The sequence below is a fragment of the Toxorhynchites rutilus genome, chromosome 1, assembly GCF_029784135.1.
Source record: "Toxorhynchites rutilus septentrionalis strain SRP chromosome 1, ASM2978413v1, whole genome shotgun sequence".
NCBI lineage: Eukaryota > Metazoa > Arthropoda > Insecta > Diptera > Culicidae > Toxorhynchites > Toxorhynchites rutilus.
The window spans coordinates 92,347,511-92,419,599 of NC_073744.1; the positions used below are offsets into that span (position 1 = coordinate 92,347,511).

General features: G+C 40.2%; 1 protein-coding gene and 2 long non-coding RNA genes across 4 annotated transcripts in view; all 3 read right to left on the reverse strand.

Moving 5' to 3' along the window:
* Positions 1–17,524: 17,524 nt before the first annotated feature.
* On the reverse strand, positions 17,525–58,407 carry LOC129761952 (E3 ubiquitin-protein ligase HRD1). Of its 2 annotated transcripts, none has more exons than XM_055759853.1 (7): positions 58,252–58,407; positions 57,917–58,193; positions 38,099–38,344; positions 37,662–38,041; positions 37,217–37,599; positions 18,337–18,539; positions 17,525–18,272 (listed from the first exon to the last, which is right to left on the reverse strand). In XM_055759853.1, exons 2-7 carry the CDS (start codon positions 58,043–58,045, stop codon positions 17,817–17,819), a joined length of 1,797 nt encoding a protein of 598 aa, XP_055615828.1. In that variant the 5' UTR covers positions 58,046–58,193; positions 58,252–58,407; the 3' UTR covers positions 17,525–17,816. The 2 variants fall into 2 exon arrangements, with proteins under 2 accessions (XP_055615828.1, XP_055615916.1); XM_055759941.1 differs by having other exon boundaries at positions 58,248–58,402.
* Positions 58,408–69,022: 10,615 nt separating this feature from the next.
* On the reverse strand, positions 69,023–70,094 carry LOC129762630 (uncharacterized). Its single transcript, XR_008740688.1, has 3 exons — positions 69,952–70,094; positions 69,496–69,892; positions 69,023–69,439 (listed from the first exon to the last, which is right to left on the reverse strand). It is a non-coding gene; the product is annotated as an uncharacterized LOC129762630 (long non-coding RNA).
* Positions 70,095–70,797: 703 nt separating this feature from the next.
* LOC129762726 (uncharacterized) overlaps positions 70,798–72,089 on the reverse strand; it is a 1,718-nt gene continuing 426 nt past the window's right edge. Inside the window, exons 2-3 of the long non-coding RNA XR_008740712.1 lie at positions 71,244–72,089; positions 70,798–71,186 (exon numbers count right to left, since the gene is read on the reverse strand). The exon at positions 71,244–72,089 is cut by the window's right edge and continues 62 nt beyond it. This is a non-coding gene — a long non-coding RNA (uncharacterized LOC129762726). The remainder of the gene's footprint in view (positions 71,187–71,243) is intronic.

Here is a 72,089-nt window from a genome sequence, read left to right on the forward strand (position 1 = left end):
TACATGGATTTCCGAGCGCTGCTCGCTTATATACCGATTGGTGATTTAAATAGCCTGTTTTGAAAGCAATTTTAAGACTATTGAAACAAGTTTTGGATCAAAAAGTAACAAGTATATAACGCGTAGACATTTTATCTTTCGAATGAAGTGTTTATCATACCATTTCGTTCAGTTGTTTAGGAGCTATTAACGCTCAAAATCTCGGTCTCCGGCGTAACGCTTTCGTTTTCGAAACTTTGATTTTACACCCCGGTATAGAAATGAAAGACGTAGTCCTACGTCAATATATTTGGTCACAGTGTTACATGGATAGAAAACATTCAATTAAACTCTTTCACATGAATATATTTTGAAAATTCCCAAAGGAACTGGCAGATTATTTTCCAGCAATGATTAGATCTTTCCGGAACTTTCTCGATGCTGAATGGCATCCTAACGGAAAGAGTTCTGCGCGTGTTTGTGTCGATCCTTCGCCGTCCACCTCCTCCAGCACGTTAGGCAACGATGTTGTCTTGTCGATGTCCTCACGAAAAATGAATGTGTCTCACCACCAGAATATCGCTTAAGTATGCTTTTTGTGTGTGATTGAATCGAGAGATGGTGTGGTTTACGATGGCAATTTGGAAGGCAAACTAGAGGGGAATGAACTCTCTGAGCTCGGAACTTTCGGCGACTGAGCAATAATCGATTGCGGGCGCATACAATATTGGATACGGAAATATCCTACTGATGGGGAAGAATAATCTTCTGAAGCTATCCTGTTAATTGCGATTGATTGAAAAACCACAAAACCAAATGTATTTGGTCACAGTGTTACATGGATAGAAAACATTCAATTAAACTCTTTCACATGAATATATTTTGAAAATTCCCAAAGGAACTGGCAGATTATTTTCAGTAACAATTAGATATTTCCACATTTTCCTCGATACTGGAAGCCCACCAGTGGTTAATGCCAACTCGATAACCACCTGTTAATAGCACTTGATTGAAACATATTTGGTCACAGTGTAACATGGATAGAAAACATTCAATTAAACTCTTTCACATGAAGATATTTTGAAAATTCCCAGAGGAACTGGCAGATTATTTTCAGTAACGATTAGTTATTTCCACATTTTCCTCGATACTGGAAGCCCACCAGTGGTTAATGCCAACTCGATAACCACCTGTTAATAGCACTTGATTGAAACATATTTGGTCACAGTGTAACATGGATAGAAAACATTCAATTAAACTCTTTCACATGAATATATTTTGAAAATTCCCAAAGGAATTGGCAGATTATTTTCAGTAACGATTAGATATTTCCACATTTTCCTCGATACTGGAAGCCCACCAGTGGTTAATGCCAACTCGATAAACACCTGTTAATAGCACTTGATTGAAATATATTTGGTCACAGTGTTACATGAATAGAAAACATTCAATTAAACTCTTTCACATGAATATATTTTGAAAATTCCCAGAGGAACTGGCAGATTATTTTCAGTAACGATTAGTTATTTCCACATTTTCCTCGATACTGGAAGCCCACCAGTGGTTAATGCCAAATCGATAACCACCTGTTAATAGCCGCGCGTGTATGTGTGTGTAGCGATGTCTTCCCAGGGAACCGTTTGTGGCATCACTCTCCTCCTGATAGATTCCCTTCTGGCCTAGGGTGCACAAACAGGCTCTTGGTGACACCGTTCATCCGCGCTTTCTTGATAAATAAAGAGCTTCACCGCAACAGCGACAACATGCTCCAATCGCTGTTCAATTAGAACTGAGTGGATTTCCGAGCGCCGCTCGCTTATATACCGATTGGTGATTTCAATAGCCTGTTTTGAAAGCAATTTTAAGACTATTGAAACAAGTTTTTGGATCAAAAAGTAACAAGTATATAACGCGTAGACATTTTATCTTTCGAATGAAGTTTTTATCATACCATTTCGTTCAGTTGTTTAGGAGCTATTAACGCTCAAAATCTCGGTCTCCGGCGTAACGCTTTCGGTTTCGAAGCTTTGATTTTACACCCCGGTATAGAAATGAAAGACGTAGTCCTACGTCAAAACAAAAAAGTTGGAGAAGTAAACGATAATCAAAAATAAAAGAAAAATACACACATACTCATACTTGAAAGTGTATGGATTTGAGGAAGTAATAAATCAACATAATTGTATCGAGATTACGAGTAGCCAGAACGTCACGGTTCGAAACATTGAGTGGCATTCCCTTTTTGCGAACATTTTCTATTAAAGATAACCTTTTATTTTGAAATTCAGAGCAATAACATACAATGTGATCAATATCGTGGTAACCTGTACCACAAATACATAGGTTACTATCACTGATGTTAATTCGAAAAAGATGTGCATTCGAGGAATAATGATTAGACATGAGTCTGCACACTACTCGAATGAAATCACGAGAATAATTATATCCTTTGAACCATGGTTTGAGGGAAACTTTAGGAATGATAGAATACAGCCACCGACCTTTATCACTACCATTCCAACTTGTCTGCCAACATTGAAGTGCACGTTCACGAGGAAAATGGAGATATTCATCAAAAGTAATTGGCCTATGAAATAACAGTCCTTCCGTAGCGCCCTTCTTAGCAAGAAGATCAGCTTTTTCATTTCCTGGTATCGAACAATGAGAGGGAATCCATACAAAAGTGATATTAAATGATCTACTTATCAAAACACTTAAAAGATGTTGGATTCCAGACAAGAAATACGAAGAATATCTAGACCTTACCGAACGAAGTGCCTCTAAAGAGCTGAGACTATCACAAAAAATGTAAAAATGTTCAGGGGACAAGGTCTGAATATTTTGTAATGCAGTGTATATTGCAGCCAATTCCGCAACAAACACCGAACAGGGTAAACTAAGCTTACGGAATATGGAGAAGTTAGTATTAAATACCCCAAAACCTGTGGAACCATTAAGACTAGATCCATCAGTAAAAAAATTTTGGTTGAGTCAATATGTTTATATCTTGACAAGAAAATTGCAGGCATGACTATTTGGCGGAGATCACTGGAAATACCACTCACATAAACTTTCATTGACAAGTCAAAATTAATAGAAGGATTGAACAAAATTGAAGGAATGGTCTGGAAACCAAGTAAAGCAGATGGGCTTTCCAGGGTCAGAAATTCAAGATATAGCGACATTCGCTTAGATTGAGTGCCTAAGGTTAGCATTTTTTCAAAGTTTGTTATCACTATCGGATTGAGTGTTTCACAACGTATCAAAAAACGAAATGATAACTCGAAAAAGCGCACAGAAAGAGGAAGGATACCAGCTAAAATTTCTAGGCTCATTGTATGTGTTGACTGCATACATCCTAGAGCAATACGCAAACAGCGATATTGGATCCTTTCCAGTTGCATAATATGAGTACGGGCAGCGGACCTGAAGCAAAAACTTCCATACTCCATAACAGATAGAACGGTTGTTTTATACAACCTAATCAAATCGACGGGATGCGCCCCCCACCAAGTCCCTGTTATGGATCGGAGAAAATTTATTCGTTTCTGACATTTTTGTTTCAAGTAACCTATGTGTTTACCCCATGTGCCTCTAGAATCAAACACAACTCCTAAATACTTGAATGACGGCGAGTGCCTAATTGTTCTATCCAAAAGTTTAAGTTGCAATTGTGCGGGACGGTGTTTTCTTGAAAACACAACCATTTCTGACTTTTCAGAAGAAAACTCAATACCCAATTTACAAGCCCACTCAACCAAATTATCAAGAGAAATCTGCAAGGGATTATACAGATGAATACTGTCTTTGCCTGTTACCGACACTACACAATCATCTGCATATTGTCTCAAAGTACAGTTTCCTGATAAACAAACATCGATGTCATTTACATAAAAGTTGTAAAGGATTGGACTAAGACATGAGCCTTGAGGAAGGCCCATGTAGCTAATCCGTAAAACTGACGAAGAACCATGGGAAAAACTCATATGTTTTTCACGCATTAGGTTAAACAAAAAACTATTTAATTTTGGAGAAAACCCATTTAGATGAAGTTTTTCAAAAAGAACCTCAATGGAAACTGAATCAAACGCACCCTTGATATCTAGGAACACTGATGCCATTTGTTGCTTACTACACAAGGCTATGTCAACCTCTGATGAAAGCAGAGCAAGACAATCATTAGTTCCTTTACCTCTACGAAACCCGAACTGCGAAGGTGAGAGGAGGTTGTTGGATTCTATCCAGCTGTCTAAGCGACATAGAATCATTTTCTCTAATAATTTTCGAATGCAAGAGAGCATTGCAATTGGTCTATAAGAATTATAATCAGACGCAGGTTTACCAGGTTTCAGAATAGCTATAACTTTAATCTGTCGCCACTCATGCGGAACAACGTTCTGCTCAAGAAAAACATTGAACAATTTTAACAAACGTTTCTTCGCATTATCAGGTAGATTTTTCAATAAGTTGAATTTGATCCTATCTGACCCCGGCGCCGAATTGTTACATGACAGAAGTGCAAACGAAAATTCAGCCATACTGAACGGAGGCGCAATATCATCAGATGTCTCCAAGAAGGGAGGTGGAGCAGGTGCTGAGTCTGGACATATCTTCTTGGCAAAGTCAAAGATCCACCTTTCAGAATATTCAACTTGTTCATTTGAATGAGTTGAATTTCTCATTTGTCTGGCAACTCTCCAAAGAGTGCTCAAGGAAGACTCTCGGGAAAGCCCATTCACAAAATTACGCCAATAGCCTCTCTTTTTGGCTTTTATGAAGCTTTTGAATTTACGCTCCAGATAAATGTAATTGTCGTAACGTTCGCAGGAGCCTGATTTACGCCAATTCTTGAAAGCATTCGATTTTTCTTTATAGAGATTTGTACAATCTTGATCCCACCACAGATTAGGAGAACGTCTGCGAAACGAATTCCCAGGAAAACGTTTCGTTTGGGCATCAATAGCACTGTCATGAATTAAACCAGCTAGAAAATTATATTCTTCTAACGGGGGTAACTCATTAACTAATGCCACTGATTCTGAAATAATTGAAGAATGTCTCTTCCAATCAATGTTTCTAGATAAATCATGCTGAACATTTAAAGTTTCAGACGATTTAGAATAATTTGAAATAGAAACGGTGATCGGCAAATGATCACTTCCATGTGGATCTTGGATAACCTTCCAATGACAATCTAATGATAAAGAGGAAGAACAAAGGGATAAATCTAAGCGACTTGCGCGGCCTGATGAAGGAGCAATTCTTGTTATATCACCTGTATTCAAAACTGTCATGTTGAATTCATCGCAAAGATCATAAATAGAATTAGCTCTTCGATCATCAAAAGATTCACCCCAGCCAATGCCATGTTAGTTGAAATCTCCCAAAATAAGATGAGGTTGTGGAAGAAGCTCAATTATATTCACAAGGTTTCGATAATTAAGCATTGTACTTGGTGGAATATAAATAGAAGCAATGCACAAATCTCTACCCTTGATGCGTGCCTGACACGCAAGAATTTCAATTCCTGTGACTAAAGGCAGGGGAATCCTGTAAAATGGATAACATTTTCTAATACCTATGAGAACTCCTCCATAGGAATCATCACGGTCTAAACGAATAATATTGAAATCATGGATGTTTAATATATTGTCCGAACGAAGCCATGTTTCAGATAGAGCAAACACATCGCAATTCAAAAAATGGAGCATTTGCTTGAAAGAGTCAAGTTTTGGAAGAAGACTTCTACAATTCCACTGTAGAATAGTAGAATTCTCTGACTCATCCAATAAATTAGGCATCGAAATTAATGAAGGAGAGGAGGGGCCACTTTGCAACCATTTGTTTAGCTAACTGACTGATAGTAGGAAGCCAAGCAGAAATGAGACATTTCAATGAATCTGAAATTCCGAAAATATCAAAGATCCATCTAACAATTGAAAATACCTCCTGAAAATGATTGGGGTTCAGGAACCGATCGAGAAGCAAATCTGGGATGACTTGACAATTCAGGGAAATGAACGTCATAGTTGGAGGATCCCCAACCAGGAGGGTTACTGTTGGAAGGAGCAGAAAAATGAGAAGAAGCTTCTGGTTGATTAGAGGATAATCCTCTTTTTTTAGCAGGCTTGGAGGAGGAAGTATTTTTTCTCTTCCTGGTTCTTCCCGCGATTATTGGATCGAAAGTAGTATCCGATTCATCATCCTCTGATAAAGCAGAGAAACGATTTTCTGAAATCTCGGATACCTGAGCTGCCTTGAGTATATCAGCAAAGGATCGCTTAGAACGATCTTTAAGTGACTGTTTAAGTTTAATTGAACGGGATTTGTATTTTGGACAGTCTTTAACTGTGTGAGGAACACCTCCACAAAGAATGCATTTATCAGCATCCTTGTTGCAAATGCTTTCATCATGATCGACTCCACACTTAGAACATTTAATTTTATTGCAACAGAAAGTTTTAGTGTGACCTAACTGTTTGCAATTAGTGCATGACATTATTTTGGGAGTAAATAATCGAACTGGAAGACGAAGCTTATCAATGAGCACATAATTTGGAAGAGCTGTGCCCTCGAAGGTGATTCTAAAAGAACCAGATGGGAAATATTTCTTCTCGTTGCCATCAATTATAAATGAATTCAGCGATCGAACTTCTAAAATTTTCACATGAGGAAGTTTTACATCATGAAAAATACCCTCTGCTTTTTCGAAATCTGCTAGTTGGAGAGATTTTTCCGAAACGATTCGGAAATGTGTGCCAACAATGTGTGCCGGAATATACACTCGATATTCAGCAGTGAACAAAGAATTATTTACAACTGCGTTAGCGTCTTTACAATCCGAGAGCACAACACGAAGTTTGTCTTTATTAACTTTTGTAATCTCCAAGACACTTGAGTAATTAGATTTCAAGTCTTTACAAATTTGGGTCAATCTTAACGGTTTCCCTTTGGGACGGACGAATACCACCCAACGATTTTTCAATGAACCCGAAACGTTCTGGTATTGTCGTATTCGAGAAAGATTCTTGGGAGGAATATTCTCAATGATTGGATGTTGAGGAGAATTAATTAGATTTTGAACCGAACTGAGTGAAACAGAATCAATTGTTGGCTGTGTCGATTTTAACTGTGATTGTTTTTTATTTTTCTTCGAAGGACGAACTTCAGAAAAACAATTACTAGGAGAAGCTACGATGCTCATATCAACATCGGAGGGTTCGTTCCCCTCCATTTAGATAGAATTGTGTAATAAAAATGAGAGCAGAGAGAGCATAAAATGCCTAACACTCACAGAAAATAAAACTATTATTTTTGTATATATAAAAAAAATAAAATTAAATTAATTAATTAATTAAGTAACACAAAACAAAAACTTAGCTGTTTTATATTTTCCAGAGGCAGGGAATCTTCAGAAATCCTGCACCAAGGTTCAATACAGCGGGAAGCTTCACACACACCGAAAAACACTTGAAAATTCAAAATTCGTATATCTTCTTCGGGGAATTCCACTCGCTAAACAAATGGCTCCAATAACTTCACAACTTCTTCGAGAAATAGTCTTCAAAACACTGAAATGACCTACAAGAAAAAAAAAATCACGAAGAAAATCTGCAATATTCGTTTTGATGAAAATTATACGTCACCTTTATTCCACGGCTTGCTGATGTATAATCTAAATTAATTGATTTAAATAACTTTTTGAAAGTGAAAATCCCAAAGTTAGTAATTTTTAATGTGTAATTATTAATTTTATCCCAAAAATTCATATTGAACTTGAAAGTTTCTATTAATCAAATTGAAGTTCTCAAGCCACTTTACAATTTATTCTTTGACACCTAACTTCTATCTCTCTTAATTTCACTGCAATATTGATATAAATAATTCCTGGTGGAAATTCAAGCAAAATCTTCAAAATTCACGATTTTTACCCCACCGTACATAAAATAGCCACTTAAATTCCACCTTAATGTTCAAAAGTTACATTTTTTCTTGAAACAAGTCGTATTCGGCTAGTGACCATTCTATCCTGGATTCCTCGAGTCGAGAAGACGCACCACGCTTGATATGGGGTACATACTAGGGGGGCGTTGCTGATTAATGGTCAGCTGCATCCCAATAGGAAGTATCCCGTGTCGGGCACACGTACAGAGCATTGGAGACAGCAACATCCCAATTACGAGAACACTTGTAATACTAACCTCGAGCCGACCGCGAGTAATCGGTTACATATTACTAACATAGATAATAAGAAAAACTGTCTAACGCCATATGAGCCTTGATAAAAATATATATTTTGGAAGTCGTATTCAAAATGTAAAAAAAAAATTTTTTTTTTCAAACTGTGTATAATCGAGCCCAAAATTGTATATAATCGAGTCTGTATATAATCGAGTCCGACCTGTATATTTATTTGATGTGTTCATTGTGAAAACATACACATAAACGAAACATAACCGTTTCTGAATTGAATGCATGGAATGCATCAAAAGTCATACCATAAAAACCTTTGTCCGGTGCTCTACAATGGTTCGCCAGATCCTCAGACTGCTCACTCGTAAATACTGGTCTGAACTGCCTTAGGTGCTCGCTGGCAGACTCCAGCAAAAGTAGAAATGTCAATAAAAGAAGGTCAAATCATAAATCACTTATTGATATGAGCTTCTCCCTGATTCAGAAATACCGAGGACTGCCACAATCCGACGCTTCTAGACTTCCTCTAGAAGCCTCTGTCGGGCCATTTCGAGCAGTTCTGTTGTGCATTTCTTCAAATTGGTTTTCCTTCTTGTGGGTCCTGTAAAAAATTTGGTCATAAATTTTTTGAGAGCAAAACGCTGGTGCGCACTTTTGCCACGCAAGCAATTTTTCAACTAATCGATTTTCTAAAAAAAAACAGGAAGTGGGTTATATCTATGGTATAACCGCAAGGGTGACGTTGGACTATCGTTGATTTAGAGATCATTTGTTTGAAGTTGAATCTAAATCCATTCTGAATGAATGAAAAAATGAATATTTGGGGGACTTCGAAAACGAGAGCGTTACGTTGGAGGCACAAGGTTTTATGCATCCAATATAGGATACGAAAAACCTTGTTCTGAAGAATAATCTTCAGAAGCTAACCTGCTAACTGTACTTGATTGACAAATCACAAACCCAAATGTATTATATGGATATTTTATGGATAGAAAACATTAAAATAAACTCTTCCGCTTGAATGTAATTTTCAATTCCAAGGGGAACTGGCAGATTATTTTCAATAACGATTAGATATTTCCACATTTTCCTCGATACTGGAAGCCCACCAGTGGTTAATACTAACTCGATAACCACTTGTTAATAGTACTTGATTAAAAAATATTTGGTCACAGTGTTACATGGATAGAAAACATTCAAATAAACTCTTTCACATGAATGAATTTTTAAATACCCAGAGGAACTGGCAGATTATTGAAATGAATGAAATGAAATACAGTTTGAATAGATAATAAAATATAGTGGTTTTGAATTTAATGGTATATAGTAGAGCTGAAAAATGGATAGGTTTATTTAATGTATTTGTCCTTATTGGTGAGTGTGGCTGTAAAGTTAGGAAATCAGTTAAGGTACATACATGTATATACACACATGAATACGCATACATGACCGTGAAGTGGCGAACTGTAATAAATAAACAAGTATTTAATGTTTCGATTTAGATTTTACCAAAGAAGTCGGTTTCTTTCAGAAACGCAATAAGATTGGTTTCTTGGGTCTCGTCTCTACTGAGGATATCTCGGAGACTCTGACCTATATTGTGTCGGGCTCGAGCATCTTTGGTATGTTGGCATTCTAATAGAAGATGGCTAACGGAAACGGGTGCTACGTTGCAAGCACATTGGGGTTTTTCGGCTCTGTAGAACAAGTGTGAGTGGGTGAAGTTAGTGTGCCCAATTCGAAAACGGGTAAGGACTCGCCTTTCCCTACTATTGAGACGGTCCTCCCAAGGGAGAGTGGAATTTTTGATTTTATGAAGATGAGTGGGACGGCTGTTTATCCAGTCTATGTCCCAACTTTCACGGACTTGCTGTTTTACCCAGCGGACAATGTCAGATGGAGGACAGGGCATGTCTGGGGGTTCCATTTTGCTGCCCTTGCCGGCCAATATGTCGGCGGCTGTGTTTCCGCGGATTCCTGAGTGACCGGGAACCCAGCAGAAGGAGATGTTTTTATCTGAAGCAGCCTCTTCTGTTTGTATTATCCATGGGTGTTTGCTGTTTCCACTTAGAAGGTCATGGAGACAGCCAGCTGAGTCGGAGAATATTGTGGTAGGAAGGAAATCATGGGTGCATGCTTGGGTAGCTATTAAGAGAGCGAAAGCTTCCGCACTGAAGATGAAGCAATGCGGTGGAAGAGAAAAGCTACCTATGTATCTACTCTCAAAAATTCCACATCCAATTCCATCGGCATTGACTGAACCATCTGTATATACCTGGTGATTGATTTGAAAATTGGATGCAATGAGGTTATTGAAGCAAGCTTTAATTTTTGGAGAAGGGTCTTCCGCTCGGACAGCCTTGAGAAGATCATGGTTAATGTTCGGCGGTTTGACGTTCCAATTTCTTCCCGTAGCAGATGGCCGTTCACAAATATTGGGGAGGTCTTTGTTTGTGAGGTTGTTGAATAATGTTTTGGCCCTGCGTATTAGTGGGACATTGTGGTCACTGTCGGGAAGTGACAGGTGACGGATGGCTTTTGTCGCCAGGTGTTTGAGGGGAAGTTGACCACTTTCAGCCATTACGGCAAGAGTGGAGTTAGTGGGAAAAGCTCCGATTGCAATCCTGATTGCTTTGTTGTAAACTGGTTGAATGATGTTTAACACACCGTCCCCTCCGCGGCTGAAGGTGCCTATTCCGTTAGGGATTTTTGGGACCAACCAAACGTTTACAATATTCAGCAGTGTCTTTCTGTGACCAGAGGCTAGGCCTGCAATAGCCTTGATGATGTTTAGTTTCATTCTGGTGGCTATTTTGGTCTTTTGGGAATGTGGTAAGAAGTTGAGTTTCTTATCAAAAGTAACTCCTAGTATTTTCAATGTCCTCGTTGTGGCGATCGGGATTTTGTTAAGTTGAAGATAGGTTCTCCTACTGAAATGTTTTCCAATGTACATGTGCTTGGATTTCTCCGGGGAAATTTTAAAACCTGTTTTTTAGAGCCCAGTTTTGGATGGAGTCTAAGGTTTTTTGAAGCCTCTTTCTCTGATTTAAGCCGAAGCAGCTCGTAGAGATAAGAGTTATGTCATCTGCATAGACTATGATCTTTATGTGATCGGGAATTAGTTCGAAGATGGATTGCATATCAATGTTGAAAAGGGTAGGTGAAAGTGCTGAGCCTTGGGGGAAACCGTTTTCAGGGATTTTTAAAGAAGGTTGTTGATGATGGTTTTGAAAGACCGGTTTTCAAGGAAACTTTTTATGAAGAGGCCTAACCTCCCACGAATCCCCCAGTTGAAAAGGCTTTTCAGCACTGGGTATCTCCATGCCCGATCGAAGGCCTTGGATAGGTCAAGTGAAACGATATCTATGTTCTGTAATTTCTCAGTTGCGTCGTCTAGGATTTTTTCGATTGCTACGAGGCAATCTTCTGTACCTATCCCCGGGCGGAATGCGAATTGTCTGGAATCAATCAGCTTATTTGACTCTAGAAAGGTCGTTAAGCGTCGATTGATCATTTTTTCCATGACTTTCCCAACACAACTTAGAAGAGTGATGGGGCGGAAATTGTCGAGAAGATGATTGTTCATGTCTGGTTTCGAGATACAGATCATTAAACCCTCTTTCCAGCCACTGGGGAGGGTTCCACTGTCCCAGACTTTGTTGAGGAGCTTCAGAAGTGCTTTTCTTCCCGAGATGGGGTAGTTTCTTTAGCATCGGGTAGCTGATGTCATCGGGTCCGGTGGATCCTTGTTTGACTTTGTTCAGTACCCAATCGAGCTCTTTGAGGGAGAGGTTTTTGTTGAATTCAAATTCCACATCGGTATGAAAATCGATGGGAATTTTTTCGCATTCCGTTTTGTGGGTTTGAAAGGTTTGGTCGTAATTTTGATTGGAGGAGGCAGATGCAAAGAATTCTCCGAACGCCTCGGCGATGATTTTCCGGTCGTTGGTGTATTGACCGTTAATAAGAAGATTATAGTCTTTGCTTCTCTTCTTGCCATGAAGCCTACCAATCTTACTCCATAACTCCTTTGTCGACGTGTTAGGTTCTAGGGATGTGCAACATTGCAACTTCTAGGACAACTTTGGAGAATTCCTCGGCTGTCCAATCTCGTTTAGCGGAGAGGCGGTTTTCAATGTCAAACTGATAGCCAGCCCAGTCAGCGTATTCAAATTTTCATCTTGGCCTTGTTGAAAACTCTGGAGAAGTTTGGCCGAAGGAAGTGAAGATTGGAAAATGATCGCTTTCGCAAGTATCATCGTGGATGTTCCAAGAAAGTTTTGAAGAGAGTTTGTCTGATACTATAGTGAGATCGATAGCTGAAGTAGTACCAGAATAATGGATTCTGGTGTGTTGGCCGTTGTTAAGGAGGGGAAGAGAATGGTCGGATATGAAATCCTCAATGATGGATCCTTTTCGATCGAGGTATGCACCTCCCCAGGCGTATGAGTGGGCGTTGAAATCACCCATAAGCATGATTGGGGCGGGAAGTTGGGTGAACAGATGGTCCAGTTGGCCGCGTAGAGTGTTCAGATCGGAATCATTAGTGATGTAGATGCTAACGACGGTGATTGGAAAGGGGTGTTTAATGCGCACTACCACTGCCTGAAGGTCGGTGGTAATGGGAAGAAGATCATGTGGAGTGCCATCCTTGATTGAGATTGCAACTCCGTGTTTTGAGGGGTTGGGACCCTCTTTGAAATATGTGATGTATTTTGAGATGAAGTGTTTATTGAAATTGTTTGGTATCATAGTTTCTTGAAGGGCTATGACTGTGGGATTAGAGTTCGAAATAAGCATTTTCAATTCTAGAATATTTTGTCGGATACTTCTGATGTTCCATTGTATCCCGAATTTCTGTGTTGGAGTGAATGTGTTGGTGTTTTTAACTCTAATTCCTAAGTCTTAATTGTGTGTATGTTTGAACTATTCAAAGAGAATTAGTTCGATGGTCCTTTACCCTTGGAAAGAGAAGCTTTCTTTGAGCTCATCTTCAGATTTTTGATCTGACTCTGAAGATGATCCGTTAGTCATTTTTCTTTTGTTTTTGTTTGGAACATCAGACGTATCCATAGAGACGACTGATTCCTTTTCAGAATCAGTTGTTGAACTACCAGTTGTTGAATCTGTCATGATTGTATCGAATGTGGTATCAATTGGGGGGGGGGGTGCTTTCGCGGCTAGAAGTGGCCGAAGCGGCCGAGGCGCAGTTACATTTGCAGTTACATGTGGGTGCTGGCTTTTGCAAGTTGGTGAGTCTGTTTTGCAGAACACTTGCGAATGAAGAGCCATTGTTTTGAAGTTGAAACTGTTCCTTTGCCTCTTTGTATGAAATTCCATTATCGATTCTTATTCTGGTAATTTTATTTTCATTTTGCCATACGGGACTATTCCTACTGAAGAGGAGTGGTTCCCTTGGCAGTTGACACAAAAAGCTGAAGCATTGCATACTTTGATTGCTTCTGTTTGTTGTTCCTGGTGTTCTTGACCGCAGTTTCTGCAAAGCGGATTTTCGCGTTTGCATCGTTTGGTCGTACGCCCAAATTTGTAGCATTGCATGGGATTAGGATAGAAGTTTCTAGTCCCGACTCGAATGAACCCGAAATAAATGAAATCGGGAACAACCGTTCCACGAATGGTCAAAATTAAAGTTGCCGTTGGGACAACAAAATCTATCCTTCCTGGTAATACGCTTGATATCGATCACACCTTGATCGGAAAGCTCAGTAACCAGTTCGGATTCTTTGATGTCAATGACATCACGGCAAGTGACAACGCATTTGCGTTGATTTAATGTTGGGTGAAAGATAACTTCAACAGGGGTTTCATCTATTAATTTAGTTATAGAAAGGAGCTTACCAATAATATCCTTGTCCTTGGTTGTAAGAATATACTGCGTCCTCTTTTTTTCGTCTCGTTGTGGTCGCGCGCTGTTAAATTTATCCCCCGCAACGTTGGAGATAGTTAACTATGAACGGATTGGAAGGGATCACGTTCTCTCCTGTTGCACGAAGGAGCAGAATCTGCAAATTGCCGTTGAGTGGGTCGGCCCACTTTGGAGAGGTACGTTGGGTAGGTTTCCCTTCGTACAGGTACAGGCCTTTAGGAGGCCCGGAGCTACTGGAAGCCATTTTGTTGTCTGGCTACACCCTAGATATAGCCGACAAGTGGGTTTACCTTTGCACTAAAGCACTGAATAATTCTTGTGGGGGCTTGACACTGGGGGATATGTTCCCAGAAAATACAACTTTTTATACGAAAGCACTTGAAAAACCGCCAATATCGCGGGTAAACTTTTGGAATTATTCCCTCCTGTCACTTCACAGTCCGTACGCGTGCGTCTTCTTTTTAAATTTTATTTTATTTTGTAAACACTAAGCACTACTATTAGAATTGGCAACACTGCCAGAAAAGAAAAAGGGGGCGTGGCGTCAGTGACGCCGCGTAAGCGCGCGCTTTTCCGGTTCACCGGTAGGCGCCCGCTCCTCACGGTCGAAACGAACTGTTGTTTCCTGCTTCTTTTTCTGCTGCCACACTAAAACCGTTGAAATCACTCCTTTCGAAAACGCCGGGGGGGACGTCCTAGTCCGCTTGTCCAAAACGTCAAACTGCTGAGCTGAAAATAAAAGCGACTTTCTCGGTCGGAGGTTAAAATCAGTTTCACATGAATGTATTTTTAAATTCCCAGAGGAACTGGCAGATTATTTTCAGTAACGATTAGATATTTCCACATTTTCCTCGATACTGGAAGCCCACCAGTGGTTAATGCTAACTCGATAACCATCTGTTAATAGCACTTGATTGAAACATATTTGGTCACAGTGTTACATGGATAGAAAACATTCAAAAAAACTCTTTCACATGAATGTATTTTTAAATTCCCAGAGGAACTGGCAGATTATTTTCAGTAACGATTAGATATTTCCACATTTTCCTCGATACTGGAAGCCCATCAGTGGTTAATACTAATTCGATAACCACCTGTTAATAGCACTTGATTGAAACATATTTGGTCACAGTGTTACATGGATAGAAAACATTAAAATAAACTCTTTCACATGAATGTATTTTTAAATTCCCAGAGGAACTGGCAGATTATTTTCAATAACGATTAGATATTTCCACATTTTCCTCGATACTGGAAGCCCACCAGTGGTAAATACTAACTCGATAACCACCTGTTAATAGTACTTGATTGAAAAATATTTGGTCACAGTGTTACATGGATAGAAAACATTCAAATAAACTCTTTCACATGAATGAATTTTTAAATACCCAGAGGAACTGGCAGATTATTTTCCAGCAATGATTAGATCTTTCCGGAACTTTCTCGATGCTGAATGGCATCCAAACGGAAAGAAATCTGCGCGTGTATGTGTCGATCCTTCGCCGTCCACCTCCTCCAGCACGTTAGGCAACGATGTTGTCTTGTCGATGTCCTCACGAAAAATGAATGTGTCTCACCACCAGAATATCGCTTAAGTATGCTTTTTGTGTGTGATTGAATCGAGAGAAGGTGTGGTTTACGATGGCAATTTGGAAGGCAAACTAGAGGGGAATGAACTCTCTGAGCTCGGAACTTTCGGCGACTGAGCAATAATCGATTGCGGGCGCATACAATATTGAATACGGAAATATCCTACTGATGGGGAAGAATAATCTTCAGAAGCTATCCTGTTAATTGCGATTGATTGAAAAACCACAAAACCAAATGTATTTGGTCACAGTGTTACATGGATAGAAAACATTCAAATAAACTCTTTCACATGAATGTATTTTCAAATTCCCAGAGGAACTGGCAGATTATTTTCAGTAACGATTAGATATTTCCACATTTTCCTCGATACTGGAAGCCCACCAGTGGTTAATACTAACTCGATAACCACCTGTTAATAGTACTTGATTGAAAAATATTTGGTCACAGTGTTACATGGATAGAAAACATTCAAATAAACTCTTTCACATGAATGTGTTTTTAAATTCCCAGAGGAACTGGCAGATTATTTTCCAGAAATGATTAGATCTTTCCGGAACTTTCTCGATGCTGAATGGCATCCAAACGGAAAGAATTCTGCGTGTGTATGTGTGTGTGGCGATGTCTTCTCGGGGAACCGTTTGTGGCATCACTCTCCTCCTGATGGATTCCCTTCTGGCCTAGGGTGCACAAACAGGCTCTTGGTGACACCGTTCATCCGCGCTTTCATGATAAACGAAGAGCTTCACCACAACAGCGACAACATGCTCCAATCGCTGTTCAATTAGAACTGAGTGGATCTCCGAGCGGCGCTCGCTTATATACCGATTGGTGATTTCAATAGCCTGCTTTGAAAGCAATTTTAAGACTATTGAAACAAGTTTTTGGATCAAAAAGTAACAAGTATAGAACGCGTAGACATTTTATCTTTCGAATGAAGTGTTTATCATACCATTTCTTTTAGTTGTTTTGGAGCTATTAACGCTCAAAATCTCGGTCTCCGGCGTAACGCTTTCGTTTTCGAAACTTTGATTTTACACCCCGGTATAGAAACGACGTAGTCCTACGTCAAAAGCTCTTGAACTTTTTCACAAAAATGAATACGCGCTATTAACTACTATAGAGTGAAAGTTTCCTTGACAATGTAGTTTGGAACTTTCCAGTTATTTTAGGTAACTAAATCGTCGTCCCCAAAATTGGAAAAAATAGATCAAAACAACGCAAAACTCTTCTTGCCTCATAACTTTTTGCCACTTCCATGAAATGAATCTTGTTTATATGTGTGAACTGCTGGTGTAATAATGTGTCGTATTTGTTTGACACTGCTGCCGAATTTTTATGCTCGTTTGTTTATAAAAGGCCAATGCGCACTTTTGCCCCGCACTTCTCTATAGGAAATAAGCTCCCGTTTCGTGTGCATTCGGCAATTTACTCCATTTCCGGAGAATGGGTTGTTTTTAGAGCGACGACACTTTGGTGCATATTGGTTTTACCTGAAGGGGTATATTTCATGAAGTAAACCAGTGGATTTAGATCAGTGATCTAAGAGTCGAGAGGTAAAAAGCATTGATCGTTGTGTTTCAGCCACTTCTGGACTCGTTGCTCCGATTCGCAGCCGGAATTATCACCATATCAACATTCTGTGAATGCTAGTCGTTTAACGCCTGTTTTACTCGTTCTTTTTTTCATTTTCCACAAATCATATGGAAACAAACTCAATGTTTGATGGGATTTGAATAGTTAACAAATTTTAATTTAACTGTCAGGTCTTAATCAGACGTGAGCACAAGTTCTATATTTATTTTGAAGAGGAATATTTACAAATATAAATGATGTATAGTTTTTGGCATTCTAATTAAATTATTTATTCCATGTTGCTACGGTTCAGTACTATATATTTCGTGCGATATAAGGTTTCATTATCATTACAATATTCTATCAGCAACTTTATTGAAATAATCTATACCAGATAGTATGGTTTCACGTGTTGCTGGAGTGATGCTACCTATAATTTTTTTTCTTGTTTGCAGTAATATGGATCAATATAAAACCTACTCAAGTTCGTTATCAACATAGAAAACTAGGATTACAACAAAAATGAAACACATTTCCGAAATCATCACCAACCATTGCCAGTCTTCGGGGAGATCAAACTTTTTGCCGTTAAGATTCAATCTGTTCCTGTCCTTGAACCGAACTTTTCCAATCGCCTACGGCGAATTTCGCTCATTTCGGAACTATCTGCATGCCTAATGTTACTGTTATCACTGACGTTTTCTGTGGACTTTGCTGCCGATTCCCCTTGATCTGGCGTTATCAGAAATTCTTTACTAGTACTCGGAAGTGGTTCTTTCGTCAGATTAGTGTCATCATCACTGCCAAGATCCTCCAACAAAGCGTCAGCCTGTCCTGCTGGCTGTGAAGTACTTTGAACAGAAGTGTTTGACCCACCTGCTGAACTATGAGGGCCCGCTAAAGATGTTGCTATCGCAGATGTTGATCCCAAATCAGAGCGTGGACTAGAGCCGCTAGGAACATTTAAAGGCGGCAATCGGGCTACCATTGCAGTGTATTGATTCATCAATACCACAGACGCGTGAAGGAGCGTATGAATGTTATGCAGATGCTGCACGACAAAGATAGTTAAAGGTGCATTCGCCATCCATGGACAAAACTTCCAAATTAATTACCTTGATTCGCTCTTCCAAATGTTGACGCTCATTTCCTTCCATTGCGCGCAGTTCTTCTTCGGTGAGTGTTTCTAGTGCTGGTGGGGCCGGTGGTAAAGGCATCGTATATGTCGGCATTCCCATCAATGGAATATGTGGAAGTACTATGGGTGCTCCAGGAATAAGCGGAACAGCAGTCGGATTTTGCATATTCAAAATAGGAACTGAAAATTTGAAAACAGAATTGTAATAACGGTGAAAATATTCGAACACGATTAAGTGTAATTCAAGCAGGACAATTCGCAATACGATTAATACAGAACAAGGCTTGTATCTATTATATTTTGTCAGTTTTATTCCAGGTTATCCCTTTCGCTAAGGAATGTCGTCTATAGACGACATCAGGGTGATACTGCATATCGATCACACCAGCGCGAGATGTATACTTTACGGCGCTGTGCTCCGTACAGCGGTAGCACTCCGACAGAGCACACTGCCGTAATGAAAGGGTTAATAAACAAGCTACCATTTAGACTCATATTCCGAACAGACTCGAATTCCGAACAGTTTTTGGTACAATGAAAATGGCGTTTTGTAAAAAAACTGATGCCAAAAGCCTTAAAATCGCATGAAACGTCGAGATCTACTACCGTCTCGACGGTAGTAGATCGGTGTTGACGGTGTTGACGTAGGACTACGTCTTTTATTTCTGTACTGGAGTATAAGATTAAAGTTTCGAAAACGAGAGAATGACGCTGAAGTGCAAGGTTTTGAACGTTAATACCTCTTTACCGGCTAATTGGAGTGGTATAACAACCACTTCGTTCGAAAGATAAAAAATCAAAGAGTTATGTGATTGTCACTTATTGGTCCAAAAAATAGTTTCAATAGCTAAAAAATTGCTTTGAAAACATGGTATTGAACCCATAACAATCTAGTTGATTGATGATGATTGCTTTTGTGGTGATCGGAGTGTGTTCCCGAACACGGGCGCTAAATCAATGCACTTGGAGAAACTGTCATAGCAGACTCGGAAATCCACTCCGTTGTAATTATACAGAGTTTGGAGCAGGCTATTGCTGCTTTGGCGAAGCTAGCTTCGTTCATCATGATAGCGTTGATGAACGTTGCCATCAAGCGCATGTTTGTGCAAACAAACGGCATTGTTACGTCGGGACTGTTAAAAATTCCTCCTTAGGCCAAAATGAAATCCATCTGGAGGAGAGTGGTACTACTGAATCGAATATAAGTAATCCGTGGGTTTACACAAATCGTGATACTTTTAGAACAGCTCTTTTAGATAGAGTGGTCCACTCTATCCCATTCCATTAAGCATTTCCATAGCCGATTTTGCTTCAGCACTACGAAGAAATTTCTCTAGAGATTAGCAATAGGCAAAAATGAAAGGTGAACCAAAACACGTGTAAGAAAAGTCGTCAAAAATTTACTGAACATTCAAAATAGCTGTACTTGTTAGCATTAGTGAGAGACATGAGTACCAACATAATGCCACAAAAAAAATCTAGAATCGAATATATGTAACCCGCGTAAATTCGAAAGTCGCATAAAATGAAAAACGGAAAATGTTTCGCATCGCGAAAATCATATAATTTTCAAGCGATTATTTGCTTTGTGTTCATATAATACTGCGACCAAATACATTTTGTTTTGTTTAAACGAAAGATAAAATGTCCAAGTGTTATATGTTTGCTACTCATTGACTCGAAAACTCAATAGCTTTGAAACAACTTTGAAAACAGGCTATTGAAACCATATATAAACTGGCGCACACTCTGGAAATCGATGATAATTCGATACAGATGGGTGTCAATGGCTATGGATTTGGAGTGTAGAATACGAAATGTTTGATATGTTGTATATTTCGCCATATCAAAGAAATCAGATTGAAAATCATTTGTTTCCGAACGCTGCAATCGATCGACGTTGTTGAGAAGGGGGCCTTATTTTTGCTGTGTAATTTCGAGGAGGAAACCATTCCTTCTCAAGCATTAATAATCATCCGGATCAACGATGATGCCAATTGTAGGGGCTTGGGGAGCAGGTACTATTTGCGCTGGGTATTTCAGAGGAGGAAGCGATTCACCTTTGAGCGTTAATAATTATCTTCCGGCTAGACGACGTGGTATGATAATCTTTCTTTATTATTTATTTCTTTATTTTTCTTGTAACGTTTAACAATTATCTTTTGACGTAGGACTACGTCTAACCGGAAGATATAGGGGGTGAAATGGAAATCTAGACACTGAACAAGTAGGAAAAAATGCAAGATTTGGAACGCTTATAACTCGAGCATTTCTCAATAGATCGCAAAGGTTTTTGTATCAATTGATAGGAAATATATCTACGCATCTATCATAACGAATAACATTTCATTTTTCATGAGATAAATAATTGAATAATTGTGAAATATGAAGCATTGTCAAAATGCCCTATGTGCCCATTTTTGATTGGTCCATTTTGTGCTCCTCAAATCGTATCGACCAAAACGGGCAACCAGAGCAGCAGCGAAATAGAATGAAGCACGATTGGAAAGGAAAAAGAAAAAAATGAACGAAACATTGGTCGCAGTCTCACACATGCGTAATTCTCGAGCCAGCCAGTCAGCTTAAAAATCCCCGCTCCGCTGCCGTAACGATCATTCTTTGTGTGAATACCGACTGGACAACATCGTTGCTGGACGGCGAGGGATCGAGTGCCTTTCTCAAGGCAAGAGGGTGGAGGTGGTAGCGCTGGAGTAAAAGTAGAGTAGAGTTTTCAAAGGGCCTTTCTCAAGGCTAGAGACGAATGAACTGCAAAAGTTTAAAGTCTCTATAATACAAGACCTTCCTTCCTTCCGTAACGATCATTCTCATTCAAACCGTACACCATATCGGTTCGCATCACAACACATCAACAAACCAACCCAAGCAGCCATGTCTGGACATGGTAAAGGAGGAAAAGTGAAGGGAAAGGCAAAATCCCGCTCGAACCGTGTTGATCTGGAGTTCCCCGCAAGGGTGTAGCTAGGCCGAGCGCGTTAGTACCAGTGCACCAGTCCACCTAGCCGGCGTTATATAGTTTCGGCCGCCGAAGTGATCGAGTTAGCTGGCAAAGCTGCTCGCGACGATAAGAAAACCCGCATTCGGAACAGAACACATTCGGTTCGGTGGACATCAGGACAACAGGCAGTTACAGCGAGTGGCGAGTGGCAAACGCAATCGCAAAACGGCATCAGGTAGCAGAAGAAAAAAGTTTGTTCTTTATACAAACTGCTTTGGTGGCAAATCCAGAACAAGGCGGCATCGAGGGCGTTCGAAATGGTTTTTTTTTCAAAATCACGAGTACTAAGTTTTCTAAATTGGAACCATTCCATAAAACAAGGCGCTTTTCAGGGCCATTAAACCTTCCAGAAAAGAGTTTAGGAAATACAGTTCAATGCTTTCGAAAACATCCAAAATAATAATAAAACACAAATTGATTTTTTCATAATTTGTTTGCCAGGATCTGATGAGTATGTGAATTTGGCAGTTGTTCTTAGCTTATTGATAGTTGGGGACTTTCCTGATTATTCAATTTTCACCAATTCTTAAATTGTTTCCAGATTGAAAGTACAGTAATTTACAATTAGTTCGACATTTAGCTAATTGGACGGACATGTAATGCGACTTATTTAGTTGGACATTTTTGTAAACATAGAGATCCAAATTATGACCCCACATTGAAAGTCGACACTGTACCACTGTCATCGCAAATGTTCAATTACAGGTTAAAATCGCCTCCAATGTGACACTGAGTGGTGCTTCGGCACGTCGCATTAAATATAATTTACTGTACAACATGTCACAAAGCTGGATGGGAAGAAATTTTGCAACTGTGAAAGCTGTGGCGAGTGGCAACAAATCGCTAAACAGGAAGGTTTAGCCGAACAAGATGGGGATATCGAATGATAACAAAACAATAAACTCTTTAGATTGAAGATAATTTTGTGATCCTGAAAAGGACCCTTTTTAGCCTGCGTGTGAATCCAACGAGCGAACAAATCGTAATGAATGTATTTTTCTTCTTCTTCTTCTTTGTTTTTAAGAGGCTTTAAACTTTGCAGTTCATTCGCCTCTAGCCCAGTGAAGAGCCACAATTAGACCAGCCCAGAGGGGACTGGCGAAAAGGGAAACCAAAAACAAAATAACATCCATCAGATCTGTCCGCTCGATTTCCGAGTCAAGAAGAAGGTAGGAAGGGATCCTATGCTTCATAAGATATTTAATATAAGCTGTAAAGGGAAGTAAGTATTTAATGATCCAAGGACCAAAGCGGTAACGAAGCACAAGTGACCCAGCGAAAGGCGTGCTCCAAAAACAAAAAAACAAAAAGGCCCTTCTCAGGAGGATAGGAAGGAAAGGAGTGGTAAGGATTTGGGTGGGATTAAAAGGAATGGATTAGGGAGGAGTGACATGGGTAGGAAAAGGGGAAGGAGTGGGATAGGTAAGGCTTCTGAAATTGTAAATTAGTTAGTTGGCATTTGTTAGTAATTTATTCATTTTTTTACATGTATATATATTTTATTTAATTTTATTTTATTTTATATATGTATACACATACACATATTTATGTGTATTTAAAAAGTATTGAGTGTCAGGAATCGCCATCAATCCCACTGAGTGAAATGGAGGACAACTCCCGGCCTTTAGAGAAAATATAATATTAGACTAGGAACCGCCACTCCCCCTACCATCTCCAAAAATAAGGTGAGAGTCGGTTTCCGGTCCTACGATTATGATGTGAAAGTTATTTAAAGAAATAATGCGATTAAATATAATATAGATGAGTGAAATCCAAGAGACCGCCCTCGGTCCTACCTCTCCCTCAATAAGGCGGTGGCTCCAGGTCTTTCGATTTGATGGAAAGTATGGTGAGAAATAGATAACATATATCTAGCATGAGAGATTTGGAGCATCATCCGCTCTACCCTCTTCAATAATAAAGCGGATGATAACTCCTGGCCTCTCAATTTAACTAAGATAATCGTAGAATTGTTGTAAGAATGCTGAAAAGTAAAGGTTATAATAATGTAATGAATTACAGCGTAGGTTTAATGAAAGAAATTATTTATTTGTTCTATTATTACCCTTTGGGGGACTAGAATTTTTCCTGAGTGAGTGTTGTGAGTGTTGTTAGTGTTGATGTTATTTTTGGTTGGAGTAGATTGGCTTGAACTGTCAGCCTGTGATTGTTGATTATTAGTGTGTGAGTGTCTATTGCTAGCGTGTGTGTTTTGGTTGTTGTGAGTGTTGGTTCTTTCAGTTGTATGTTCGTTTCGTGTACGATTCCTTTGACTTTCTTTAGTTTGTTTATTTTCCTCATCAGAAGACTTATGTTCTTCTGAAGATGTTCCCTTGTTCGAAATTTTTCTTTTATTCTTTTTCTTTATTTCTATATATTCCATTGAATTGACTGAATCCTCATTAGTTTCCCTATTCTGTTCTTCTTCGGTTTCCATATTTTTCTGTTCCTCTTCTTCATCTTCTGATACTTCCGAATCTTCTTCCGATTCTTCATTTGAGTTAACCGATTCATCTTCGGAATGGACGGATGGGCTCTCATCCTGAGGGGAATTATTAGAAGTGCATTGGCATTTGCACTGTATGCAGCCGCCAACAGCATATTTAGCAATGTCCAGTCTGTCTTTAAGGACACTGGAGTATGTAGTTTCATTATTCTGGAAATTGAAGATTTCTCGGGCTTCCTTGTAGGAAATTCCCTGGTCAATACGTATTTTGGTAATTTTATTTTCAATTATCCATACTGGGCACATCCTACTAGAAGAGGAATGATTACCCTTGCAGTTGACACAATATGCAGAAGATTTGCAAATTTTATTTCCTGACTATTTTATTTGGTGCTCTTGGCCGCAATTAATGCATAGTGGATTGTCACGCTTACACCGTTTAGTGGTGTGTCCAAAGCGGAAGCATTGAAAGCATTGCATGGGATTTGGATAAAAAATTCCTTGTCCCAGCACGAATGAAACCGAAGTAGATAAATTCGGGGATTACTGTTCCACGAATTGTCAAAATAAGCGTCGGAGTTGGTATAATTGCATCATTATCTTTTCTGGTAATTCGCTTGACGTTGATCACTTTCTGATCTGCAAGCTCCTTTGCCAGTTCAGACTCGGTTAAATCTAAAACATCACGGCAAGTGACAACGCATTTGCGTTGGTTGAGTACCGGATGGCTAATTATCTCAATTGGAGTGTTGTCAATCAATTTAGTAATTTCAAGAAGCTTACCTAAATGTTCCTGGTTTCGTACTGGAAGGATGTATTGGATACTGTTTTTGTCGTCTCTTTGAGGTCTGGCCTCATTTAAAGATGATTTGATCACACTGTTGATCGTTTTGCTGACAGTAAACGGGTTGGTGGGGAGGACATTGTCCCCTTTAGCTCGAAGAAGTAAAATTTCCAGAGGAACACATTCCGGATCAATCCACCTTGGGAGGGGCGGCCTGGTAGACTTCCCCTGATACAGATTGGTAGCTCGGCCTCCTGGAGGCCCGGAGCTACTGGAAGGCATTTTGTCGCCTGGCTATACCCAGGGTATAGCCGGCAAAATGGTCAAACTGTTCACTAGAACACTTGTGAGAAAGGCTAATACTTCTGGATGTGACCAGGAAAAAGCCCTCACTGGGAGAAAACACACGAAATAAGCACAAGAGCACAAACAGTAAGTGTCCTTACTTTCACTTTTATACTTATGATCTTCAGCCTATCAGACTATTTTCCTAGAAATAGTTCACATTAATTTTCTTTTTATTTTCCTATTTCACTTTTCTTCCTAACTACTTATCGCACTCACTTTTCATGTCCCAAAACACAAACGCTAGCAACGTAAAAAACCCCTAATCACTGCCGCGAGAAGGTTCTTGAACCTGCAAAAAGTAGCGTGGGGAACGCTAAAAAGCGTGCCCCTTTTTCGCCGTTAAATAGATGCAACGGATGATGGAAGAGATGTGGGAGAACGAGAAATTAACCGCCGTTGCGGCAATATGTAATCCTTATGATGGTTTTGTCCTTCTGCTGCTCTGCAAAGCTGTTACAAAATCTTGTTAGCACATATAATAAGCCTTAAGAAAGGCTGTAAGCAGAAAACTCCTATTTTTTTATACTCTTTTCCAAGGGGCGCCAAAAACACGACCGAATCGGTTGAATGTCAGTAGCACCTTGATGTATTTTTTGCCATCGCTCCCTTTTAACGCTCATTCGTTCGTCTCGTTGGACTCGCCCCTTTGGCTGAGTCTGCCGATTATCCTGTGAGTGTGTACCGCTAGAGTATAAAACACGCGGACCCCAAAAAAATATCTTATTTTCTTTCAAACCGTAAACCCGTGTGGTTGTACGGCATCGGCATCGTGGACGTAACAAAGGAGGACAAGTTAAGGGAAAGGCAAAGTCTCACTCGAACCGTGCAGGCCTCCAGTTCCCTGTTGGTCGCATTCACTGATTGCTCCGCAAGGGTAACTAGACCGAACGGATTGGTGCCGGAGCACCAGTATACCTAACAGCGATTATAGAGTTTCGGCTATCGGAATGCTCGAGTTGGCTTGCAAAGCTGCTCACGACAATCAGAAAACCCGCATCAAGAACAGAGCAGCTTCGGTTCGGCGCTCATCAAGGCAACAATTAGTTTCAGTGAGTGGCAAAGTGTTTCTCCGGCACGTCGCATTAAATGTAATTTACTGAACAACATGTCACAAGCTGGATGGGAAGAAATTTTCCAACTGTGAAAGCTGTGGCGGGTGGCAAACGCAATAGCTAAACAGGAAGGTTTAACCGAACAAGATGGGAATATCGAGTGATAACAAAAACACAACACCAAAGGTTCTTTTCAGAACCATCAACATATTCATAAAGAGTAAACAGTAAACTAATCCATTTTCCCCTTTGTATGTCCCCTTTGTATAGTCCTACGTCACTCCGGTTATGTCCCCGACATTACCCACCCGTCTTTTTTAATGTTACAATGGGGATGAAATATGGGGTTGCTTATTCACTTGTTGCTACTATTTGTTTATCTCTTTAATTTTTCCTACTCGTCTATTGCAAGCTCGAAGCTCGAGACTCTTCTTGAATGTTACCTCTGAATTGATTAATTTAATGGCAGTTGGTAGACTATCTTATATCTAGGTAAATTATAGACACAGTGAACACAAGCATTTAGAGCAACACGCAGTTTATCGAGAGATCTACTCAAAGCATTATTATTAATGAAATCACCATATATGAAATGGGGCAAGAGTAGCGCTTTGAACAGCTTTGTCTTGTTTCGCGTGTCATAATGTTTCGTTATCAAGGTTAGGCGTTTTAGTGAACCATAGATTTTTGAGCCTTGAGAATTGATATGCTCATCCCACTCTAAGTTACTTCTAAAACCATTCCTAAATCATTCACGCGATCTACAAATGAAACACAAACATCATCAATATAAATGCAAGATGGGATTGGTCAATTGTTGTTAACTTTCAGCTTGAATATTAGCATGGCCTTGGTTTTGCTAGGATTTATGTGCAATAGATTTCTTCGAGACCAAAGCATATATCGAAGGTCATGCTTAAGTTTATCACAAATAACTGTAAACTCAATGTTTCTATCTGTACAAATATAAATCTGTACATCATCAGCAAAAAGGTGTATTGAGCAAAAATCGAGCACAGAAAGTAAATCGTTTATAAAAAGGGAAAAAAGGAGGGGTCCTAGAACCGATCCTTGAGGAACGCCTGATAGATTCGGTTGAAAAGTAGACAACACACCATCTTTGAAAACCGCTTGACTCCTATGGCTTAATCAACTCTTTATGAGTTTTATACTTGAGTTCAAAAATTCATAAAGTGTTACTAGTTTATTGACAAGTTTACTATGGACGACACGATCAAACGCTTTGGCAAAATCTATCAAAAGCGTAATAGTCACACCATTTTTGAATTTTGAAAACAGATTGAAAACGACAAAAGAAATTATTTCTATTTACATATGCAGCCAGTCCACGTTAAACCGATATAGTGGTTCTCAGATTTCCGTTAAAAGTGGTAATTTTGTTTTTTATCGCAAAACATTAGACTCTTTTTTTTATTTTTTCATTAGGGTACCCATTTCCATTTTAGGGTGGTCCGAAAAATCTTTTTTTCGCACATTTTCCCAAAAGTTATTTTTTTTTTCAAAAATTCATGACTTTTGAACCACTAAACCGATTTAGATGATCGATATATCAAAATGAAGCCAATGAGCTAAAAAATATTGAACTTTCAAAAATAATGGATTTTGTTTCCGTAATTATTGATTGTAGTCGATTTTTTTTGTTTTCATGGCTTTGGACTAGAGGTCGCTATATTCTTTTATACTTTTAGGAGTGGAAGAAAACAAGAAGAAATCATGAAGAGATCACATGGAAAATGTGTGAAGGAAAAGAAAAAAAGACGGGTGGGTAATGTCGGGGACATAACCGGAGTGTCGTAGGACTATACAAAGGGGACAGCTATTGTTAAATATATATTTTAAATATATTGTTTTATTTTCTTCTCCTACGTGAATACCTACCTATCTACCTGAAAAATGGATTAGTTTACTGTTTACTCTTTATGAATATGTTGATGGTTCTGAAAAGAACCTTTGGTGTTGTGTTTTTGTTATCACTCGATATTCCCATCTTGTTCGGTTAAACCTTCCTGTTTAGCTATTGCGTTTGCCACCCGCCACAGCTTTCACAGTTGGAAAATTTCTTCCCATCCAGCTTGTGACATGTTGTTCAGTAAATTACATTTAATGCGACGTGCCGGAGAAACACTTTGCCACTCACTGAAACTAATTGTTGCCTTGATGAGCGCCGAACCGAAGCTGCTCTGTTCTTGATGCGGGTTTTCTGATTGTCGTGAGCAGCTTTGCAAGCCAACTCGAGCATTCCGATAGCCGAAACTCTATAATCGCTGTTAGGTATACTGGTGCTCCGACACCAATCCGTTCGGTCTAGTTACCCTTGCGGAGCAATCAGTGAATGCGACCAACAGGGAACTGGAGGCCTGCACGGTTCGAGTGAGACTTTGCCTTTCCCTTAACTTGTCCTCCTTTGTTACGTCCACGATGCCGATGCCGTACAACCACACGGGTTTACGGTTTGAAAGAAAATAAGATATTTTTTTGGGGTCCGCGTGTTTTATACTCTAGCGGTACACACTCACAGGATAGAGACAAATCGGCAGACTCAGCCAAAGGGGCGAGTCCAACGAGACGAACGAATGAGCGTTAAAAGGGAGCGATGGCAAAAAAATACATCAAGGTGCTACTGACATTCAACCGATTCGGTCGTGTTTTTGGCGCCCCTTGGAAAAGAGTATAGAAAAATAGGAGTTTTCTGCTTACAGCCTTTCTTAAGGCTTATTATATGTGCTAACAAGATTTTGTAACAGCTTTGCAGAGCAGCAGAAGGACAAAACCATCATAAGGATTACATATTGCCGCAACGGCGGTTAATTTCTCGTTCTCCCACATCTCTTCCATCATCCGTTGCATCTATTTAACGGCGAAAAAGGGGCGCGCTTTTTAGCGTTCCCCACGCTACTTTTTGCAGGTACAAGAACCTTCTCGCGGCAGTGATTAGGGGTTTTTTACGTTGCTAGCGTTTGTGTTTTGGGACATGAAAAATGAGTGCGATAAGTAGTTAGGAAGAAAAGTGAAATAGGAAAATAAAAAGAAAATTAATGTGAACTATTTCTAGGAAAATAGTCTGATAGGCTGAAGATCATAAGTATAAAAGTGAAAGTAAGGACACTTACTGTTTGTGCTCTTGTGCTTATTTCGTGTGTTTTCTCCCAGTGAGGGCTTTTTCCTGGTCACATCCAGAAGTATTAGCCTTTCTCACAAGTGTTCTAGTGAACAGTTTGACCATTTTGCCGGCTATACCCTGGGTATAGCCAGGCGACAAAATGCCTTCCAGTAGCTCCGGGCCTCCAGGAGGCCGAGCTACCAATCTGTATCAGGGGAAGTCTACCAGGCCGCCCCTCCCAAGGTGGATTGATCCGGAATGTGTTCCTCTGGAAATTTTACTTCTTCGAGCTAAAGGGGACAATGTCCTCCCCACCAACCCGTTTACTGTCAGCAAAACGATCAACAGTGTGATCAAATCATCTTTAAATGAGGCCAGACCTCAAAGAGACGACAAAAACAGTATCCAATACATCCTTCCAGTACGAAACCAGGAACATTTAGGTAAGCTTCTTGAAATTACTAAATTGATTGACAACACTCCAATTGAGATAATTAGCCATCCGGTACTCAACCAACGCAAATGCGTTGTCACTTGCCGTGATGTTTTAGATTTAACCGAGTCTGAACTGGCAAAGGAGCTTGCAGATCAGAAAGTGATCAACGTCAAGCGAATTACCAGAAAAGATAATGATGCAATTATACCAACTCCGACGCTTATTTTGACAATTCGTGGAACAGTAATCCCCGAATTTATCTACTTCGGTTTCATTCGTGCTGGGACAAGGAATTTTTATCCAAATCCCATGCAATGCTTTCAATGCTTCCGCTTTGGACACACCACTAAACGGTGTAAGCGTGACAATCCACTATGCATTAATTGCGGCCAAGAGCACCAAATAAAAAAGTCAGGAAATAAAATTTGCAAATCTTCTGCATATTGTGTCAACTGCAAGGGTAATCATTCCTCTTCTAGTAGGATGTGCCCAGTATGGATAATTGAAAATAAAATTACCAAAATACGTATTGACTAGGGAATTTCCTACAAGGAAGCCCGAGAAATCTTCAATTTCCAGAATAATGAAACTACCTACTCCAGTGTCCTTAAAGACAGACTGGACATTGCTAAATATGCTGTTGGCGGCTGCACACAGTGCAAATGCCAATGCACTTCTAATAATTCCCCTCAGGATGAGAGCCCATCCGTCCATTCCGAAGATGAATCGGTTAACTCAAATGAAGAATCGGAAGAAGATTCGGAAGTATCAGAAGATGAAGAAGAGGAACAGAAAAATATGGAAACCGAAGAAGAACAGAATAGGGAAACTAATGAGGATTCAGTCAATTCAATGGAATATATAGAAATAAAGAAAAAGAATAAAAGAAAAATTTCGAACAAGGGAACATCTTCAGAAGAACATAAGTCTTCTGATGAGGAAAATAAACAAACTAAAGAAGGACAAAGGAATCGTACACGAAACGAACATAGAACTGAAAGTACCAACACTCACAGCCACCAAAACACACACGCTAGCAATAGACACTCACACACTAATAATCAACAATCACAGGCTGACAGTTCAAGCCAATCTACTCCAACCAAAAATAACATCAACACTAACAACACTCACAACACTCACTCAGGAAAAATTCTAGCCCCCCAAAGGGTAATAATAGAACAAATAAATAATTTCTTTCATTAAACCTACGCTGTAATCATTACATTATTATAACCTTTACTTTTCAGCATTCTTACAACAATTCTACGATTATCTTAGTTAAATTGAGAGGCCAGGAGTTATCATCCGCTTTATTATTGAAGAGGGTAGAGCAGATGATGCTCCAAATCTCTCATGCTAGATATATGTTATCTATTTCTCACCATACTTTCCATCAAATCGAAAGACCTGGAGCCACCGCCTTATTGAGGGAGAGGTAGGACCGAGGGCGGTCTCTTGGCTTTCACTCATCTATATTATATTTAATCGCATTATTTCTTTAAATAACTTTCACATCATAATCGTAGGACCGGAAACCGACTCTCACCTTATTTTTGGAGATGGTAGGGGGAGTGGCGGTTCCTAGTCTAATATTATATTTTCTCTAAAGGCCGGGAGTTGTCCTCCATTTCACTCAGTGGGATTGATGGCGATTCCTGACACTCAATACTTTTTAAATACACATAAATATGTGTATGTGTATACATATATAAAATAAAATAAAATTAAATAAAATATATATACATGTAAAAAAATGAATAAATTACTAACAAATGCCAACTAACTAATTTACAATTTCAGAAGCCTTACCTATCCCACTCCTTCCCCTTTTCCTACCCATGTCACTCCTCCCTAATCCATTCCTTTTAATCCCACCCAAATCCTTACCACTCCTTTCCTTCCTATCCTCCTGAGAAGGGCCTTTTTGTTTTTTTGTTTCTGGAGCACGCCTTTCGCTGGGTCACTTGTGCTTCGTTACCGCTTTGGTCCTCGGATCATTAAATACTTACTTCCCTTTACAGCTTATATTAAATATCTTATGAAGCATAGGATCCCTTCCTACCTTCTTCTTGACTCGGAAATCGAGCGGACAGATCTGATGGATGTTATTTTGTTTTTGGTTTCCCTTTTCGCCAGTCCCCTCTGGGCTGGTCTAATTGTGGCTCTTTACTGGGCTAGAGGCGAATGAACTGCAAAGTTTAAAGCCTCTTAAAAACAAAGAAGAAGAAGAAGAAAAATACATTCATTACGATTTGTTCGCTCGTTGGATTCACACGCAGGCTAAAAAGGGTCCTTTTCAGGATCACAAAATTATCTTCAATCTAAAGAGTTTATTGTTTTGTTATCATTCGATATCCCCATCTTGTTCGGCTAAACCTTCCTGTTTAGCGATTTGTTGCCACTCGCCACAGCTTTCACAGTTGCAAAATTACTTCCCATCCAGCTTTGTGACATGTTGTACAGTAAATTATATTTAATGCGACGTGCCGAAGCACCACTCAGTGTCACATTGGAGGCGATTTTAACCTGTAATTGAACATTTGCGATGACAGTGGTACAGTGTCGACTTTCAATGTGGGGTCATAATTTGGATCTCTATGTTTACAAAAATGTCCAACTAAATAAGTCGCATTACATGTCCGTCCAATTAGCTAAATGTCGAACTAATTGTAAATTACTGTACTTTCAATCTGGAAACAATTTAAGAATTGGTGAAAATTGAATAATCAGGAAAGTTCCCAACTATCAATAAGCTCAGAACAACTGCCAAATTCACATACTCATCAGATCCTGGCAAACAAATTATGAAAAAATCAATTTGTGTTTTATTATTATTTTGGATGTTTTCGAAAGCATTGAACTGTATTTCCTAAACTCTTTTCTGGAAGGTTTAATGGTCCTGAAAAGCGCCTTGTTTTATGGAATGGTTCCAATTTAGAAAACTTAGTACTCGTGGTTTTGAAAAAAAAAACCATTTCGAACGCCCTCGATGCCGCCTTGTTCTGGATTTGCCACCAAAGCAGTTTGTATAAAGAACAAACTTTTTTCTTCTGCTACCTGATGCCGTTTTGCGATTGCGTTTGCCACTCGCCACTCGCTGCAACTGCCTGTTGTCCTGATGTCCACCGAACCGAATGTGTTCTGTTCCGAATGCGGGTTTTCTTATCGTCGCGAGCAGCTTTGCCAGCTAACTCGATCACTTCGGCGGCCGAAACTATATAACGCCGGCTAGGTGGACTGGTGCACTGGTACTAACGCGCTCGGCGTTAGCACGCACCCTTGCGGGGAACTCCAGATCAACACGGTTCGAGCGGGATTTTGCCTTTCCCTTCACTTTTCCTCCTTTACCATGTCCAGACATGGCTGCTTGGGTTGGTTTGTTGATGTGTTGTGATGCGAACCGATATGGTGTACGGTTTGAATGAGAATGATCGTTACGGAAGGAAGGAAGGTCTTGTATTATAGAGACTTTAAACTTTTGCAGTTCATTCGTCTCTAGCCTTGAGAAAGGCCCTTTGAAAACTCTACTCTACTTTTACTCCAGCGCTACCACCTCCACCCTCTTGCCTTGAGAAAGGCACTCGATCCCTCGCCGTCCAGCAACGATGTTGTCCAGTCGGTATTCACACAAAGAATGATCGTTACGGCAGCGGAGCGGGGATTTTTAAGCTGACTGGCTGGCTCGAGAATTACGCATGTGTGAGACTGCGACCAATGTTTCGTTCATTTTTTTCTTTTTCCTTTCCAATCGTGCTTCATTCTATTTCGCTGCTGCTCTGGTTGCCCGTTTTGGTCGATACGATTTGAGGAGCACAAAATGGACCAATCAAAAATGGGCACATAGGGCATTTTGACAATGCTTGATATTTCACAATTATTCAATTATTTATCTCATGAAAAATGAAATGTTATTCGTTATGATAGATGCGTAGATATATTTCCTATCAATTGATACAAAAACCTTTGCGATCTATTGAGAAATGCTCGAGTTATAAGCGTTCCAAATCTTGCATTTTTTCCTACTTGTTCAGTGTCTAGATTTCCATTTCACCCCCTATATCTTCCGGTTAGACGTAGTCCTACGTCAAAACTTGTAGAATAGGGTTCTTAATGCACGACGCAATATGTTGGGGTGTGTAAACCGTTGTTGAATTTTCGCATCCATTCGGCTTGAGGAACACAATTCCGTTACGGGTAGACACATTTTGCACCAGTACATGTTGCGTTCCGTTGGTCGTTAGATTCTCATTGACATATATGCGGTTTGCGTTGATTCAAAATTCAAATCGCATGAAATATTCTCTTCTAATGGTCATTCGGTGGAGCAAATTTGGGCAGCTATTTCGTTGAATGATTGCTGCGTCTTTTTTGGTGTTTTCTACATTCCTCCTGATCGTACCAACAACTCAGTAGTGATTGAGCAGCATATTTCCTCTCTTCACTGGGTTACAAAACAAATGGAGTTGAATGACCGAATCCTTTAGCTTTGTGATTTTGAGTTGCCTGGTATCTGTTGGTCCCTCAGTGAATCGAAATATCTATATCCAGTGTATTCTCACTTATCTATAAACCAATTGACAGAGCGTCTGCTAAATTCTGCACCGCTGGTATATGTCAAAAGAATGGCATCCTCAACGACAATAACCGGATTCTTGACTTATGCCTCATCAACTTAGAGATGACTTACAACACGGTTATAACTGAAGCACCCGCCCCTTTGGTGAAACGTTGTCGTCATCTGGTATCTCTATCCATATCGTCAACACTTGCTTTCGCAAGCACAACCGAGTCACTTTACTACAACTATCGCAAAACTAATTTTCAGCAATGAATCGTTTTTTTTCTGAGTATCGATTGGAATGAAAAAAAATGGAATGATTTTTTTTTAAATCGCTGTGATTTCGGGAAAAATAGATATTCTATGGCGAACTATGGCGTTTAAACAGAGCTCTGTATTTCGCTAATCAAAACCGCATTCAATCCGATTTACGGGTCAACCATAGAGGATTTTAGAAGTATGTTGACACCCAGAGGAAAGAGCTCGGTCTACCTACCGTGATGTCGCGTGGCAATGTTGAAGCAGCTACCACAGGTATTTGTGAGTTATTTCGAAAACAATTCAAAGGCGTTTTTGTCGTCGAGAATCTCAATAGCGATCAAATTGATACAATCGTTAGCAACGTACCAAGCCTTTTATCCACAAGTGTGTCTCTAGTAATAAATGCCACTCTCGTACACAATGCCTGCAAAAAATTGAAAAACTCTTCGAATGCTGGACCCGACAGTATTCCTTCTGTTATTTTGAAGAAATGCTCTAGCAGCCTCTCGTTACCGCTGAGCATCTTGTTCCATCGCTCCATCGTCTGTGGAACTTTTCCAAATGCATGGAAAAAATCATACTTCTTCCCAGTCTTCAGAAAAGGCAACAAAAAAGATGTCAGAAACTACAGGGGAATCGCTTGTCTATGTGCGGTTTCTAAGTTGTTCGAGCTAATTATATTGGATTTCATCTCCCACACTTGCAGAAATTATATCGTTGAGGAACAACACGGAGTCATGCCTAAAAGGTCAATTTGCACGAACCTTGTTGTTTATACATCCTACATCGCCCGTCCTCTTGAATCACGCCAACAAGTCTATACGATCTATACTGATTTCTCTGCAGCATTCGATACTATCAACCATGATATCGCAATAGCCAAGCTTCGACGCCTTGGATTCAATGGTCCTTTCTTGGATTGGCTACATTCTTATCTCACGGATCGCGTTATGTCAGTAAAAATCGGTGACACAATATCTGGTTCTTTCCGAGTTACATCTGGCGTCCCTCAAGGCAGTCATCTTGGTCCGTACATTTGATATAAACTTTAGCCTAAGATGCTGCAAACTATCATATGCAGATGATTTTAAACTGTTCCACCCAGTGAACAGCATTGGCGATGTTGAAAATGCCGAATTTGCCGAATGGTGCGTTACCAAACAGAATATGTTTGAATCCATCGAAATGTTCAGTATTATCATTTTCACGTAAACGATCGTTGGTAAAATACGAATATAGGCTACATGGCCGAACATTGAACCGGGTCGAAATTATCAAAGATCTTGGGATTATACTGGACTCTAAATTAACTTTTCGCGAGCACATATCTTTTATCACCTCTAAAGCATCTAAAACTCTTGGTTTTATTTTTCGTGTTACATTAGTGTTGGCATTTTAAAAATATACACTGCATCAAATCTCTCTATTGTGCGTATTTACTAGAGGCGAATGAACTGAAAAGTTTAAAGCCTCTTTAATTCAACATCATCATCATCATCTATTGTGCGTTGGTTCGTTCAACTCTCGAATATGCTTGTGTAGTGTGGTCATCGTACTACCAAAATAATATTCAACGAGCGGAGTCAGTTCAGCATAAATTCATTCGTTTCGCTCTACGTTATCTTCCGTGGAATGAGCCTTCGAATCTCCACAGCTACGAGGATCACTGCAAGCTGATTGGGCTAGACTTACTATTCTCAAGAAAGAATGTCGCAAAAGCGCTATTCATATCAGATTTAATTACATCCAATATTGATTGTGCTGAGCTCCTCCGGATGATTAATTTCAACATTAATCGCCGGAATTTGCGTACCCAAAACTTTCTCCCCGCAACACGAACAAATTATGCATATAACGAGCCTGTACATAGTATGTGCCGTATGTTTAATCTTTGCACTAATTTCGACTATCATATTTTGCGTTCATCCCTCAAAAAATGCTCAGTATCACTCTTTCTCAGTGTTAGTAGCAGTAGGACTTTTAATGATTGATAAATTAGTTGGTAGTAATAGTATATAAGTAGATTTAATTGAAAGCATTAGGGCATCTATGTTCAGCCTGTTAACTTTGTGAATAAATTGAAAATTGAAAATCGCAGCCGATTGAGACAGCAACTTTCCGAAACCCGTATAGAACCCGTACAGAAACCAGCTGCTCCTCGATACTTTAAATACGTTTTTCCAGCATAGCATTCCCACTCATTATTTTCGCCTCCAGTCACTCGGTATTACTGGCAAGCAACAATTTTGCTCCACGAATCGTCTAGGCTACCGAGTGCACCATCATCAGAGTGTTTTGACAGCTCATCACAGGACCGTTTAGCCGAGGAACCAATAGCACACAGCCACGTAGCTGATCTAGAGCGAGTGATAGCTTTATTGTTTTGCGCCATTGTTAACAATGTCTCAGGCAGTGTCAAAAAGTGTGAAGTGTGAAAAAGCTTTTCCGGATCACTTCGAACAGTTCCTTGATATACTACTATTGCAAAACGTAATCGTCCGGATGAAGCTGCACAGAATTTATACAGAGAGATTGGTTACACAGATGATAATCACTTGGTTTGGCTACGAGCACTATTTGAACTTACTCACTCTTATGTATCCCTTCAGATTTTTTTAATTTCACTTCATTTTTTCATTTCATTTCATCTCACTTTATTCGAAACATGGAATGTCTAAGACTTATATGCTTTTTACTTATTGATTGCTAAGCCACCGTTAGTCCTACGTCCAACTTGCGGTTATATCAAATATATAACCCACTTCTAGTTTTTTTTTACCGCATGTGAACTAAAACATCCATCTATTATAACTAATTATCAATACTACATACCATTAGATTGTGCCGTCGTCGTATTGATTCCAACTGTGGAGATCGATCTATTTCCTTCGTTCGCAACATTTGCTGCATTTACTGCCTCATTCACATTCGGTTGATTGAGATTCGGAACAACAGTCGTAATAGGCGTTCGAAGGATATTCAACCTACAAGTGGGACATGTTTGCTGTCGCTGGAACCAGGAACGTAGACATGCAGTGTGGAAGATGTGACCGCATGGCAGTTTCTTTGAACTGCTAACCATGTCTTCGCGACAAATAATGCAGATATTATCCGACAGTTGCAATTCTTCCTGTGTGGCATCTGGATACAAGGTGTTCATGTTGCGAATAGCGCGACGAGATAGAATAACGTCATTCAGTGCCTTCTTGAAGTTTCTGAAACATACGACGTTTATCTGAAAAAGCTATCAATGTGCGTTATAAAAAGCTGAGTTTACCTCATTGTATAGTACATCGGGCGGAATGCGAACAACGGCAGGGTGTATATTTTTACCATCAGTATCACAAAAATCACATACAAAACCACACGTATGAACCCAACAATAAGTTCGGTATATAGCAGAAAAACTGCCTTGTTTTCCCACGGAGTATCGGAACGTAACTCCGCAGCATGAAACATGTATTTGATTGCTGTATTAAGAACCATTGTCATCAGAATAGCATATTCGAAACCAAATACGAGCTGGACAGTAGCTCCTTTGGTTAACGTGGAGTGGTACGCGTACGAAATAAGTTGATAGTCAAACAAACCCAAGCAGGCTAACAAACCAGCTACTCTCAAGTGGAATATCCATCCGATTACTGGACTACGCTCCATCTACAAAGAAGATTAATGTTATCGAACAAAAATCAAACCACCGATGAAATTACTTACGTAGTCTACACGATCTTCGGCTAACCAGTGGAAGGATTTCAGAAATAATAACACTGTAAACAGCGCCACAAACTTCGGATTGAAATCATCCCTGAAAACAGTGAAAGCTAAGCACGTTTCCGTCAGTGCATACCAGAATCGTTCCATCAAGTGCTCAAATTCAGCCGCCCGCAAAGTTCCCAGGAAAACCTTCTTCATTAACTTGCCCAGCATTAGAACGAGCACGAGAGATTGAATGTAAATTACCTGTAATTATATATAGGGAATTAACAGCAATATTGTGATATTTTGTTAGTTTCTTGTTAAAAAAATAATTTATCTTCTTCTTCTTCTTTGTTTTTGAGAGGCTTTAAACTTTGCAGTTCATTCGCCTCTAATAATTTATAATTTTTAGTTCTTTGTACTAGTGGTTCCCATGACCGAGCGTAACACATGCGTTGTCATGGGATTTAAGTGACCTAGTACATCAGAGCGTATTCTCGAATATGACACTGAGGCATACTAAGTACTTAATCAAAATGACACCACTAATAATACGTTAAGAATGCGAAGTTGCTAACTAAAAAGAAGAGGACAAAATTTGTTGTATTCAAAATCGGTATTATTTATTATTTCTTTTCCTTATAGATAAAATGTAATTCCATATATGAACATCGTATTACTCACAAAGTATTACAAGCGTTGTCGAAACATAACTTAACCAAAAAATTATAGGAGGTTGTTTCCAAGACACGACCGCATTGTTAACGTAGAACTACGCTATTATTCGAGTGGCTTGTTTATAACTTCGGATATTATTTTAAAATTTAAAATAAAATCAGAAATGACTATTTAGTAGAATGGTTTGGTCGCCCTGAAATGGTTTTTTTGAATTGTAGAATCAGTTGAAGATAATTGATTGATGATTCATTATTGCCCTCGCAGAACAATACACAATACACATATAACCACTTCTCATCATTTTGCGCTATTCTTAAAAGAAACACTTCTGTTAATATGACTTGCCTCGAAAAAACTTGCCATATAAATGAAACACACATTTCTGCATTACTCGAGAATTAATTAAGCAAATGAAACCAAATTAGGCATATGGAGGTTTTAGTGCGCAATAATCATTTTTACGGTGTGTTGCCACAGCGTCATCGAGTGAACTGACAACAATTTCTTCTAATACCGCACAACGAACCGCCAGCCTACGCTTGAAGGACTCTAAACGTCGAAACGTCATTCAGCGGAAAGAGAAGGGCTAAAATTATAAAATCGTAAACAGATCGCATGCGGGTGAACATTTATAAATTGATTCGTTGAAATTTGTAATATTTAGTGTTATTGAAACGTTTTTTTTGTAAAAAGCCTATCGGAGTTAAATGTAATGTTATTTCCCTATATGTATTTATATATAATTTTATGTATAATTTAACATTATTCAGGTCCATTTCTAAAACAAGTCCGATATTGTTGGTCAGCAGAAAAGAAAAGCTAAGACTTTATATAGGCCACTGATTTGTAGGTTTTATATTGCCATACTATTGAATGAAACTAATACCTTACAATTATAGATCGAAGCCGTAAATAAATAAGCTGTTCGGTAACAGCGTCGCTTTTTCTTTGGCTGGACCAACATTCTTCGATAAATCAACGTGTAAATGACGTCCCCAGCAGTGGATTTGGCAGCACAGCACGGTGAGTGCGCTGCGTGCAGCAATCCTGATGCGGATAGTAACTACGTTCAGTGCGATGCCTGTGATAGGTGGTGGCACTTTTCGTGTGCGAGTGTGACGGAGTCTGTAAGCGAGCGAGCATGGATATGCTCGAAATGTACGACGGAAACAGCAGCAGTTCCACCCACACTCGTGGGAAACACTTCCAGTTCTAATATACAGCGTAATCTCGCCCTGCTGCTGCAAATGAAATTCCTGGCCGAGCAGTTGAAGTTGATGGATAACGCAAACCACGTGAACAATTGTAGAGGTGACAAATCGGTAGCTGAACCAGTCAGCGAAAACCCGGAGCTAGAAGACGGCGCAGTGGGTGGCCAACCGGACCCACCAGCAGCAGCTCAGCCCACGGATGTACACCATCGCGACCTATTGGATATGGTTCGCGATCTTCAAAAGCTACTCGAAATCTGTCAACTACAGTCAGCTCCAAGCAGTCAGCGTGTGGATACGACCAATTGGAATATCAGCCCAACGACCAATCAACATCAGTACGACTTCCCGAAACCAGCCACTCAAGGTAAAGGTAACCAGCAGGCTCGAAATCTGGGAGCCTATAAGAAAAAGCATGTCAATGAAGTGGGTGGTGTAGGTAAGAGTAATGTTAATGAAAGTGGTTTTTCAAATAAAATGTACGGTGGTAATGTCCTTCATAAGTCCTCTATGATCCCCCCCGATACGGTTTATATTAATAACAGAGAAGAATCAGATATCCGCGAATTTAGTCAAAATATTTTCGATAGTCACCAGCAGCAACGCATCCCCTTTGCAAGCGAGCAGCAGCAAGTAACTTCCGCGCGCTCTCATGTGAAAACGTGCAATCGTCAATGCAGCTTACGACATGGAATGTGTGGAACGAACAACAGCAACAGCGACAGCAGCCACAACATCAACGACAACAATTGAATGCCAACCAGTATGTTCCATCGCCGCAACAGCTTGCTGCTCGTCAATCGATGGCCCGTGATCTTCCAGTTCTCAGGCGATCCCGCGGATTAGCCTATTTTTATTTCGAACTACGAGTATACGACGTCTTCGTGTGTATATACGGATTGGGAGAATATGCTCCGTCTACAACGTTGTCCCAAAGGGCCAGCTCTCGAAATGGTACGCAGCCGATTGGTGTTACCTGCTGCAGTACCTCAAGTCATTGAGACTCTTCGTAGAAGATACGGACGTCCAGAGTTATTGATCAACGCGTTTCTGAAGAAGGTGCGGAAGATTCCTGCCCCAAAACCCGATAGGTTGGAAGGATTAATCGAGTATGGGTTGGCAGCGCAAGCGCTTTGTGATCATATAGAAGCGGCCAACGAACAGGCACATATTTCGAATCCGATGCTTCTTCAGGAACTCGTCGGAAAATTGCCGCCCGATCAGAAGCTCATGTGGGCTGGGTATAAACGGTGTCCCGGCGTGGTGAATTTGAAGACTTTCAGCGGCTATATGGAAAATCTCGTTAATGATGCTTCTAGTGTTGTGCTTTTCACACCGGAGACTATCAACAAGGACAAATCGAAGCTGAGAGGATACGTTAACTCCCATACCGGGAACAATATCGAAGTGCAAGCGAGCAAGCAAATCGAATGCATTTTCTGCAGTAGGGTAGGTCATCGTTTGCGAGAATGTTCAGGGTTCAAGGATTTGAACGTCGATGATCGATGGCGGAAGGTTAGAGCTTTATCGCTGTGTCAGATTTGTTTATACAGACATGGTAGGCGATCGTGCAGAAGCGACAAGCGTTGCAATATCGATGGCTGCCAGTATCGGCACCATCCGTTGTTGCATTCAACAAGGAGAACTGTGGGGAACTCTACACAAATGCAACAAGCGAATAGTCTCACTCATCAGTATTTGGGATCGAGCGTTTTGTTTCGTATCGTGCCTGTAACACTGTATCGACTGTCGACTGTCGAGAACGAAATTGCAGAACAACTGGGAGTGAGTGGAATCGTGCAGACACTGTGACTGCGGTGGATAGGCAACACAACTAGAGTAGAGGAGATTTCGAAGATAGTTAACATACATGTTGGTGGGATCGGTTCGCAGAAACGGTTTAAAATGTCGAACGTTCGTACAGTGGCAAGTCTAAACCTTCCCAGCCAGACCTTCCATTTGGAAGAAGCCGCGAAACAGTTTGAATACCTCAAACAATTCCCGTTACAGAGCTACAAAAATGCTGTGCCAAAGCTGGATAATCTACAGCTAGCCACTCCACTGACATCTAGAGAAGGTGACGGTAATGGTCCAATTGCTGTGAACCAGGCTCGGGTGGTGTGTCTACGGAAAGCAGCAGCCCGGAATGAAGAGTGAATACAGCTTGCACATCTGCGAATGTACGACGAATAAGGATCTACATGATGCCGTAAAGCAATTCTACGACATTGAAGAAATAGGATCAGGGAGTGTCACCTTGCGATCTAAGGAAGAACAACGAGCTTTGGATTTACTGGAGCAGACGACCGTTCGAGTGGGTGAGAAATTCGAAATTGGGTTACTTGGGCGAAGGACGACGTGGAGCTGCCGAATAGCTACACGATAGCGCTTCGCAGACTGGAATGCCTGAAAAAGAAAATGCAAAGGGATCCAGTCTTAAAAGAGAACGTTTTCTGACAGATACGAGAATTTGTAAGCAAGGGCTACATCCACAAAGCTACGATGAACGAACTCAATGAAGCAAATCCTCGTAGGATTTGGTACCTTCCATTAGGCGTGGTGGTCAATCCGAAGAAACCAGAGAAGATACGCATCGTATGCAACGCTGCAGCGAAGGTGGACGGAGTTTCACTAAACAACATGTTATTGAAAGGGCCGGATCAGTTGGTGTCGCTGTTGGGAGTATTGTTTCGCTTTCGACAGTTCAAGATCGCGGTGTGTTCCGATGTCAGGGAAATGTTTATGCAGATATTGATACGCGCAGCCAACATTCGCAACGAATTCTGTGGCGTGTCGATTCAGCCCAGGATCCGGAAGTCTTCCTTGTTGACGTTGCGACGTTTGGGTCGACTTGTTCGCCAGCGTCGGCACAATTTGTTAAGAATAAGAATACTCGGGAGCATAGCGATAGGTATCCGAGAGCAGCAGAAGGTATACTAGAGTGTACTTATGTAGACGATTACCTCGATAGTTTTGGATCGGTAGAAGCTGCTGAACGCGTACTTGGATTATTGTGGAATCCACTAACAGATGAACTATCGTTCAGCACTCAAATGAGCGATGAAGTTCAGTCTCTTCTGGAAAATCGCAGAATTCAAACGAAGAGACAAGTATTGCGCTGCGTCATGACATTGTTCGATCCTTTGGGACTACTAGCTACGTTCCTTATACATGGAAAGATTCTGATGCAGGATTTGTGGCGCGCCGGAACTGGATGGGATGAAGAAATCGACGATAAACAGCTTACAGACTGGAGCAGGTGGATCAACATGATTTCGCACATCGCTAACGTTCAGATCCCACACTGCTATTTCTCGAATGTTTCAGCGCATACGTACGAAGATACTGAACTCCACGTCTTCGTGGATGCCAGCTCGTACGCGTATTCTTGTGTCCTTTATCTGCGGACGTTCAGTGTTGATGGAGTCCCGCAGTGTACACTAATCGCGGCAAAGGCTAAAGTAGCACCGTTAAAGCCAATGACTATTCCAAAATTTGAACTTCAAGGATGACAAAGTTCGTGCAAGCACATCACTCCACTCCCATAAAACGACGAATTCTGTGAAAAGACAGCTCGATAGCGCTTTCTTGGATCCGTGCAGACCCTAGAAACTATAGGCCTTTCGTGGCCAACCGAGTCGGTGAAATTCTCGAGGTAACGGTTGCCAATGAGTGGCGATGGGTGCCGTCGGAGTCCAATCCGGCGGACGATGCAACAAAGTGGGGAAGTGGACCCTACTTCAACGCAGGCAGTATGTGGTTCCACGGACCAAAGTTCCTATGCTATCCAGAGCGAGAATGGCCAGGTTCAACCGATCCAGTAATCGACACCTACGAAGAAGCTCGGTCATCAGTTCTCTACCATGTGACATGGGAGCCAGTGGTCGATTATGAACGGTTCTCTAAATGGGAGAAGCTACAACGTAGTATGGCCTACGTGCTACGATTCATTAACAACGCTAGAAAGAAAGGGGAAAGGAGTCCGTCGACTGGATTACTTACCCAATCGGAGCTGAAGGCTGCCGAAACTGCAATATTGAAACAAGTTCAACTAGAGGTATTTCCGGAAGAAGTGACTACATTGAAAAATAATCAAGTGGTGACAGGAAACAAGCTGGTTCCAATAGAGAAATCCAGCACTATATACCAACTAATACCGATGTTGGACGAAGAGGGACTGATGCGGCAGAACAGTCGTATTTCAGCAGCGAAACATTTGCATCACAGCGTGCGCTTTCCAGTCATCCTGCCAAGGAAGCATCGATGCACGGAACTTCTTGTTACACGATTTCATCGCCTTTACCGTCATGCAAACTCCGAAACTGTGGCGAACGAAGTTCGTCAACTGTTCGCTATATCAAAACTTCGATCCGTAGTGAAAGAGATCGGAAGAAATTGCCAATTCTGCAAAGTCCGCAAGGCACGTCCAACTGTTCCTCCGATGGCACCTTTGCCAGCAGCACGGTTAGCCGTACATGTTCGTCCATTTAGCTACGTCGGAGTGGATTACTTCGGGCCATTACTGGTCAAACAAGGTCGTTCGAAAGTGAAAAGATGGATCGCGCTCTTCACGTGCCTTACTGTGCGCGCAGTCCATCTCGAAGTGGCATACAGTCTTTCGACTGCATCGTGTATTTCATGTATCCGACGATTTGTGTGTCGTCGTGAGTCACCCGTGGAATTTTTCACGGACGACGCTACGAACTTCCATGGGGCCGAACGTCTGCTCCGTGAACAAATCAACGAAGGGGCGATATCCACGTTCACCAGTGCCATCACGAAGTGGACCTTCATTCCACCAATGAAGAGTTACAAACCGTAATCGTAGAGGCAGACGGCATTGTAAATACTAGACCACTCACGTACTTACCTCTTGATTCTGCGGAATCAGAATCCCTCACGCCAAACCATTTCCTGCTTGGAAGCTCCAATGGAGTCAAGCAGCCATGCGTAGATGAAGAATGTTTCAAAAGAACCTTCCCTGAGTCGTGGGGAGATATCCAACGTCAGCTCAATCGATTTTGGCAACGCTGCGATTGGAGGTCTTCGTAGCCTAATTGGTTGCGTGTCCGCTACTAAGCGAACGATCATGAGCTCATAACTCAGGGCCCCTCAACTAACCATCTTTGTGTGTTATTCTAGCTACTATGTCCACGCAACAATCATCATGTGAGGGTAATCCCAGTCCCTTACCGCTCACATTTTCGGTCTGCTGAATCGGTAATTGGCACTATTAATAACGCAACAAAGGATGCCTCATATCAACAGTCCCGCTGTGAACAGCCCATCTGTGAACATTCGAACAATAGCAATATTACGCCGAAAAAAAAGACGGGTGGGTAATGTCGGTGACATAACCGGAGTGACGTAGGACTATACAAAGGGGATAGCTTTTGCTAAATATATATTTTAAATATATTGTTTTATTTTCTTCTCCTACGTGAATTCCTACCTATCTACCTGAAAAATGGATTAGTTTACTGTTTACTCTTTATGAACATGTTGGGGGTTCTGAAAAGAACCTTTGGTGTTGTGTTTTTGCGTTTTTTTACAAACTTGATTCTTGATTTTTTTCTGAAGGCTTTGTACTTATTAAATGTTCAACGTCGGGCATCTTTCGGCGTATACACATATCGTACAATCAAAATGATGGCTGTGATAGGGAATGCACAGGTGGTCATCAGCTCGTTCACTATCATATATTTCACTATTGAGCACATTACCGTACCTTAAGCTGTGGTTTCGGAGACGAATGAATTGTAAGATTTGTAGTCTCCGCAAACAAAGTAAATAAAAATGAAAAAGAACTGAGGTTGAACTGAGACGAACTCTACGATCTGTCGAGAAATAAATGAGCTATAAGCGTTCTGAAAAACCAACAGTAAATACAGGGACGGATGACCTTCGGATTAAAGTCCTTTAAAATAAGAACAGAGCAGCAGGAAATACATAGCTCATCGTGTTGCTCCTTAGTTATTTCTCTATGCAATGTAGATGTAACGTCAGTCAATTTTCAACATCAGTTATCAACTAAAGAAAGCAGTTATTGCTACCGAGAAAATTCGTTAATGCCATCCTGCATACAATAGGAGTTTGGCTCCTTTAAACTTATGTAACTGAGCCTGTAAAAATAAACGATTTAATAAAAAAAAGACGGGTGGGTAATGTCGGGGACATAACCGGAGTGACGTAGGACTATACAAAGGGGACAGCTTTTGTTAAATATATATATTTTAAATATATTGTTTTATTTTCTTCTCCTACGTGAATACCTACTTATCTACCTGAAAAATGGATTAGTTTACTGTTTACTCTTTATGAATATGTTGATATTTCTGAAAAGAACCTTTGGTGTTGTGTTTTTGTTATCACTCGATATTCCCATCTTGTTCGGTTAAACCTTCCTGTTTAGTTATTGCGTTTGCCACTCGCCACAGCTTTCAAATTTGGAAAATTTCTTCCCATCCAGCTTGTGACATGTTGTTCAGTAAATTACATTTAATACGACGTGTCGGAGAAACACTTTGCCACTCACTGAAACTAATTGTTGCCTTGATGAGCGCCGAAACGAAGCTGCTCTGTTCTTGATGCGGGTTTTCTGATTGTCGTGAGCAGCTTTGCAAGCCAACTCGAGCACTCCGACGGCCGAAACTCTATAATCGTTGTTAGGTATACTGGTGCTCCGTTCGGCCTAGTTACCCTTGCGGAGCAATCAGTGAATGCGACCAACAGGGAACTGGAGACCTGCACGGTTCGAGTGAGACTTTGCCTTTCCCTTAACTTGTCCTCCTTTGTTACGTCCACGATGCCGATTTACGGGTTTACGGTTTGAAAGAAAATAAGATATTTTTTTGGGGTCCGCGTGTTTTATTCTCTAGCGGTACACACTCACAGGATAGAGACAATTCTGCAGACTCAGCCAGAGGGGCGAGTCCAACGAGACGAACGAATGAGCGTTAAAAGGGAGCGATGGCAAAAAAATACATTCATTACGATTTGTTCGCTCGTTGGATTCACATGCAGGCTAAAAAGGGTCCTTTTCAGGATCACAAAATTATCTTCAATCTAAAGAGTTTATTGTTTTGTTGTCACTCGATATCAACATCTTGTTCGGCTAAACCTTCCTGTTTAGCGATTGCATTTGCCACTCGCCACAGCTTTCACAGTTGGAAAATTTCTTCCCATCCAACTTGTGACATATTTTACAGTAAATTACATTCAATGGCACGTCGCATTACCACCACTCAGTATCGGATTGGTGGTAATTTTAACCTGTAATTGAACATTTGCGATGACAGTGGTACAGTGTTGACTTTCAATGTGGGGTCATAATTTGGACCCCGAACTCTATGTTTACAAAAATGTCCAACTAAATATGTCGCACCTGTAGGTCCGTCCAATTAGCTAAATGTCGAGATAAGTGTAAATTACTGTACTTTCAATCTAGAAGCAATTTAAGAATTGGTGAAAATCAATAAGCTCAGAACAACTGCCAAATTCACATACTCATCATATCCTGGCAAATAAATTATGAAAAAATCAATTTGTGTTTTATTATTATTTTGGATATTGTTTTAGAAAGCATTGAACTGTATTTCCTAAACTCTTTTTTGGAAGGTTTAATGGTCCTGAAAAGCGCCTTGTTTTATGGAATGGTTCCAATTTAGAAAACTTTGTACTCGTGGTTTTGAAAAAAACCTTTTCGAACGCCATCGATGCCGCCTTGTTCTGGATTTGCCACCAAAGCAGTTTGTATAAAGAACAAACGTTTTTCTTCTGCTACATGCTGCCGTTTTGCGATTGCGTTTGCCACTCGCTGCAACTGCCTGTTGTTGTCTTGATGTCCACCGAACCGAATGTGGTCTGTTCTGAATGCAGGTTTTCTTATCGTCGCGAGCAGCTTTGTCAGTCAACTCGATCACTTCAGCGGCCGACAATATATATCGCCGGCTAGGTGGACTGGTGCACTGGTACTAACGCGCTCGGCCTAGCTACCCTTGCGGGGAACTCCAGATCAACACGGTTCGAGCGGGATTTTGCCTTTCCCTTCACTTTTCCTCCTTTACCATGTCCAGACATGGCTGCTTGTGTTGGTTTGTTGATGTGTTGTGATGCGAACCGATATGGTGTACGGTTTGAATGAGAATGATCGTTACGGCAGCGGAGCGGGGAGTTTTAAGCTGACTGGCTGGCTCGAGAATTACACATGTGTGAGACTGCGACCAATGTTTCGTTAATTTTTTTTTTCCTTTCCAATCGTGCTTCATTCTATTTCGTCGCTGCTCTGGTTGCCCGGTTTGGTCGGTACGATTTGAGGAGCACAAAATGGACCAATCAAAAATGGGCACATAGTGCATTTTGACAATGCTTGATATTTCACAATTATTCAATTATTTATCTCAAGAAAAATGAAATGTTATTCGTAATGATAGAAGCGTAGATATATTTCCTATCAATTGATGCAAAAATCTTTGCGATCTATTGAGAAATGCTCGAGTTATAAGCGTTCCAAATCTTGCATTTTTTCCTACTTGTTCAGTGTCTAGATTTCCATTTAACCCCCTATATCTTCCGGTTAGACGTAGTCCTACGTCAAAAAGACGGGTGGGTAATGTCGGGGACATAACCGGAGTGACGTAGGACTATAACAAAGGGGACAGCTTTTGTTAAATATATATTTTAAATATATTGTTTTATTTTCTTCTCCTACGTGAATACCTACCTATCTACCTGAAAAATGGATTAGTTTACTGTTTACTCTTTATGAACATGTTGGGGGTTCTGAAAAGAACCTTTGGTGTTGTGTTTTTGTTATCACTCGATATTCCCATCTTGTTCGGTTAAACCTTCCTGTTTAGCTATTGCGTTTGCCACTCGCCACAGCTTTCACAATTGGAAATTTCTTCCCATCCAGCTTGTGACATATTGTTCAGTAAATTACATTTAATGCGACGTGCCGGAGAAACACTTTGCCACTCACTGAAACTAATTGTTGCCTTGATGAGCGCCGAACCGAAGCTGCTCTGTTCTTGATCCGGGTTTTCTGATTGTCGTGAGCAGCTTTGCAAGCCAACTCGAGCACTCCGACGGCCGAAACTCTATAATCGCTGTTAGGTATACTGGTGCTCCGGCACCAATCCGTTCGGCCTAGTTACCCTTGCGGAGCAATCAGTGAATGCGACCAACATGGAACTGGAGACCTGCACGGTTCGAGTGAGACTTTGCCTTTCCCTTAACTTGTCCTCCTTTGTTACGTCCACGATGCCGATGCCGTACAACCACACGGGTTTACGGTTTGAAAGAAAATAAGATATTTTTTTGGGGTCCGCGTGTTTTATATTCTAGCGGTACACACTCACAGGATAGAGACAAATCGGCAGACTCAGCCAGAGGGGCGAGTCCAACGAGACGAACGAATGAGCGTTAAAAGGGAGCGATGGCAAAAAAATACATTCATTACGATTTGTTCGCTCGTTGGATTCACATGCAGGCTAAAAAGGGTCCTTTTCAGGATCACAAAATTATCTTCAATCTAAAGAGTTTATTGTTTTGTTGTCACTCGATATCCCCATCTTGTTCGGCTAAACCTTCCTGTTTAGCGATTTGTTGCCACTCGCCACAGCTTTCACAGTTGGAAAATTTCTTCCCATCCAGCTTTGTGACATGTTGTACAGTAAATTACATTCAATGCGACGTGCCGAAGCGCCACTCAGTGTCGCATTGGAGGCGATTTTAACCTGTAATTGAACATTTGCGATGACAGTGGTACAGTGTCGACTTTCAATGTGGGGTCATAATTAGGACTGCGACCAATGTTTCGTTAATTTTTTTTTCCTTTCCAATCGTGCTTCATTCTATTTCGTCGCTGCTCTGGTTGCCCGGTTTGGTCGGTACGATTTGAGGAGCACAAAATGGACCAATCAAAAATGGGCACATAGTGCATTTTGACAATGCTTGATATTTCACAATTATTCAATTATTTATCTCAAGAAAAATGAAATGTTATTCGTAATGATAGAAGCGTAGATATATTTCCTATCAATTGATGCAAAAACCTTTGCGATCTATTGAGAAATGCTCGAGTTATAAGCGTTCCAAATCTTGCATTTTTTCCTACTTGTTCAGTGCCTAGATTTCCATTTCACCCCCTATATCTTCCAGTTAAACGTAGTCCTACGTCAAAAAGACGGGTGGGTAATGTCGGGGACATAACCGGAGTGACGTAGGACTATAACAAAGGGGACAGCTTTTGTTAAATATATATTTTAAATATATTGTTTTATTTTCTTCTCCTACGTGAATACCCACCTATCTACCTGAAAAATGGACTAGTTTTATGTTTACTCTTTATGAATATGTTGATGGTTCTGAAAAGAACCTTTGGTGTTGTGTTTTTGTTATCATTCGATATTCCCATCTTGTTCGGTTAAACCTTCCTGTTTAGTTATTGCGTTTGCCACTCGCCACAGCTTTCACAGTTGAAAATTTCTTCCCATCCAGCTTGTGACATATTGTTCAGTAAATTACATTTAATGCGACGTGCCGGAGAAACACTTTGCCACTCACTGAAACTAATTGTTGCCTTGATGAGCGCCGAACCGAAGCTGCTCTGTTCTTGATCCGGGTTTTCTGATTGTCGTGAGCAGCTTTGCAAGCCAACTCGAGCACTCCGACGGCCGAAACTCTATAATCGCTGTTAGGTATACTGGTGCTCCGGCACCAATCCGTTCGGCCTAGTTACCCTTGCGGAGCAATCAGTGAATGCGACCAACAGGGAACTGGAGACCTGCACGGTTCGAGTGAGACTTTGCCTTTCCCTTAACTTGTCCTCCTTTGTTACGTCCACGATGCCGATGCCGTACAACCACACGGGTTTACGGTTTGAAAGAAAATAAGATATTTTTTTGGGGTCCGCGTGTTTTATATTTTAGCGGTACACACTCACAGGATAGAGACAAATCGGCAGACTCAGCCAGAGGGGCGAGTCCAACGAGACGAACGAATGAGCGTTAAAAGGGAGCGATGGCAAAAAAATACATTCATTACGATTTGTTCGCTCGTTGGATTCACATGCAGGCTAAAAAGGGTCCTTTTCAGGATCACAAAATTATCTTCAATCTAAAGAGTTTATTGTTTTGTTGTCACTCGATATCCCCATCTTGTTCGGCTAAACCTTCCTGTTTAGCGATTTGTTGCCACTCGCCACAGCTTTCACAGTTGGAAAATTTCTTCCCATCCAGCTTTGTGACATGTTGTACAGTAAATTACATTCAATGCGACGTGCCGAAGCGCCACTCAGTGTCGCATTGGAGGCGATTTTAACCTGTAATTGAACATTTGCGATGACAGTGGTACAGTGTCGACTTTCAATGTGGGGTCATAATTAGGATCTCTATGTTTACAAAAATGTCCAACTAAATAAGTCGCATTACATGTCCGTCCAATTAGCTAAATGTCGAACTAATTGTAAATTACTGTACTTTCAATCTGGAAACAATTTAAGAATTGAAAGTACAGGTGAAAATTGAATAATCTGGAAAGTCTCCAACTATCAATAAGCTCAGAACAACTGCCAAATTCACATACTCATCAGATCATGGCAAACAAATTATGAAAAAATCAATTTGTGTTTTATTATTATTTTGGATAATGTTTTAGAAAGCATTGAACTGTATTTCCTAAACTCTTTTTTGGAAGGTTTAATGGCCCTGAAAAGCGCCTTGTTTTATGGAATGGTCCCAATTTAGAAAACTTTGTACTCGTGGTTTTGAAAAAAACCATTTCGAACGCCGTCGATGTCGCCTTGTTCTGGATTTGCCACCAAAGCAGTTTGTATAAAGAACAAACTTTTTTCTTCTGCTACCTGATGCCGTTTTGCGATTGCGTTTGCCACTCGCCATTCGCTGCAACTGCCTGTTGTCTTGATGTCCACCGAACCGAATGTGTTCTGTTCCGAATGCAGGTTTTCTTATCGTCGCGAGCAGCTTTGCCAGCTAACTCGATCACTTCGGCGGCCGAAACTATATAACGCCGGCTAGGTGGACTGGTGCACTGGTACTAACGCGCTCGGCCTAGCTATCTTTGCGGGGAACTCCACATCAACACGGTTCGAGCGGGATTTTGCCTTTCCCTTCACTTTTCCTCCTTTACCATGTCCAGACATGGCTGCTTGGGTTGGTTTGTTGATGTGTTGTGATGCGAACCGATGTGGTGTACGGTTTGGATGAGAATGATCGTTACGGCAGCGGAGCGGGGATTTTTGAGCTGACTGGCTAGCTCGAGCATTACGCATGTGTGAGACTGCGACCAATGTTTCGTTCTTTTTTTTCTTTTTCCTTTCCAATCGTGCTTCATTCTATTTCGCTGCTGCTCTGGTTGCCCGTTTTTTTTTTTTTTTAATTCGTTTATTTTTACAGGCTTAGTTACTTAAGTTTAAAGGAGCCGAATTCTTAAATATAATTTTAAAACTATATATATAAACAATTTTCTTACATCTATGGTTAGTAAGGTGGAAAACCGATTACTCGCGGTGTACTCGAGTTTAGGAGGGTGACATATTTTTAGGAGAAGGATGGGATATAAGGAAATTGTAACAATGTTGATGAACACTCAATTTATAAATCTATTCGTATATCTATAGTGTATTTACATTTCAACTTATTCTACTATTTATAGCAAGGGGACGAATTACCCGCAAAGGAAGGAAAGGAGGGTATAAGGATGTAGGGGCAATCACACACGAAGATCTATAGCTTTAAGGAAAACATATATATGGGACATGTAATCAAGGTCTAACCGAGCCAACACATCTCTCACCGGCACATTGGGCTGTCTTCCTCGGGCCCGAAGGGAGTTTTTTAAATTCGATCTGGCGACCAGATACACCTCGCGGTTGCCCGTTTTGATCGGTACGATTTGAGGAGCACAAAATGTACCAATCAAAAATGGGCACATTGTGCATTTGGACAATGCTTGATATTTCACAATTATTCAATTATTTATCTCAAGAAAAATGAAATCTTATTCGTTATGACAGATGCGTAGATATATTTCCTATCAATTGATGCAAAAACCTTTGCGATCTATTGAGAAATGCTCGAGTTATAAGCGTTCCAAATCTTGCATTTTTTCCTACTTGTTCAGTGCCTAAATTTCCATTTCACCCCCTATATCTTCCGGTTAGACGTAGTTTTCTATTACTATTAATTAAGTTATACTTTTATTCAAAAAAACTTTATTTATTTCTCGTCGCTCCACGCGGCCGTCCGCGTCGAGTGTCATACAAGAACTCTTTTAATCCTAGTTACAAAAGTCTTAAGCTAACTTAGCCAACAGTTTGTGGAGAGTTTCATTGGGAGGAGCCAAGTCGATTTCAAAGGGGAATAGCCAATCAATCGAATGCAGTGTTCGATGTGAATGGTGTCAAGAAATAGAATTGCTTACTGCGCTCATAAGCGCACATATCGATTTCATGAGAAATCGTAAAGTGTCACGACGACTTTGTGTACGGTCGCGTATTTAATCAGAATAGAACTGGGTTTGTTTTGGTTTCTGGTTTATTGCCTTTAGCTGCGCGCGACATGATGTAAGGGTGCATTCATATCGCCCGCGCATGTTGGCTTGTTTACATGGACGGATGTGGGAGAAAAACAATTAACGAAATAATGCAGTTGCGCTTGAGGAATGTTTCGTGGGAATCGTAAATTGAAGTGACCACGCATGAGTCATTTATTTTGAAACAATCAACTGCTTATGAGGAGAAGGATAATTTGTATATTGGGAGTTTTAAGATGGACTTTGGAACGGGGTTTGAAATCATACTACAGTAGTCCTACGTCAAAGAGACATCGTGTGCATCGATAGAATTAGGAATTCTCTTACGCCTAAACGGCTACTGTGTTATAAATAAAACAAATGTTTATCGATAGATGGCGATACTCTTACGCCTCAAAAATGGTAACAGTGAATATACAACAAAAATTATCTCAAGATAAAAAATGTACACGAATGAATTCGGCTCTGTTACAGCTGAATTGCTAAATGAGCCTAATAAAATAAACTGTTGGGATAAAAAAAAAAATCGAGGGGTTGTATCCGAGACACGACCGCCTAGGACGTAGGACTATGCAATCATTTTTTGGAAATTTGTTGGTTTATCATTTCGGATACTATTTGCGAATACGTCGAAAGATAATAAATAACTTTTTAGTAAACAGTTCCGGGGACCCTGAAATGGTTTGATGGTTTGCGTAGTTCTGTACAACCATTTCGAGAAGCAACGATTCTTTCTTGCCTTCACGAGAACAATACACTCATTGGTCATATGCTGCAATTTGTTTCTTTATATCAATGCACGCATTGCACTGAATATTTAACTAGAGGCATTTTCCGTGTATCGCCATTCAACAAGCATCAAAAACGCATCTAACAGATGCACACAGTTGCAGCGATAGTAAAATATTCGCTAGCGTTCACAGCTCGAGGGGAAACATAAAACACAAAATGAGCAGAATAAGTGACCTTTGTTGTTTCGGGCACAGAAAGATTCTAAGGATTTTCCTCAGAGGAGATGCAATGCTTATACGCTAGCGACAGCTTACTTACATCGCAAATATTCTCTTTTCGCTATCCCTCTTCGTTGTTTCTATTCTTCTTCTTCTTCTTTTCATTTATTTATGGAGACTTTCAATCCAACGATTCATTCGTCTCCGACTGTTTCTATTCTAGCGGCAGCATAAGATGCTCGTTATTAACAGCTCTGTTCGGGAAAGCACATGGACAGAACAAATGTATGGGAAAATGGGAATGCTTCCAATTTTCATGAATTTAAACCATGTTTTCTGACTTGGCACCCTTAATGCAAGACGTAGTTCTACGTCAAAACGCTGAAGGAATACTTTCCGATAATCCGGAAACAGTCTAAGTGGTTCGACGAATCGCGACCAGTGAAGGATGGAGATCTGGTATTGATAGCGGACGAGGGAGAGCGGAATGGTTGGATTCGTGGTATCGTGATCGAATCGATCCAAGCAACAGATGGACACGTTCGTCAAGCTTTAGTTCAGACAACGGGAGGTGTTCTTCGACGACCTGTATCGAAACTGGCTGTATTCGATGAAAGCAGTAACTGTGCGGTCAAGGAAGTCAGTGGACCGCACCCGGGGGAGAATGTTGCCACAGCGACATCGAGTGAACTGGCAACAATTTCTTCTAATACCGCACAACGAGCCGCCAGCCTACGCTTGAAGGACTCTAAGCGTCGAAATGTCATTCAGCGGAAAGAGAAGGGCTAAAATCATAAAATCGTAAACAGAACGCATGCGGATGACAATATATAAATTGATTCGTTGAAATTTGTAATATTCAGTGTTATTGAAACGTTTTTTGTAAAAGGCTTATTCGGAGGTAAATGTAATGTTATTTCCCTATATGTATTTATATAATTTAACATTATTCAGGTCCATTTCTAAAACAATTCCGATATTGTTGGTCAGCAGAAAAGAAAGGCTAAGACTTTATATAGGCCACTGATTTGTAGGTTATATATTGCCAATTGAATGGAACTAATACCTTACAATTATAGATCGAAGCCGTAAATAAATAAGCTGTTCGGTAACAGTGTCGCTTTTTCTTTGGCTGGGCCAACACGGTGGTTAGACACTCCACCCCCTCTCTAAGGGAAAGCTGCCTTACAAATGAAAGATAAATTTCTTCATGACTCGAAAACTAATCAAGAGAATACCAAATTTGGCATGCGATGGTTTTAGGGGACATAAAAGGTTTCTACAGCGAATAGACACTCCTCCCCTCTGAGAGGGGAGTGGGGCTGCCATACAAATGAAGCATACATTTCCGCATAACTCAAGAACTAATCAAGCAAACGGAACTAAATTTGGCATGTAGAGGTTTTATGGGGAAGAAATATTTCGATGGTGGTTCGACACTCCTCCCCCTCTCTAAGGGGGAGGAGTGTCATACAAATGAAACACAAATTTCTGCATAACTCGAGAACTAATCAAGCCAACAAAACCAAATTTTGCATGTGGAGGTTTTAGGATGCAATAAATGTTTCTATGGTGGTTCGACACTCCTCCCCCTCTCTTAGGGTGGGCTGTCATACAAATGAAAAACAAATTTCTGCATAACTCGAAAACTAATCTAGCAAATGGAGCCAAATTTGGCATGTGAAGATTTTAGGGAGCATGAAACGTTTCTATGGTGAATAGATACTCCTTCCCCTCTCTAAGGGGAGAAGAGGGGAAGGGTCTGTCTTTATTCTATCATATTTTCTGTATCGAACATTTATTCCAAACGGAAAAACTTGGTATTTGCAAGTGGTTGAAAAATCTTGAACGAGAATTGTGTCTGAAAATAATGTGATTTTAAAATGCTGAGTTTTGGTAGAAGTACTAGGAATTTTTAGTAAAAGGTAAATTCAACGGGGTCGATTAGAAGATCAATCAATTAACAGTTCTGCGATTGGACTCATGCACTTGCGCTTAGTAAGAAAACGTAAATATTCGAAGGTATTGATAACAAAAAAAAACAAATTTTGAGCGGGACGAAGTTTACCGGGTCAGCTAGTAAATAAATAAAATATATAGATTTTTCAAAATAACGGTGCAATAATGGTTTGAGGTTGATATTTTTTTCCATCTCACCTATTTTATTCATATAGCGTTATAATAATGACGCCCACTGGAATCCGTCGTTGAAATTAACCAATTCGTCCAGGAAGACACTGTTCTTTGAACGCATTTGAACGTTAGCGAGCTGCCTGAATTCGAGATTATTCAGCATCAAGGAATAATCATGCCAGTGATCATAAATAATGTGAATGGAGGACCAGGCGAGAGTTTTAAAAAGGTCATACATATTTTCGTTTTTGAATCTTGATCCAATACGCGTTACTACAAATCCTCCAGGGCGCAGTGTTTTCGTTGAACGTCGGATGGCTGCTCTTCCCCGGGAATTAGTAGGTTCAGTACTTCCTCATTTTGAGCATTTTAAGTATGCAGAGAAACTTGCATATAAGGAACTTCCGTATAAACATTTGATTCCGACCTGGGCAGATATCTAACGAACTGCTAACTTATATAATGAATATATTCATATTTTCTGTGAATTTATTCACCTGAAATAGAATTGCATCCAACTTTAGTGATTTCTAACCAGTGAGAAATTCACCAGCGTTTACATATTTACATATGCCTGAATTTATACACTCTATACATATATACCTCGAAGAAGTGTATCATATACATACTCACCCGTTTACATCTATTTTCGGGTGAATAAATCCATCTATAGCTATAGATCTCCCTAATGCAAACCCGCCATGTGTCAAACTCCATTGTTCTCATCTTATGTTTCCGGGATGATTTAATAAGTTTTCGTTATTATCACACACACACAAAATGGTAAAGCTCTCTAGCTCATCATTATGCAACTTTCAAAAAAAAGTGTGAACATTAGAATACTTTTATTTGAGTATAATAATTTGGTCAAATACAGGTGAGATCGCTGAGGAAAACGGATGCTATGGTTTATTGAAACCACAGGTGGCTAAAGACAGGAAAGAAGACTTTGGACGTGACACAAATGGTCGGATACTGGACTAAACTGTTGCTAAGATCGATCACCAGCGTGTGCAACAGATGATGATGGAGATTGCCAAGAATGTTTGTCTGTTAGGGACAAACTTGCAAATATGAGAGAATGTCACGAAATTATTCTACTTCTCAATAAAAAAAAAACATGTTAATGTACACAATCGTAGCATCCGAACTAGCCAAATTAAATGTCTGTTGTGGATGATTGTATGACATGCCCATGCCAACTTTGGGAGAGTTTTGAGCATACATAACCCGAGTTAACACTAATAAAATCCGATAATTGTATATCAAAATAACAATTCATTTTACATTGGTCCGTATCATCAACTTACCGCCATACTCGGATTAGACTTCGTAATATAGACGACAGATGGATAAAACTGTTTCTTCTGATAGTAAGCATTTCCAATGACAAGCCCCGTCAACGTCAGGCTGATAAGCGATATTCCAAGTGCACGCATTTTCAGAAGTACTTCAGCCAGTTGGCTGATACTTTCGAAAAATATATTAATTTTGTCCTGAAATTACGTTCTTATCCTCCAGTATTTGCGCTGCTATACTCATACGCCCAGGACTGTTATCGTTGGTAGTCCTAGAAGTGTTGACGAGCTAAACGAAACATAACATAAGTACTTCATTCGCAAATCCACTAAACATGTTTACCCACTATTTCAGAACTTTCCTTATTTCTACGAGAGTAGAAAAACAATTCTTTAATTCCACGTACACACTAAGATAAAGATTTATTTTTCTCTATTTCACAGTAGTCATCCATACTTGATGTGACACAAGCGACTAGGGGTGCCAGGTGAGTTTCTGTAATGTGTTAACGAGAGAATCAGCCGGGTGACGTCTTTAGAGAACCCCCATTGAACTGACAGGAGCCAACATATCGGGTATCCCACTGACATTTTCCCTTTGTTTTCATATGAATTGGGTATCCCACTGACAGTTCTGCTTGAGATTTTGCTAACGATCCTAGCATCAATCATAGCACCCGGCTGCAGAGAATATTCATGTTTTGTTTTCAGAAAACCGATCTCTAAAAAGGGTGGCCAACGTAGAAAACTCAAAATTGATCATTAAACGGAATACAATGATACAGGAATAATTATGCATTTATTTATTTTCCACGCAATAATGAAATGTCTGTCAATTTCTCCAAATAGAAGAATGTCCCATCTGGCATCTCTGCAAGTGACATTCGTTTATCAGCAAATGGTGTTTCTCGTTTATATCTAGGTCAAGACGGGTCTATGGTACTAGGTGAGGCCGTTTCGTCACTAAGTTGGTTAGGGGAGCGGTATATGAAAACAGTACGGAAGAAAGCAGAAGGGGAATTATTTCCTTGAAGCGTGAAAGAGACAGACTGATCAGGAGCGAGCTTCGGCACTAGCGTATTGTGTTTTGTTTACAAACAAAACACAGTAGATTTCCAAGATGGCTGAAGAGTGGTTTTAGCAAGTTGGCCCACCTTAGGATATACTTCTACGCGCCTTGATCTAGGTAGTGCGGACTGAATCAAAACGGCTGTCAAAAAAGATCCAATTGAAATGTCAAAAGAGATCCAACGATGAGGAGTGTTATTTTTCTTATGATAATCAACACTATAAAAGAGGTATTGTTGTCAAGGGCAAAAAAAAGTAAAATTATAAAATGAACGAACTACATTTTTCCGTCAATTGTTTAATTAACCATTGCATCTATAAAAGACCATCTCAGCCTTTCACTGAGCAACGCATTTTTAATGTCCCCTCTCTTTGTCATAACGTTTTTCCGAACGTAATAAAAACAAACAAAGTCAGAGTCACGTAAATGTTTACTCCTGCGTTTTGGAAATATTCGATAAAAAGTGGAAGGAAGAGCTGCCAGATGATTTTTAAAAAAAGTCTGTAAAAACATGTGAATGTCTGTTAAAAATGTGGAAAAGTCTGTAAAAGTGTGCAGATCTATAGAAATGTCTTTTAACGTTAATTTTCACTTATTCATTAATACTTTGTACATCACGATGCACGTAAGATTGTATTCTGTATATATATATATATACAGCCATTCCATGCCAAACTAATATAGTGGTTCTCAGCTCTTCGTCAAAAGTGGAAATTTTGTTCTTTATCGCAAAACATTAAACTCGTATTTTTTTAATTTGTCATTAGGGTGCCCATTTCCATTTTAGGGTGATCCCAAAAATCATTTTTTCCACTTTTTCCCAAAATGACTTTTTTCAAAAATTTATAACTTTCGAACCACTCAACCGATTTAGATGATCGACATATCAAATTTAAGCCAATGAGCTTTAATTGAGAAATATTTAACTTGCATATAAAATGGATCCTATTTTTAATATGGATTGAAAGCTGAGAACTTTTGCATAAAATATCTCGATATCAGAGATGCTATTTTTTTCGTTTTTGAAATATGATTTTGCAAAACTAATCGATGGTTCGAAAAACAATTTTTCCCCATTTTTCCCACTACAAAAAGTCATAACTTTCGAACTATTGGACCGATTCATATCATCGACATATCAAATTGAAGCTTACGAGATATATTTTTTTTTAAAATATTACTTTTGCGAAAAAATTGAATTTTGTTTTTGTAATTATGGATTGAGTTAGTTTTTCATAGTTTTCTCGGTTAAAGATAGGAGCGCTATATTTTTTTATATTTTTTTATGGAAAGCTGAGGAGTATTTACTTAACATATCTCGATATCAGAGATGCTATAATTATTGTTTTTAAGTTAGAATTTTGTAAATTTAACATGTTTTAAGTCTTCGATCAATATTCATATGTGACTAAACTAGACCTCCATTCGCTATCCAACTCTTGACGAGTAAAGTTCAGTGTCGGTATTGTGCGTTGCCACTTTTGCTATTGTGCTATTGGTACGAGTGAATCGTGTACGAGTGAAGGTCATTGCTGTCCGCTTTCGACCTGACCTTTTGTGAAGTGGAACGAAGGAACAAAGGAAGCAGCGCTCTTGCAGCGAGCCGGATTGCGGCTGTTGAACTGATTCGGCATAACGGGATCGCCATCGCGTGACTGTCGCAAACGGGATTCATCATCACGTGGCTGCGTAAGCTATTCTTGCGCTATTGTGTTGTCTCCGTAGCGCGTAGCCTTTGTCTCTCCCTGATTAGGGCAGTAGAGCGCATTATTGGAACAACTTATATATTAAGGTACACATATTTATTATTAATATTATTATTCAATTCATTTGTTCATTGTTTGATATTATTTTTGACAGACTTATCTCACTTCTTAACTAGGCGAACCTAGCCAGAATTTTCACTTGCCCCCGGGCTTCTGAATGCCAAAGGGGGACTAGGCTCTGCGGAATGCACGTATCTGCATGCTCGTGCTGTTTCAGTCCTGACCGAGAAATTGTCGGACAATCGCGCAGGTGCTAAGGATGACCGACTTTTGGATGCCGGCCAATTCCTTTTCCATGTTCAACACCTTTAGCGCTTCCAGAAGTGTCTTCGGGACAATTCCAGTTCCAGAGAGAACGACTGGAACAATTCTTGGGACCTCCCTTAGCCCCCACAGTTCCTTGAGCTCCACGGCCAATGGTCGGTACTTGCAGATTTTGCGACCGTGGGTCTCCTCCAGATTCTGGTTCAGTGGAATAGCGACATCGATGATTGTTTGATATTATTATCATAATTTTTTTTTTGCTATTTTTTTTAAGATTATTGTTAAAATCAAAAATAATTTAGAAATAAGACAGAAATTTTTGTAAAATGGAGAATAGTGGAGGATCTCCAGAGATGGAGATCTCCGATAATGAATCTCATACAAGATCTGGGAAAAAACATAAACGAGTCCCTCATAAGGAAGATAATTCTTCTGGGGACGAATCCGCTCATCCTACCAAGCCCCCCTCTAAGAAAATTGCAAGCCTCCCTTCTCAACCCACTGTTATTTCCACTCCCCCTCTCCCATCATCGATTTCGCTTCCCCCTTCTGATGCTTCCGATCCAACCCAATCCTCGTCCTCGTCCTCATCCTCATCCTCGTCCTCGTCCTCGTCTTCCCCCTCTGTTGTCTCCGCTCCACGTGTCAGAGTTTATCCAGAAGATGCACCTGGAACTGGCCCTTGGGTTGTTTTCCTCCGGCCAAAACCGAAAGGAAAAAACCTTAACGTGATTCAGATCATGAAAGATCTGGCCAGATACACTTCTGTATCTGAAATTCGCAGGGTTAGACCGAACAAATTGCGAGTTGTCGTGAATGAACGGAAACACGCAAACGAGATTGTTGCTGATCAACATTTCACTCTCGAATATCGAACATTTATACCCTCCCATAACGTAGAAATTGAGGGGGTGATAACTGAAACGGGTCTGACGAGCGAACAAATAAAAGCAGAAGGAAAAGGCAAGTTCAAGAAGCTCCCCTCAATGGAAGTGAAAATCTTGGACTGTCGCCAACTCGGGAAACTTTCCCATGATGGGGACCAAACTAAATTTACGCCGTCCGACTCGTTTCGAGTCACCTTTGCTGGTGCCGCCCTCCCTGACTACGTTATGGTGGACAAATAAAGACTACCTGTGCGACTCTTCGTGCCAAAGCCCATGACTTGCAACAAATGCAAGTCAGTTGGTCACACTTCGGATTATTATGCCAACAAGGAGCGCTGTGCCACTTGCGGAGAGCAACATGAGGGGAAATCCTGCAGTGCGACTGAGCATAAATGTCCATATTGCGGGGGATCCCCACACGAGCTCTCAGTTTGTGAAAATTACAAGAGTCGCTGGGAGAAACAGAAGCGCTCTTTGAAGGAACGCTCGAAACGCACTTTTGCGGATATTTTAAAGGGCGCTTCTCCACTGGCCCAACAACAACAACCAATCAACACACAAAATGTCTTCGCCACGTTGCCCGTTGACGAAATAGAAGCGGACACAGCTAACGGGGGCACACCGTTCATTTTCCAAGGGAATCCCCGGCGCAAAAATGTGACCACTCCCAAAGTTCAAGGACAAGCCCCTCCGGTTATACCCCCTGTTAGCATGCCTAAAAAATCGAGTGCAGCGGATAAGCAAAATCAGGTTCCTCCTGGTTTCCGTGGGAACAATTCACCTTCGAATGGCCCAGCACTCGAGGGGACATCAAAAACCCCAACTTTCCCTGTTTTTCCGTCCAGTTCAACTTCCCAATCGGGATTTATAAAGTTGTCTGACCTTTTGGACCAAATCTTCAAGTGTTTTAATGTTTCCGACTCCATCAGAACCCTTGTCATCTCAATGCTTCCAGTATTAAAGACAATTTTGCAACAATTGATGCAAACATGGCCCCTCCTTGCAATGATTATCTCTCTTGATGTCTAATTCAAATAGAGAGGTCGGAGATATCACTGTTTTACAATGGAATTGTCGTAGTCTTATCCCTAAATTGGATACATTCAAAATTTTAATTCATAACTACAATTGTGATGTTTTTGCTCTGTCCGAAACTTGGCTTTCTTCGCGAGATGATATCTCTTTCCACGATTTTAATATTATACGCTTGGACCGTGATGATAGATACGGAGGGGTGCTTTTGGGGATCAATAAGTGCCACTCATTTTTTAGAATTGACCTTCCACCTATTGGAGGGATCGAAGCTGTTGCTTGTCATGCAAACATCAGAGGCAAAGACCTCTGTATTGTCAGCTTGTATTGGCCTCCGAGAGCTGCGGTTAGCCGCAAACAACTTGATGACATGTGCTCACTCCTTCCTGAGCCACGATTGATCTTGGGAGACTTCAACTCTCACGGAACTGCCTGGGGGGAACAGTACGACGACAGTCGTTCATTGTTGATATATGACTTTTGTAACAGCTTCAATATGACCGTTTTGAACACTGGGGAAACAACACGTGTACCTAAACCTCCTGCTAACCCAAGTGCTCTTGACCTCTCGCTTTGCTCGAATTCACTATCGTTAGATTGCAAGTGGAATGTAATCCAGGACCCCAACGGTAGTGATCACTTGCCAATCAAAATTTCCATCACCATTGGGTCGAATTCTTCTGAATCTATAAACATGGCATATGACCTCACAAGACACATTGACTGGAAAAAATATGCGGACGCGATTGCTCTAGCCATCAATTCCAGAGATGGTTTACCTCCATTGGAGGAGTATAACTTCCTTTCTCGTTTGATATATGACAGCGCGGTTCGCGCTCAAACGAAACCCATCCCAGGTTCCACCATTTCCCGAAGGCGTCCCAATCTATGGTGGGATAGCCAATGTTCCAAGCTTTATGTAGAAAAATCGAATGCATTTAAAGCTTTTCGGAAACGTGGAACCCCTGAAAATTTTCAAACGTATTTAGCCCTTGAAGATCAATTTAAAAACTTAATCAAAGGGAAAAACGTGCTTATTGGCGAAATTTCGTGGGAGGTTTGTCACGAGAAAGGTCAATGAAAAAATTATGGAAAGTGGCTCGAAACATGAGAAATCGCTCTTCAACGAATGAAAGCGAAGAATATTCACATCGATGGATTTTTAATTTTGCACGGAAGGTTTGTCCTGATTCCGCTCCTGTGCAAAAAATTGTTCGAGATATACCACAAGATAGGTGCGATCTTGATTCCGAGTTTTCGATGGTAGAATTCTCTCTTGCTCTCCTTTCATGTAACAATTCTGCTCCGGGATCGGATAGAATTAAGTTCAACTTGCTGAAAAACCTCCCTGATGTGGCGAAACATCGCTTGTTGAATTTATTCAATCGGTTTCTGGAGAATAATATTGTTCCAGATGATTGGAGACAAGTACGAGTTATAGCTATTCAAAAACCCGGAAAACCCGCGTCCGACTTCAATTCGTACCGCCCAATAGCAATGATGTCTTGTATACGGAAATTGTTGGAGAAAGTGATCTTGTTTCGCCTTGATCGATGGGTTGAAACGAATGGCCTACTCTCAGATACACAATATGGGTTCCGCAGGGGCAAGGGGACGAATGATTGTCTTGCGTTGCTTTCTTCAGAAATTCAAATGGCTTACGCCGAAAAAAAACAAATGGCTTCAGTATTCTTGGACATAAAGGGGGCCTTCGATTCTGTTTCAATAGAGGTTTTGTCGGACAAATTACACTCTCGGGGTCTGCCGCCTCTATTGAATAATATGTTATATAACTTGCTTTGTGAGAAACATTTGAACTTTTCTCACGGAGATTCGGCAGTAAGTCGGGTCTCTTACATGGGCCTCCCCCAGGGCTCATGTTTAAGCCCCCTTTTGTACAACTTCTATGTAAGCGACATCGACAATTGTCTTACACAAAATTGCAGCCTAAGACAACTTGCAGATGATGGAGTGGTGTCTGTCGTAGGACCAAACGAATCCGACCTGCAAGGACCCTTACAAGATACTTTGAACAATTTTTCAACCTGGGCCATTGGGCTAGGGATCGAATTCTCCACGGAGAAAACAGAGATGGTGGTTTTTTCTAGGAAGCATAGACCAGCAAAACCAAAGCTTCAACTTTTGGGTAAACCGATCACTCATGCTATGTCATTCAAGTATCTTGGGGTCTGGTTCGACTCCAAATGTACTTGGGGGGCCCATATTAGGTATCTGAGTAAAAAATGCCAACAAAGAATAAACTTTCTCCGTACAATTACCGGCACCTGGTGGGGAGCCCACCCAGAAGATCTTATAATGTTGTATCGATCAACTATTCTCTCAGTGATGGAGTATGGCAGTTTCTGTTTTCAATCAGCTGCCAAAACACACCTCATTAAACTCGAGCGAATTCAGTATCTTTGTCTCCGTATTGCGTTGGGATGTATGCCCTCAACGCATACCATGAGTCTCGAGGTTTTGGCAGGCCTACTCCCACTAAAAGATCGCTTCAATTTATTATCTCTTCGGTTCTTCATCCGGTGTAAGGTCATGAACCCATTGGTGATCGGAAATTTTGAGCAGCTGATCGAGCTAAATTTTCACTCCGGATTCATGAGTTCATATCATGAATTCATCTCCATGCAGGTTGATCCTTCTTCGTATATTCCCAACCGTGTTTGTTTCCCTGACTACATCAATTCCTCTGTGCATTTTGATCTGTCCATGAAGCAAGATATCCATGGATATTCAGATTACCAACGATCGAGGATCGCTCCAACGATCTTCGATGAAAAGTATGGGGGTATCAATTGTGATAATATGTACTTTACTGATGGGTCCACTATAAACGAGTCCACAGGATTTGGAGTGTTCAACGAATTTTTTAGCACCTCACACAGTCTTCAGAATCCTTGCTCAGTGTATATTGCTGAATTGGCAGCAATTCATTGGGCGCTGGACAGCGTCGCCTCACGACCTGTTGAACACTATTACATTGTAACGGATAGTCTTAGCTCTGTCGAAGCTATCCGTTCAGTGAGGCCGGAAAAGCACTCGCCGTACTTCCTTGAGAGAATACGAGAAATTTTGAGTGCTTTATCCAGACGCTGTTATGTCATTACCTTTATCTGGGTCCCTTCACATTGCTCCATTCCGGGTAATGAGAGGGCTGACTCATTAGCAAAGGTAGGTGCAATTGAAGGCGATATTTATCAGCGTCAAATCGCCTTCAATGAATTTTATTCTTTAGTCCGCAAAAATACCATCGCTAACTGGCAACGCAAGTGGAATGAAGATGAATTGGGCCGGTGGTTTCACTCGATTATCCCTAAGGTTAGCCTCAAACCGTGGTTCAAAAGTCTGGACTTGAGTCGGGACTTTATTCGCACCTTCTCCCGACTCATGTCCAATCACTGTTCGTTAGATGCACTACTCTTCCGTTTCAATCTTGCCAGCAGCAATCTCTGCGTTTGTGGCCAAGGTTATCACGACATCGAGCACATTGTTTGGTCGTGCGAGGTGTATCTGGTCGCCAGATCGAATTTAAAAAACTCCCTTCGGGCCCGAGGAAGACAGCCCAATGTGCCGGTGAGAGATGTGTTGGCTCGGTTAGACCTTGATTACATGTCTCATATATATGTTTTCCTTAAAGCTGTAGATCTTCGTGTGTGATTGCCCCTACATCCTTATACCCTCCTTTCCTTCCTTTGCGGGTAATTCGTCCCCTTGCTATAAATAGTAGAATAAGTTGAAATGTAAATACACTATAGATATACGAATAGATTTATAAATTGAGTGTTCATCAACATTGTTACAATTTCCTTATATCCCATCCTTCTCCTAAAAATATGTCACCCTCCTAAACTCGAGTACACCGCGAGTAATCGGTTTTCCACCTTACTAACCATAGATGTAAGAAAATTGTTTATATATATAGTTTTAAAATTATATTTAAGAATTCGGCTCCTTTAAACTTAAGTAACTGAGCCTGTAAAAATAAACGAATTAAAAAAAAAAAAAAATAAACTAGACCTATGCTACTAGAATCCAGTCTTCCCGCAAGTGTGAGTTTTGCTTATTGGCTTCAATTTAATATATCGATCATCTAAATCGGTTCAGTAGTTCAAATGTTATGATTTTTTGCAGAAAGTTATTTTTGGACAAATGGGGAAAAATGATTTTTTTTAAAATCATATCTAAAAAACGAAAAAATAGCAACCCTCATATCGAGATATGTTGTGTAAAAAATCCTCAGCTTTCAAGAAAAAATATAAAAATATATAGCGCCCTCTAGTCCAAAGTCATAAAAAAAATAAAAAACGACTACAATCAATAATTACTAAAATATAATTATGTTTTTCGCAAGTTAAATATTTTTTTATAAAAGGCTAGGTCAATTTTATATGTCGATCATCTAAATCGATTCAGTGATTCAAATGTTATTAATTTTCATTTGTCATTTTTGAGAAAAAGTGGAAAAAAATGATTTTTCGGACCACTTAATAACTTATGTGCTGTAAGTGTGTTTAAATGTTTCAACGATCTACACATACATACACAAACATACGCGTTGTTAATTTTTATAAAACACAGTATTTCTCCGTTGATATATTGGACATCCACCAAGGCTTGCGGTCTTGTCGTTTTTATTTAAAAAAAATGCAGTGTATATTTTCCATCCGCCATGCAAGGCTATACAAGTTTTAGACCACCACACGGCCATGAACCATGTCTGTCGTAACAATATCGAACAGTAACCCATATTTCGTCATAAGCAGACCCGAAAGCAAATGTAAGTTGTTGAAAATTTTTATTCGATGTTGTTTAAATACATAGGTTGCATAGTCCTGACCCTAACTTCACTATTTTTCAATAAATCTCCTTGCATTTCAGCAAAACAATCTTGTCTAGAACAGAAAATAATTATCAGAGACAATTTTCGTTCAAGATTTTTCCTTACCTGCAGAGAATGCAATTGTTCATTAATTGTGAATAACCGTATCCTCTTTTTCGTCTGCAATGATGTCAAGGCAAAAGTACTTATGTGTATGAGTTCCAAACATCATACACACCAGATGGGCCAACAAGAAGGACTGCCGGGCCGCAGGTTGAGTATCGCTAGTCTAACGTCATGTGTATTGATATATACTAAATATAATAACTTTTCTGTATTAAAACTATGGAAAAATGTCATATGGTGAGTCAAATATTTTTGATGTGATGAATAGATGTGATGAATGTTTTACAGATATGTCTGTAAATTTACAAACATATTTGTAAATCTGGCATCTCTGGTGGTCTGAGAATTTATTGCAAGAAATCGCTTGAAAACATGCAAGAATTTGCTTGATAATGAAGTGGATTGAGTCCGCACCACTTAGCACTTCACTAACTCGTAAAACGTAGTTCAATGGCGTGCCGTTCATTTCGTTTCCACCGTGAAGTGTATTCGAGAATCAGGGCCAAAATTTCATTTTATATTGACGATTTTTCGTTCGATTTACAACCAGATGGCGCAGCGAGTAAAAAGAGGATGTTTTGTTTTTTTGATATGAAATTCGTTCAAATTTTCTAGAAAAATCAAAATTTATCTTCAAATTTCCCGGTTTCCTGTATTCTTTCCACGCTGAAAAGGTTAGAAAATCATCATTTTACAATATGCTATGTATATTACGAGGAATGGCTTGTTATAAGTATTGTAACTTTAATTTTTTACAACTAAGTAAACGATGAATGGGGTGATTTGCGCAAGAAATATTGCAAATCCTTCTCGTATCGACCCCTACATAATCAATGATATCAGCCAATTTGATATGATATCGATTTCATCGCACAAATGTGTGGCTCCAAAACCGAGGAATCACCCAACACGCTCCGTGAAACTACCCACATTCCATTTTGCCTGCCAAGATCGGGTCGATGAAATGTCAACAATCGACCTCAGATGCTGCCACCTTGCAATCGAGTTATCGACCTTTCATATGCATTCATCGAACAACTTGACGCCACTTTTTCGCCAACATGTGCAAGGCGTCGACCTGCTTGCAGCGCTGCTTGTTTGTATTGGTTTGTTATTGAAAATGAAAAGGAAATACATTGATCGATTTTAATCATTTTATTGAAAAAAAATAATAAAAATCTATGTATAATAAAAATAAGGTATATAATGGAATCGGTGCATCCGGGTTGTCTGGATTGACGATTCAAATCCGACTGAGTACATTGATGAATACCTCCTTGCCCTTGATGACACAGATATGTGGCTGAGGAGGATTCTTCAATGTGCGTGAAGCACGGGATCTCCGATGGGGAAAATTGCTCGAAATACTATCGATGGTCAGGTCCTGCTGCTGTTACTGTTGATGCTGTTCCCCGGAATAGCACCCTGGACTTAAAGGATACTGCTGCGGGAAAGCTGATGCTGTTGGCTGGCGTGACAGAAGTGGAAATAAGCAAGTGGTGATGAGGGAAATCATCTTTCTCACTCGCCGATTGATTGAGTCGGATGTATTCATAGCTGAAACAAAATAAAATGATTAGTAAGTGAAAAGCAGAAATGAATTCCCTACTCACCAGTTGTATGATCCGGATAAAAATGCGAACATTAAAATATCATGCGATTACGTTCGCTTACCTCGCCTATTTTCATTCTACTATACAACGGAATCAGTGCATTCGGGTTCCTCCGGGTGGTAATTCAGCTGAGCAAGTTGATAAATACCTCCTTGTCGTTGAGTTTTCGTGTCTGAAGAGGATTTTTGAATGTGCGCGAAGCACGGAACCTCTAATGGGGAAAGTTCTTCGCAATACCATACCATGGTCAAATTCTGCTGCTGCTGCTGTTGATGCTGTCCCCCGGCATTGCCAACAGGGGTTGGAGGTTACTGCTGCAGGAAAACGGATGTTGTTGGCTGCTGTGATAGAAGTGGAAATCCGCACTGTGGTGATGGGAGAAATTATCAATTCATAGCTGATAAGACAAGATAAAATAATTAATAATTAAAAAGCCGAAATATATTTCATACTCACCAGTTGTATGATCCATTTGTTTTTGTTTGAGATGACAGTTTAGCGGAGTGGAAAAAAGAACCACCAGTGATGCCATTTGGTTTGTTTAATTATTCAGTATTTTCGACTAACGAACTATCCGCGTTGACGATATTGGGGAATAGGCATGACAGTATGGATTTGCAGAAGGAATCAATACACTTTTAAAATGAAAATTATGAATGAACATGATTTTTCCTTAATCAAATTAGTACTCTATGTAAGTGAAAATCACCATTGCCTGCAAGTGGTGAAAAAACGTAATAAAAAATATGTTTTGAGATAATTTTATATTATAATGACAAGTTTTTTTGAGAATATCTGAACGTCTATAGAAAATAATTCAAATTAGGGTCATGACAACGTACTTTAAGTAGAAAAAATTATGCCAAGAAAAAAATTTCATACAAATTTTAGCAAATATAAACTGATTCGGGCCGACTAATATGATAGAGAATAGTTTGCCTCATACAAACTAATGCCGTATCCAGATGTCGATACCTAATCGTCGTCATCGTGAATAGGTAACAGCGTTACGGTCGTTGTTAGGTCGATGTTTTTTTCGTCGATTGGATTGTGGGCGCCCACATTCCGTTTTGCCTGCCAAGATCGGGTCGATGAAATGTCAACAATCGACCTCAAATGCTGCCACCTTGCAATCGAGTTATCGACCATTCATATGCATTCATCGAACAACTTGACGCCACTTTTTCGCCAACATGTGCAAGGCGTCGACCTGCTTGCAGCGCTGCTTCCAGCACTGCTTGCTGCTTGTTTGTATTGGTTTGTTATTAAAATGAAATGAAATATTAAAAGGAAAATACATAATCAATTTTAGTCATTTTATTACTCGAAAAAATACGTATTACAAAACAATATGTGTTTGTGATATACAAATAACCACAATACAGCGAAATTTTTAAATCCGGGGTTTCCGGATTGACGATTCGAGTCCAGCTGAGCTCGTTGATAAATACCTCCTGCGTTGATAGTTTTTATTTCCTTGATACACATTTGTGCCCGAGGATTCGATTCTGCTGTTGCCGCTGTTCTTGCTGTCTCCGGCATGGGTTTGGAGGATACTGCTGATTGGAATTGCAGATGTTGTTGGCTCCTGTGACAACGGTGAAAATCTGCACTGTTGTTCTTGTTGTTTGGCGACTGGTAATGGGGGAAATCATCTTCCGGCTAGTTTCCAGATGTTTTCACATCATAGTCTGAAAGAAAATGAAATAATTAATGAAAGAAAAAGCGATAACAGTTTCCTTAATCACCAGTTATATGGTCCATTTGTTTTTGTTTGAGATGACAGTTTAGCGGACTACCAGTGATACCATTTGGTTTTTTAATTATTCCGTATTTTCGACCAATGAACTATACACTCTTAGGAAAAATTGGTATATATGACGATTTTTGGGTAAATATTACCAATGATTAGTTGATTTTTGCGATATGAATTAAGTGCGCTACATATACAACATCACCGTCACCGTCAAATATTCTCTTGGACTTATTCTGCCGACGTCACAATTTCCGGTGATGATGTATGTGAATGTTACCATACGATTTCCATGGGAGAATATTTGACATTTCATTCCTTCACGTTGACTTCACAGTGACGGGACGTTGTATGTGCAGCGCACTTTATTCGTACATATTAGGCGATAACATTAGTAAACAAATGTAAAACCAGCCAGTATAACAGTAATTTTTGAACTATTGTATGCAATTTTAGTCATTTGTTGAACTATCTAAATGCGGTATAAACCACATTACAATGCACATTAACTCGAGGCATGGCCATTGCAGCGTCCAATATCTGATCCTGCATCAATTGAGTTTGATTCTCGGCTACAAATACAGAATGATTACTACAAACAGCTACGATAGACTACATCAAAGAGCCAGTTCTATGCCCCTTTTCAAAATTGAGTTGAAGCGCAGCGTCAGTGGAAACGGAACCTTCGTTTTGACGATTTCGAAAACATCCAATTGATCGAACCACCGATCACAATCGTCGGAAAATAGTTTATGAAGTTGCCCTTGACCAAATCCGACAATATAGCGGTGGAATTAGAGCTCAACTAGGCTCGTTTTAGTGTCTCGAATTACCCAGATTC

Bases quoted from the DNA above. Each gene is read 5' to 3' on its own strand.
- LOC129761952 (XM_055759853.1), bottom strand. From the start codon at position 58,045: ATGCGTGCACTTGGAATATCGCTTATCAGCCTGACGTTGACGGGGCTT. The intron at 38,345-57,916 runs GTAAGTTGATGA...ATATAATTACAG, and splicing joins AGTCTAATCCGAGTATGGCG to GTAATTTACATTCAATCTCT. The intron at 37,600-37,661 runs GTAAACTCAGCT...CGTATGTTTCAG, and splicing joins CCGATGTACTATACAATGAG to AAACTTCAAGAAGGCACTGA.